This window comes from Chenopodium album, chromosome 5 (genome assembly GCF_948465745.1).
Source record: "Chenopodium album chromosome 5, dcCheAlbu1.1, whole genome shotgun sequence".
NCBI classification, from domain to species: Eukaryota; Viridiplantae; Streptophyta; class Magnoliopsida; order Caryophyllales; family Amaranthaceae; genus Chenopodium; species Chenopodium album.
The window spans coordinates 12494238-12565942 of record NC_137838.1 but is presented as its reverse complement, the minus strand read 5'-3'; the positions used below and the strand labels follow the sequence as shown (position 1 = coordinate 12565942).

At 35.1% G+C, this 71705-nt stretch overlaps 7 protein-coding genes across 8 annotated transcripts; 2 read left to right on the top strand and 5 right to left on the bottom strand.

The window, feature by feature from the left end:
* Positions 1–3016: 3016 nt before the first annotated feature.
* LOC145631924 (uncharacterized) lies at positions 3017–7253 on the bottom strand. Its single transcript, XM_081684154.1, has 3 exons — positions 7119–7253; positions 3650–4641; positions 3017–3240 (listed from the first exon to the last, which is right to left on the bottom strand). The coding sequence occupies exons 2-3, from the start codon at positions 4616–4618 to the stop codon at positions 3235–3237; spliced, it is 975 nt and encodes a 324-aa protein (XP_081540280.1). The 5' UTR covers positions 4619–4641; positions 7119–7253; the 3' UTR covers positions 3017–3234.
* Positions 7254–7935: 682 nt separating this feature from the next.
* LOC145631923 (RAP domain-containing protein, chloroplastic-like) lies at positions 7936–11773 on the bottom strand. Its single transcript, XM_081684153.1, has 3 exons — positions 9677–11773; positions 9479–9561; positions 7936–8227 (listed from the first exon to the last, which is right to left on the bottom strand). Exons 1-3 carry the CDS (start codon positions 11466–11468, stop codon positions 8156–8158), a joined length of 1947 nt encoding a protein of 648 aa, XP_081540279.1. The 5' UTR covers positions 11469–11773; the 3' UTR covers positions 7936–8155.
* Positions 11774–21168: 9395 nt separating this feature from the next.
* LOC145632610 (uncharacterized) lies at positions 21169–22186 on the bottom strand. Its single transcript, XM_081684963.1, has 3 exons — positions 21752–22186; positions 21519–21662; positions 21169–21375 (listed from the first exon to the last, which is right to left on the bottom strand). The coding sequence occupies exons 1-3, from the start codon at positions 22184–22186 to the stop codon at positions 21169–21171; spliced, it is 786 nt and encodes a 261-aa protein (XP_081541089.1).
* An 8019-nt stretch (positions 22187–30205) lies between these two features.
* On the top strand, positions 30206–32855 carry LOC145630463 (cytochrome P450 84A1-like). The gene is made up of 2 exons (XM_081682721.1): positions 30206–31300; positions 31803–32855. Exons 1-2 carry the CDS (start codon positions 30374–30376, stop codon positions 32424–32426), a joined length of 1551 nt encoding a protein of 516 aa, XP_081538847.1. The 5' UTR covers positions 30206–30373; the 3' UTR covers positions 32427–32855.
* Positions 32856–32872: 17 nt separating this feature from the next.
* LOC145632609 (inactive glucose-1-phosphate adenylyltransferase small subunit 2, chloroplastic-like) lies at positions 32873–36145 on the bottom strand. Its single transcript, XM_081684962.1, has 9 exons — positions 36089–36145; positions 35685–35993; positions 35137–35384; positions 34874–35033; positions 34300–34403; positions 33948–34059; positions 33631–33729; positions 33144–33266; positions 32873–33028 (listed from the first exon to the last, which is right to left on the bottom strand). The coding sequence occupies exons 1-9, from the start codon at positions 36143–36145 to the stop codon at positions 32912–32914; spliced, it is 1329 nt and encodes a 442-aa protein (XP_081541088.1). The 3' UTR covers positions 32873–32911.
* Positions 36146–37519: 1374 nt separating this feature from the next.
* Positions 37520–42674, bottom strand: LOC145630462 (6,7-dimethyl-8-ribityllumazine synthase, chloroplastic). Its single transcript, XM_081682720.1, has 8 exons — positions 42395–42674; positions 42179–42297; positions 40138–40230; positions 39652–39747; positions 39004–39082; positions 38768–38814; positions 38367–38426; positions 37520–38038 (listed from the first exon to the last, which is right to left on the bottom strand). Exons 1-8 carry the CDS (start codon positions 42531–42533, stop codon positions 37997–37999), a joined length of 675 nt encoding a protein of 224 aa, XP_081538846.1. The 5' UTR covers positions 42534–42674; the 3' UTR covers positions 37520–37996.
* A 3576-nt stretch (positions 42675–46250) lies between these two features.
* Positions 46251–63404, top strand: LOC145630461 (poly(ADP-ribose) glycohydrolase 1-like). Of its 2 annotated transcripts, none has more exons than XM_081682718.1 (12): positions 46251–46693; positions 47656–47841; positions 48809–48912; positions 52801–53005; positions 53119–53223; positions 54617–54735; positions 59925–60068; positions 60862–61003; positions 61204–61383; positions 62292–62354; positions 62570–62697; positions 62907–63404. In XM_081682718.1, the coding sequence occupies exons 1-12, from the start codon at positions 46445–46447 to the stop codon at positions 62923–62925; spliced, it is 1644 nt and encodes a 547-aa protein (XP_081538844.1). In that variant the 5' UTR covers positions 46251–46444; the 3' UTR covers positions 62926–63404. The 2 variants fall into 2 exon arrangements, with proteins under 2 accessions (XP_081538844.1, XP_081538845.1); XM_081682719.1 differs by having other exon boundaries at positions 62871–63404.
* The last annotated feature ends 8301 nt before the right edge of the window (positions 63405–71705 follow it).

The window sequence follows — 71705 nt, the reverse complement described above, 5'->3', positions numbered from 1 at the left end:
AATTGTTGTGGGCCCTGATGACAATCTCAGGAAGAAATAGCATGCTTCACTGGAAGCAGGACACTCTTGGGAGAGATTAAACATACAAGAGATTGCATAACATTTTATATTGGAAGGGGTTAGCAAGAGATGTAAGTCAGTTTGTGAGGAAGTGTGTGGTTTGCCAAGCTTCTAAATATGACACTTCTGCTAAGCCACATGCTTTACAACCTCTTCCAATTCCAGAACAGGTGTGGACAAACATCTCAATGGATTTTATAACTGGCTTGCCTATGTCCATGTTTAGAAATGTGATCTTTGTGGTAGTTGACAAAATGAGAAAGTATGCTCATTTCATTGCATTGAAACACCTTTTTACTGCAGTTGAGGTTGCTCAGGCATACTTAGATAATGTTTTTAAGCTTCATGGATGGCTTTGAAGCATTGTCAGTGATAGAGACTCAATCTTTCTTAGTCAGTTCTGGAAAGGACTATTCTCTTTATATGGCACTGAATTCTTTCTTTCCTCTTCTTATCACCCTGAAACTGATGGCCAAACTGAGGTGGTGAATCGTTGCTTAGAGGCATACTTAAGGTGTGTTACTTGTGAGAAGCTTGCGGGATGGTGCAAGTACCTTCCCATGGTTGAGTGGTGGTATAACACTCATTTCCACAGTTCTGCCGGCATGGCCCCTTATGAGGCTGCATACTGCCAGCCACCACCTATGCGCTTACCATATTTGTCTGGAGAATCTAGCAATGAGGTGGTAGATAGGAGCATGAAGAAAAGAGAGGAAGTGATCACAATTCTGAAGGCTAATTTGATTAAAGCTCAGCATAGGATGAAAGTCCAAGCTGACAAAAAGAGGTCTGAAAGAAGTTTTGCAGTGAATGATTGGGTATGGTTGAAATCGCAAAAACTATAAGCAGCAATCTGTTTAATTTAGGGGTTGCAACAAAATTGCTGCCAAGTATCTTGGCCCTTTCAAGGTTGTTGCTGTAATAGGAAAGGTGGCTTATAAGTTAGAACTCCCTAGTTCAGCTAAAATCCACAATGTTTTCCATGTTTCACAGCTAAAAGCTTTCCAGATATTGCTGATAATTCTGCAGCTACTTCTTTGTTTCCTGAAGCTATTCTGGAACATCGTACTATTATTGTGGATGGTGTGAACCAAGTTCAGGTCTTAGTTCAGTGGCTCAACAAACCACGACATGAAGCTACTTGGATGGAGCAGGCTGATTTTCTGGCTAAGTTCCCTAGTTTAGTGCATCTCTTGCCTTTGAGGACAAGTCTCTTAAAGGGGGAGGGTATGATACAGGATATATGAGAAAAGATATTATAGTTGGTTTTGGCGGCAAAATCTGTTAAATAGCCAAAGTTGTTATTCATTATTGATTTCACGAGATAAAGCACTTTACAAGTCTATCAAGGATTTCTGCTTAACAATATTACAGCTGGATTAGAGGGAATCTTTTCGGTTAAGGTCATGCTTTATTAATGACAGTAGGTTGTAATTGTGGGTTTATGCAATGAATTACAACTTCTTTCCCTAATCTCTCTTCTCTCTCATTTTTGTTATTCCTCTGTTCTTCTCTTCTTCTATCATAATCTTCAGTATTATCTAGGATAAAATCTTTGCTGTTTCCATAATATAAGGTTCATACCTTATCACCTATTTTTCTCTTCTTTAAAGCCTCGGCACTTTGATGTAGTAAGCCTTGGTGTGGCGAGCTAGAATTTTTGTGGTGAGGTTCGGCGTACTGTGAAGAGTTTCGGCTCACCTTGTTACCAACCTTTCTAGCTTCCACTTGCTAACTTGAGAACATGGGTAATAAGTAATACCATAACCTAAACAAAACTAATATCCTTATAGAATTTTGCAGCAAACAGGTCACGCCACGCCACAGCTTTTAGCTGAAGTAACTTATTAGAATCTCCTGCAGCCTGAGGGGTTTACCTTTTTTGCCCTTCGCAGTGCCACGTCAGCTTACTTTGCCAGGTTTTTTTTTTTTTTTGCTACGTTTGTTCCTGGTTCTTACTTTGGCCGGTTGACTTTCTTTTGTACTGTTGAAGGAAGTAGCTGGAATGCGTCATTGAAGCGCCTTCTAAGCTTTCTACGTTCCATTGAAGCCAGCGTTCTAGGATTGGATCTTCGGGTCTCAGTTTTTAGCATATAAGTTTCGGGGATTCTCCCTCTGCCTCGGCAATGCTGTCCTTGGGTCTTCGTTGAGCTAGCTTCGGTTCTCTCAGTCCTAGCTCCATCTCTATCTTATCACTTTTCTCAACATGTTAAATTAATGATAGCTTTAGGATTTGTTGCTAGGAATCTAGGATGTGAGATCGAGGAATCCTTGGACCATCTGTTCTGCTAGTTTATCTATGGAATGACTTGCAGTTTGGCCAGCACCAGTGAGGCAGTGATCAACTACTCTGTCTCTTCCTTCAACTTGTTTCCTGGGTTTGCAGGGATGCACAGACTAGCTATCTGACTATTACTCAGTTTTCAAGTTCACTTCCCAATGTTCGCCAACTCAGGCTTTCTTGCTTAAGTTGCTTATAGATGGCTCTGGTTCGGGAATACATCAAGAGATGAGAAGGGAGAGGAGAAGAGAAGAGGGGGAGTAAAGGACTAAAGGTTCTTTCGCAGGGTCTTTCTGAGGTTTCGTACTTCACAGGTTCCGTTATCCAGATTTTGGTTAAGGAGCTCTGTGAATTGGGTGGCATACATAGATATGTTTCTACTTAATCCAGGGATAGGCTGTGGCCTACATCAAAAGGCCTCAAATGAGGTTCAGACTTTGTTTTTTTGGGCGGGGAAGGGTTGTCCACAAGGACTCACGATATCGCAATGAGCCATATGTTTGGAACAGGTTTAATGCCTACCCTCTAAAAACTTTACCCAACTAATGTAGTTGAATACTTGAATGCTAGATTATGAATTTGCATATTTTGCTGTCATGTCAATATGCAAGAAAACGAAACTTTAAAATGACTAGGGGAACAACTGCACACAAAAATTACAAGCACTCAACTATATTCCGATGTACGGAGTACTTCATTTCATTCTCATTATAGAAATTGTTTAAGTTTCGCAAGAAGAAAGTCTAAGAAGGAGCACAGCTCTCCATTATGCATGCGATCTAAACAACAAACAGACATTACCACAAGAACTCAGCTCTCCCAGGTTCCTACAAGTTGCAATTCATGTATACGTAAAACACAGCATAGCACCTTTGCATTCCATATGATCTGGTCTAGTCCTGCACATACGCAAAACAGATATTGTAAGTATCAATCAAACGATAGAAGAATGCCAACTTACTAAACACATTGATCTTTGCTTAGGTTGACCTAAATAATGAGCTACACATGGTAGTAAAGCAATGTTATCGATTGAATGAAAGTATACATGTATGAGATGTGTTCTTGTTGCATAGAAGCTAACTTACAGCTGTACCCCCACATCAAAATGAGGGGTTTTCATATGATCCTAAATTGGGAAACAATTAGATACTATGAGCAACAATATATACCACTGAAATGTGAGTCTACTATTCGAGCAAAGTCAAGCATTATTATAAATAAATGAGGCAACAAACCTGATATGCTACAGAGAAGAATTGATAAAATCAAACAATCAGTAGATCAAATTGAAAATCTTTGACATACCTCATCATCATCATCATCTTCACTGCCTCCATCTTTCTTCTTCTTCGTAAGGCGAGTTGTACCACCCTCCTTGCTGATGGGCAGTTTCATTTCACCAAAAGGTGTGTCGACATTAATATTTCCTTTCATGCTATAACCAGTTCCTCTCCCCCTAATCATATCCCAGAGTGCAGATCCAAATTCCTTGGGCCTGAATGTGACTGGAAGATCCATATAGCTGATACCATTTTGAGGCAAATTCTTAGATTTTTCGAGGTCAGCACCTCCAATGTTAACATGACCTAGCCAAACCTCATAGTCCAGATCCTTAAGACCCAAGTCAAAGTCATTCTTATTCTCTATCTTGAGATGAATGGTTGCAACAGTTTCTTCAAAAGAGAACCTCTTAAACTTTATCTTTTCGATATCTATATCAGGCTTGTAAGGTATTGGGATCTTTCCATGTTTCTCAAGGGGGATAGTGATCCTTCCCAAAACAGGAACATCTATGATGAGATCAACCTTGAGCCTGTAAGGAATAATGCTTCCTGGCTTAATATCTTTATAAGTTTGCTTGATGTCATCATAAATCAGACAGACCGGTATCTTGATAGTCTCAGAGCCATGAGCATGAATGGTCCCAGCATCAGGAATCAGCCCAGAAATCAGCTTCCTTCCCTCACTGTCAATACAGTAATTTATGTCAACAAGGGGGATCGGAACGGGGTTGGGATTTTTCACAAGAACATCAAGAACAAGCTCTGCCTTGTGAAGGCTGATGTGAGGAATATGAATCCCACTAACATCTGCAGTAGGCTTGCCAAATCCGATTGCTCCCTCTATCTTCTCACCAATATCCTGAATAAAATCCTTCACCTTCTCTATAAATCCACCCTTTTCTTCCTCTTGTTCTTCCTTCTCAGGAGTCTTCTCAGGAGCCTTCTCTCTATACACCCTATCAGCTATATCTGGCTTATCATCTGATGCCATATCCAAAGAGCAAGAAACTTAACCTGTAAGTCAAAACATCAAAGTCTAAATTTGAAACAATCATCATTCAATAAAACAGACAGAAGTGCTAATAAGCACAGAAGTGCTAATAAGCATCAGACAATAATAATTATATAGGATAACTGTCTTAAACTACTAAAAGGGTGCAACAACACAACATGGTTTCAACCTTTTGACTGAAGAAAACATCTATTTTAATAGCCGGTATTCTTTCTATTATAAAACAATGCGTTTGATGTTTAAAATTTTGAGCAAGGGAACATATACTATCCTGATATAGTAGTAAGTCATTATTCAATATAATTACATTGAGATGCCTACCAAAATTAGTCAACTTCCCAGAAATAATAGTAAGTCATAAGTACATATCCAAAGGGTTATCTTCTAAAAACGCACTTTCTTTTCAAAGAGTGATGGATCTCAATTATCATCTCATCTATGTGAATATATCAAGAACAAATAAAGCAGAATTAGCCAATGCCTGATTAATGCAGGTCTATTGTTTGATTTTTCACAAGTCAATTTGGGGTGAGAAAAAAGAGATTACAACCGTGTGAATTTAAATGAAAACACGGGCAATAAACATTAGACATTTACCTAGACTCAAATCCTACAACCTTTGCACCTTATCTAAGGTTTACACTGTTCGGTCTTATGGCTACAATAAATAAGGTTTCAGACAGGTAGGTGTAATAGAACAAGAAGTCACTAACGACTTACAAGAACTAAACAGCACACTCCCTGCACTCACACTTACAAACAATATAGTACAGCTCATTCTTTTTTCCTCTATATTCAGCGGGTTATGGAGTAAGTGTGTTATTTGATGCAACTAGAATTTTGTAAAAGTCCGGAAGATGGCCAAAATATTCATCATTCATCATTGTTACAACAATGTAGCATACCCCATGCTCTATTTTATAAAGCAAACTTTAAGCCAGGAACATAACTCCAAATATTATTATTAATAATGACAGCTACTATCTAATCTTACTAAACAGATATTTATATGTACTACATATACCAGCATCGCTGTTCATCCAACATATACACACAGGGGTGAGGGCACCAGAAACAGGATAACAAGAATAAGAGTTTGCAGTACTACACAAAATAATTTACTAGCAGAATATTTTGGAAAATAGCAAATAAAAGATTAATATTGTTTCATCATTAGCAGTGGAACACAATCAAATCTCATTCTAATTTATCTTTATGTAGTAAACGCATCTTTGCCTGAAGATTGACCAACTAGAGCAAATTGACATTGATTACAGCAACAATTCGTTTAACAATAAGTTATCAAGATGTAGATGCTAACTACTTTAAGTGGCAAAGTCTTGGGTGTGTATTACTCAAAAACTGGTGTTGAATCCTTATGCATCATTGGCCTTTTTGGCATCCAATACAACAATTAAAGGGAAGTTCTCTGAGGTTTTCTAGACTTTCAAAAAGGTATGAGTACTTATTTTAGCAACTAAGATAAAACATGCTACGATCGATTTCCACAGTTCAATTCCTCACAAGATATCATACAAAAGTGTAGAATTTGTTATATACACCCCGGTGTACCGTGCATCCATAGTATTTTATTCTCATTGTAATAATTGTTTTTTATTTAATCATCAAATGAAGAGCAAAACTAAGCTTAAGTTAGTTAGGTGTACAGTGCATCCGGGAGTATATAACAATCTTTCACAAAAGTGTAATTTGAGTTTTCTCAGTCAATATTTACGCTAAGTGTTATGTTACTAAACATATGAATTACGATTAATGCATAAGTACCACAGTTATAACTTAACACAGACATTAAGAAAATCTATTCCAGCTACAATCATCAAAGTCCACAAAATCATTTGCAGCTCAATAAAAATTTAAAATTAAAAGAATCTAATCAAAGGAGAATTTTTTTTGCCAAACTACAAGAAATTTATTTTTGATCAAGGTTAAATTCAGCAATTAAATGAGTCAGGAGTCACTAAAGTTCAACAAAATGCAGTAGACATTCAACACAAAACCAAAATAACACAACCAATTTCGATGGAAATCAAACTAATCATAATTAATCTAAACTCAAGTTTATCAGATTTTAGATTGTGTATGTAATTTTTTAATATTTAAAAAAAAAATCGTCTGATCAAAACACAGCAACAACCAAGTTTTGCCTATAAAATCCCATTGTAATGACAAAATTGTAGAAATTTTTTCTGGGTATTTCAGATTACAAGATTTCCAGCAAACTTTATTAAAAGATGATCTAAATAATTTTTGAAACTATGACACATAGAAAACATCGAATGTAGCTTATTAAGTGTCATATTAGCATGATAGAATGCAGATAATTACAGATCTAATTGAATTATGCAATATTAAATCACATCAAAAATTGATCACACCCCAAATAAATAAACAAATCAAATTAATGGGTATACATAAATTTGATTAGATTTACATCACAAATCAGAAAAAATGGACTTACCCAGAAAAATAGAGCTTTAGGCCTTTAGCAAAATGAAACTTGAGTTTTTTTGGTTTTTTTTTTTTTTTTTTTTTTTTTTTAATTTATTGCTTTGAATGAAAAACAGAGGACTAGAAATACTCTATATAAAAATGACAAAAAGGCTTGCCCAAAAAAATAATATTAAATAAAAGGACACGTAATATCTGAGATATTATATAATTTAATTTAATTTGATTTAATTTAATTGAAAGAATTATCTGAAAGTACTCCGTATTTATTAGCAAAAATGATTGTCCAAATTTCGTATATTTATTTCTTGATTTATTGTGAGATGTGGTTAACCGAAATTTGGTGATTGACGTGCCATGCTCTTGTTTGTTTGCCAAAGATTAAGAAAGAATTTAATTATGGACTTTATTTATGTATGCTTTTATACGTTCAACATGTGTTAAAATCTTTTAAAAGCCGTGTATATTACGTTGATGATTACAACTTATTACGTTTTTAATGATTGAATAATTTTTTTTCATTGAAGAATTATTGTGTGAATTTATTTTCCAATTGAATGAAACCCTTTTTTTTTTTTTTTCCTTCTACATTTATTTAAGAAATAAACTCGTGAAAACAACAAAGAGAATTGTTTTTTTTTTTTTTTTTTTTTTTTTTTTTTTTTTTTTTTGGGGTAATGAAGGGGAGGATTATTAGGGCCAAAAATAGTGAAGTTAAGCTCGGATCGTTGCGTCAAACCCTTAAATTGCATATGGTATTAAGAAAAAAAAAAATACTCGTATTGGTTTTTTATTTAGAGCATGTCTAATCAAGCGTAAACATCAGGTGAAATGCATAGCTAATAAGTTGATAATGATCCTATAAAATATAATCAATTTTACAAGTAGTAATCTATAATTACAAATGTAATGAGCATGAATATACAAAATTAACTTGATTAAAATTGACTAATTTACCAACAAGTAAATTCGAGCATCCATGTAATGTTATCCTAGATTGCTTGGTAATTGACAATTGCTGCTCTGACCCCAGGATCAAGTACAATCTCAACCAACATAATCCTTTAAAATTTGTCTCAAGTATTCTTCCTGCTCGACACTTCCTTCGAGTTCTTCCCACTGCAAAGAAGCATAACTTGCATCAATAATTCATAAACAGCCAAAACAGGAAAGTCAAGCAGATGATGATGACCAACAAATCTACTTTGTGCAAGTAATTAGAGATTAACATGGTTTCAGTTCAATGACCAAAACCAAAATTTCACTACATCTTGTCATTTTCTGAATGCTATGTTTATGTGATAATCTACTAGTAAAAACTAACAAAGATGAGACATTCTTGGTTTATGAGAGAATCTACTGGCTCAGCTCTCTGTCAATTAGAGATATCGACTAGCTGTAAAACTAAAGTCAATTTCATGATCTATGCAGAGGAGAAAGGAGAATGGAAGGGAGCAGATGAACGCGGGACTAAAGCAGCTATGTCTAGAAATGGTGTCTCCATTAAGTGATTGCACTACCAGGGAAAACAACTCGGAAAGGCTAAGTTAACAGAAAATATCTAGCAGACAGTTTTAAATGTTGATTTCTGTCAAACTAGTCTCTTTATACATAACAAAAGGAAAAACAGAGATAGAGTCAGGAACATCACAGTGCTTTCAGAGTTTCAGGGAAAACGGCACAGCTTTTTTCAACTACATTTCACAACAGGCCTCGATACCTAACAGCTTTTGAGATTACATAGTAGACACTAGGTTTGGTGTAAGCAAGTGAAGCCAGTAACTATATACAAGATGGCCACCAATCTTGATCTAGCATCTTAGAAGAACTTGGTTACCTCATTTGTTAATCAATCAACAATCTTGGATTGCAAGATGAGTTTTGAACACAAAGTGTGTTTCAAACAATTCAAAGACAAAGCAGTGTTTACCTACTGATGGTTTTTCAGATTAACTGACCGAAAATGACTGCCAAACCAACATTATCAATACCACATAGTCACATAAGTACAGTAGTCTACTTCGAGTTATTATATTTTTCTCATTACTTAACCAACCTTCCATTCTGAAGACTATTTTATTTCTTATTAAGGATTTAAGGTCAACATGAAGATGACTAAGTTTATTTTCACGATCAGTTCAGCTATTCAGCAGGTGATGTGGCTTAGGACACAGGATAGCCATATTCAACTTGTTTGCCGAATATTCGTTACAAGGAATACTTCCCAAGTCATAAAACAGTGAGGCACATAGGTCCTGTTCTGTTGGACTTATTTTCAGCTCATTTCAAAAACCGAGATCACAGAAAGGAAAAATATTAGGTCATTCGAACCAAATAAAACATGTCATAGCAATATTTCAGGAGACTCACTTCTTGATGAGGAACTGACACAGGATTCCAACCAGAAGCAGCAACATATCGCCTTTTCAACACAGTATTTCCAAGAGGGACTCCTGCAAACTCAAGTATGTTAAGAATCATACAGACAAATATACAGAGATACATACAAGAAAAATTGCTCGGAAGAAAAGATGCATGGAATTTTGTATGGAGAACAAGAATCTTCACCTGAATTTCTGGAGAAATGAGTAGGTCCATCAATTTCAAGAGACACTTTCTTGTCAATTAAGGCTGCATCTAATGTGTACCCATCCAATTCATATTCTCTCACCCATTCAAGCCCAGTGCTGAAAAGTAAACGAGCAACCTCTTTTTGGAATGATGACGTAACCTTTTGATTAAATCTCCTAGTTCTCCCAGCACGAGCAATCTTCTCCTCGACATCACTCCTTAAAGAGAGCTGAAGATGAGAGTACTCAACTTTCAAGCATTGATTTGCTAAATAGACTTGAGACGCAAACATAACATCCTCCCTGTACTGATCTGTAATTCTTTCTTCCTCAAAATTTTGTAGAGTTTTCCACACATTAAAAAAGAATTTGCGGTCCATCTCACCAAGAACAGTATACGACCAAGCTATATTACCAAGCTGGTCCCTATTGAATCTAAGGATAAGAGGATTCAAACCTTCAGAATTAGCAATTCCAGCTTCGTCATGACTTAATGAACCCCTAATTGAGCTGCATTGGAACTGATCTTGATCCTTATAGATATTGTCTAAAGCTTCAAGCAAATGATTAGCTGGCTCATTTAAGAAAGCGAAAGCCCATAACAATTGAGCTAGCTCTTGTGGATGGAAAGTATGAATTATCTCAGAAGCCCTCTTAGACAACTCTACAAAGAGTTCTGGCGCAGAGTGTCTCATTGAGGCAAATGCACCAGCAACATTAGCCACATTTTGGGAATTAAACTCGCCAACTTTGGCCATGGAAATCTCTGCAACTCTATCCATTTCCGTCATATACAGAAGGTCACCTCCAATCTTGGACAACGCCCATGCAATATTCGAGATACCTTGTGCTGAGCACTCTGGCAATGCAGTCATCGCAATACCAATAAGCATAGACATCTCCCTTTGACGGGCAAAGGCCAACCTTCGAGTTTCCATCATCGACACTTTCTCCATGTTCTTAGCAATCCTATGAATAGCAGTAGCTAGATTCAAAGGAGACAGGGGGGAAGGGCTCAAGCCTTTCCCAACAGAAACAATCATCTCAGAAACCACCTCTAACACCTCTTGTGCTGTTTGGGCATCTACAACCATTCTATTTAAATTAACCTCTTTTTTCCGGTCAGACGGCTGACCACTAAACTGTGACAACCTCTGAATAAATGTCTCCATTGTTTCCTTCTTTTTCTCCTCAAACATCCCATCCCCAAGCATACCAACCGCACTGCGTAGATGATCCACATTATCTACAGGGCTCACATCATCCTCATCCTCATCCTCATCATCAGAATCAAAATCAAAGTCCTCCTCATCAACCTTAACTTTCTTGTCTATTATGTTCTTATTCTTCTTACTCTTTTTCTTCTTTTTCACCTTTCGACTAACCATATTCTCCATTACTCGCGCCATCCCCCTATCCTCAATCGATTTCAATGCAACTTTCCTAGCCCTCACACACCAATCCATACTATCCGAATCCCCCAACAACCTCGATTTCTCCGGTTTCTTCTTTTCGAGGGGTTTGGAACCTAAAGGACGGCGTTTACCTAGAAATTCAAGTTTCCAATCATCTAATTCAGGCTCTTGTTGCTTCTCATCTATAGCCTTAATAGCAAAAAACCCCATTCTTCTAAAACCCTCATAATTTCTACCAAAACACCCAATTTCCAGTTTTCTATCCAAAACCCCATTTGTAATTCTACCCACTAGGAACTTTGAACTATATTTCTCATTCAAAAATAAGGGTTTTGAACATGTTTCACCATAAAATCCACTTGATAATACATCCATTTCTACCTTATCTATATCACAAAATTGAAACTTTTGGCAGAAAATGTAATTGTTATGATTATAAATTGAACAATTCTATTAATGGAATATATCAAAATTTGAATTAAAAAACTGGTTCTTGGTTATAGAAGAAAGATAAAAGAGATAGATAAGGAAGGGGACTTACACAATATTTATCAAATTTGTCAGTCTGAAAGAAATATGAAATTCGCGAACAGGATAGAGGAGAACTGGACTACTGGAGAGAGTGGAGCTACTGTAGTCTGTAAAGGATAGGACTGCAGGCACCGAGGCAGGTTGAATTACCTTCCGAATATCATAATCCCTCTGTTTTTTTATACTGGAGAAGTATGTATTAGTTTGACCGGCACATTTGCGGAAACGCTACTTCTACCAAAAATATCTTTAATTGTGCATTAGTAAAAATTGTAACAAAATTATATTATGAAACTAGACATTTTGACGAATCTAATGATATATATATAGTATATTAACATCTATTCATTTTTTAAAGGTGAAAAAATTAAGTCAACCACGGTTTTTTTTTTTTTTTTTTTTTTTTTTTGGTATTTATGTGCTAAAATTTGTTACATATTTAGATAAATTTCCTAATATCAAAAGATAATATTTTATAATTTATTAATATAACTTAAATACGGAGTATATCATTTGGCAATTTTGCTTGCGCGTCATTTGAATTAATTAATTCTAAAAGAAATTAATAATCTCTTATTTAATTGGCTACAAATTTATAATCTTGTATGGCGAGCTGAAAAATTAGGCTATAAGAGGTTAAAATTAGGATTATAACGTCGTATTCAATTTCACAATAATATTAAACGTTTTTAATAAAGAATATTATGTTAAAAATAAGATTACTATGTTAAAAAAAGTCAAAAAAACATTTTCTCCCCGTTCGGGGAAAAGGTCACAATGTTCAATATAATGTCAATTGCGTGTGTATAAATCTCGGGTCGACAATAATATTATTATGGATCAGGTTCAAGCAAGTCTTTCTATTAGATTTATAGGATAAAATTGTTGGTTTAGATTTTTATTTCCAATAAAATACCAATATTTCACGGATAGCTGACGGTAATGTATGAGATTTTAGAGTTATTATTTTACATAATCTAGGACATACACCTTACTTATTACTTTTTATATGGTTTGTATTAGTAATCACAATAATGCCTGAAATTTATTGTCGCCAAAAGTGAGATTTTTATTTATGTTGTTCGTATTAATTATAATAATCCTATAAAAACGAATGGGGGAAGTGGTACGAGTTAATGATATACTCCATTGATCTTGATTCTTAATTAGAATCATGTAATTGACGAGCAAAAGAATCATCATAATAATAATAATAATAAAAATAATAATAATAATAATAATAATAATAATAATAATATATGAGCACATGTATAATACGGAGTAACAATTAGTAGCAAAATAGATACGGAGTACAATAATTAAATAATTAATTAACCGCCAATTTCTGCTTATCTTCCTGATCAGCATTCTTCTTCTTTCGTCGCTCTTTAACCCAAAGATCCATTAGCGTGCATGAGGACAGTCGCGATAAACATCCATTATTAGCTTGCATGAGAACAGTTGCGATACCGATGGCGGCACATGACGCGGATTTAATGCCATAACGAGCCTTGATTGTTCCCGTGGTCATACTGTATGTAACCACGGCAAATGTGCCTCCAGCACAACCCAAACGCAGTGTTTTTACTCCGGCCATGCAGATTGCGGCGTTGAAGCTACGGCTAGTGGAAATACTCTTGAACATGTGATACGCAAAACTACACACGGCAGAAACCTCGAAGCTTGTTCTCACATCTTCGTATTGGAACTTTATTCCCATAATTTCGCGATCTGTCTCTTTAATTCTCTCTCGCTTTTTTGGTTTGCTTTTGTTTTTTTTTTTTTTTTGTTTTTTTTTAATCTTTTAACTTTTAGATCCTTTTATAAATAATGACAACATATTTCTACTTATATACAACTTACAGTCCTATTCATATCCAAATACTACTCCTACTAAACTTTCCTTAAATTATTATCTTTAATAATAGTTCTCATTTATTTTATAAAATTAATTACTTGTAAATTTTTTGACCAATTATATAATTCGTATATAATTATCAATAATTATAAATTAAAGATGTTAATTGAAACAATAATAAATCTAATTTATTAGATAAATAGTAAAAATAATAGACAAATACATTAATTATTTAAGAACAGAGTGAGAAATTTTTTGTATGGGATTTAAACATGTCAAATGTGTCATCACTACCATCATTCATACATCATCAGCCTACAATCTTACAAGATTCATTTTTTTTTTTTTTTTTGAAACAATAAGATCAAATAATACGGAGTATCAATTACTCCGTAAATACAATTCTATTTTCCAAGATTTCACCTTTTTTTTTTTTTTTTTTTTTTTTTTTTTGACGGGCAAAGATTTCACTTTAAGGAAACAAGATTTCAAGAATGGAATAAACGAAGGAATAATTTTATTTTTTTTATTATTTTTTTTTTAAATGATCCGAGGAAAATCTAGAATATGCGTGCTCTACTCTTGGTATTTGGATTTAATAGCTCACAATCGGAGGAAATAAATGTGTCAAATTCACAACAAAAATTTTCCTGTAATTTTTTTTTTTTTTTTTTTTTTTTTTTTTTTTTTTTTTTTTTTTTTAAATAACATGATTAAAAACTTACTCCTATTTCGTAATAAATATAATTTTCAATAATTTATAAAGTATCTTATATTATAAATCTAACACAAGAGTTTTATACAAAGACTAGAATAGACCCGGTCTACAATAATTTATTGTAGACCCAACCTTCTTGTATACCATACGAATGTGATTATATCATACAAGATGTGATTATATTACTACAAAAGTGATTATATCATTTTGAAGCTGTTATGTAAATGTATAACTCAAAAAGTGAATTTATTGTTATAAAAAGTATCAAATAGTAAATTACATCATTTTAAAACATGATTTTTAAATTTTATCATCCTAAAGATAATTATATAATCTCATTAAATAGTTTAATATGAGATTATATAATTCAAAATATGACTCACAAAAAGATAATTATATCATCTAAAAAAGTGATTATATCATCCAAAATGTGATTATATTATTTGAAAGTGTCAAATTTTATTTATTGTAGACCGGGTCCATACAAGACCAATTGAGAATTTTAAGAATACGGTAGACATTAAACTAAAATATTTGCCCCTCCTACAAACCAAGCCACCAAACTAATCACTACTCGCTCTGTATATAGTTAATTACGGCTACTTTTAGCTTCCTCCCGTACAATATGTTGAATATTAGACCTTTCAAGTATCACTACATGTAAGTGTCTCACATTGGTTGAACAAGAGAGTGTTAAACACTTTATAATGCTAAGGGATTATTCCTTATATTGCTCTCAGCCCGTATTTGACACAATACAAGTTACTACTCTATCAAGTTATTTTTATAGAAAGACTTGCGTGAACCTGGTTCACAATAATTTTATTGTGGACTCGCGAATTATTACACACACGCAACCGACATTATATTGAACATAGTGACCCTTATTTTTAACATAGTAACCATTATTAAAACTTGTGTAACATTTAATATTATTGTGAATTTGCATACGACGTTATGACCCTAATTCTAACATAGTGATCTTTATTATTCATATTGACCAGTATATAAAATATTTCATTAAATAGCATATATATTACCAAAATGACTTTTATTTCAACATAGTGACCTTAATTTTATTATAGTGACTTTTTTTTTTTTTTAAATAAAACAACCATAGTTTCTCTAATATTAAAATGGTCCACAATAAGTTACTGTAAATCAGGTTCATTTAAGAATTTGTGTCAAACCCATAGCAATAAATAAATGGAGTACGTAGTAGTACAAAAGGTTAACAGGTGATAAAATACCACAAATCATTAGAGGACATAATATTTCGAGCTTGGTACTCCCTTTCGCAAGTAATAGTAGTATGGGTAGTGAAAGAATTTGCGGTTTATCTTACTTTTTACATCATCCCATAATTTTTCATCTTTTCATTCATCTTTGAGTGAGCTTTCTTTTGAACAACTTGCCCCACGACTTCAGTTATAAAAGGCCTAACATTTTTTTCCATTTTTAAGTTCTTGTTTCTTCAACAACGTAGAGCTTAGAAAAATCGTTTTACCTTCGAATTAGGAAAAAAATGAAGGGAAAATTTACAATTTTAATCCCACCTTTTGCAAGTCTTCTCAAAATAGTCTTACCTTTTAAAATTTTGGGAATAATCCCACCCTTTAGTGCTATCTTTTTAAAATGGTCCTTAACTTGTTTGTAGGTACATAGCAGGTTAATTTGACACATGTCTTGTTCTAGTTGGTCTAACTTTTTTTAATTAAAAAACTAGTGTTTAACTCGGACGATGCCCTGGGTCTATATTTTAAATACTCTCTCCGTTTTTTTTATATGCATCACTTTGATAATTGCACTATTCACATACTATGGTTGACTTAATTTTTTCACCTCTAAAAAATGAATAAATGTTATTATATTATATATTATTAGATTCGTCATAATGTCTAGTTTCATAATATATTTTTGTTACAATTTTTACTAATACACAATTAAAGATATTTACGGTCAAAGTAGCGTCTCGGCAAATGTGCCGGTCAAACTGATGCACATATATATATATAAACAAACAGAGGGAGTATTCTTTACTTCAAATTATAGTTTTCTTGTATTATAATAATCTTAAATACTTTTATTATAGATTTAGATGAAGAAAATAATTTGTACCAAAAAAAAAACAATCTTATGCCATACATTAACTATATTTAAGAAAAATAAATAAACAAAAGTATTAGATAGCACCTTAAAGAAACGAAATGAATGAGAGAGATTTGATCACTTGGAACTCAATGGGACACTTTAAAGAAATGAAGAGTTTTTTTTTTGGAAAAATTAATGAGAATAATCCCACCTTTTGAGCGTCCAAAATAAATAATCCCACCTTTGGGATTCTTTTTAATCCCACCTTTGATATTAATCCACTTTAAATGGTCCCAACCGGACAAGTAGCCTGTTATAACAATTTACTTGACACGTGGCGGCCTATGATTGATCAAAAAAATAAAAAAAAAATTAAAAAAAAAATAAAAAAAAATTTAGACCTTTTATAAGAAAAAATAAAAAATAAAAAACCACCCTCCACCCACCAGCTGCCCAAGCCACCACCACTATCCCAGCCCCGCGACTACGGCCACCCAGCCCCAACGACAGCTCCGGCTCTAGCACCGGCGTCGCGACTGACCCCCTACCCTGATAAACCCTTATCCCCGTATCGATCCCGACCCCCTCCCCTCGAAAACCCCTTTCCCGACCCGATCCTAGCCCTTCCCAGTCCTCCATCCCTTTTCCGGTCGTGTCGGCCTTCCCTATCCCCCGTCCCGGCCTCTCCGTCCTCTCTTGATCTCGATTAACGCTATTTCCTAGTCGGTTTTTGGTGGATTGCAATTTTTCGAAGGGGTTTTGGGGTTGGGCTGGCTGGGTTTGGTTCCTAGTCGGCGTAGTGTCGTTGTGGTTTCTTGGTGGCGGTGGTTTCGGGCTGGATGGGGTGGTAGTTCCGAGGTATGGGTTTGGGTGGTGTGTGAGGATGGTAGTGGCTAAAACTTAGTTAGTGGTGATGGTGATTTTTTTTATTTGATTTTACTTTTTTTTAAAATTATTTTTTTAAATTTTGGACTAATCAAATTGTCGTGACACGTGTAAAATAAATTTAATAAAAAGAATTTACCTCTTCAACCGGTTACTGGTCACTCAGAATCATTTTGAACGGATTGATATCAAAGGTGGGATTATTAATCTCCGACGCTCAAAAAGCGGGATTATTCCTATCAAATTTTCCTTTTTTTCTATTTTTTTCATCATTCGTTCTAAATTTAGTATATTAATCAATTTAGTATGAGAATCTAATAACATACACGTTTTTAATAAAACAATTACATGTTTTTTTTTTCTATATATGTTAATGACCTTTTTGACAAACTATCTATCAATATTACTAAAATAACAACTGTTGACATTATCTCCTTTTCAAATTGTACATATATTAAGTTGTGGTAGAAATTTTCTCGCCTAAATCAATTGCTGACCTCATATTCTTATCTTATTTATATTATACTCCATATTTCATATTATATGAATTTATGAGTAATAAGTTGGCTTCCAAATAAAATTACTCCAGGTTAAAGAGGACTCCGTACTGTATAGTTTGCTTAAATTTTTACTTTTTTCAAACTTATTTAGATCTATATAGCATTTTAATTGGTGGTTATGGTTCTATAATTTTTCTCATATGAGGTACATATAAAATATATTTATTTCAAAGAATTTTTTTTATGTCATGCATTGCATGGGGCTAATCTAGTACAAATATAAAAGGGAGTTTTTTCCCAAGTTTTTAGAGACATTTTTATTTTAAAATAAAAATAAAAATATCAAACGATTTACTATGTACGACGAATAAAGTAATTTTTTTTATCACAGACATACAAAAAATACTACTTTGCCTTTTGATCGAAAAATAAAAACAAACAGTGCTGTGTATCGTATAGCTTCATCTAGTTTTCATTTATTAACGACTTTGCCTTTTCGAAAAACATAATCGTGCTAAAAATTTTGGAATTTCTCTACAATTTTGATTTCAACCATCTTAACTATGTAGTACATGCATAGTAATTTTCAGTATCAACTTGAAACACATTTTATCTTGCCAGTTGCCACCACTTAACTCGAAATTGCTATTGAGGATGTTCATAACATGCATTAACTAGTGAACTAAATTTTCTACATAATGATTGTATAACTTCGTTATATTTGTAGACACGGAAATTTTATAAGTGTCATATATTAAAGGAAAATTTTTAATTTACCACCCAAAAATATTACCTTTTTCTACCTAACCACCCATATATTTTTTTATTTTAAATTACCACCCCATAATTTAATTATATACTCAGATTACCACCCAATTTGAATCTCCGGTGGAATTCTGTCACGTGGGCCCCTTGTAACGGCTAAAAACGGCTAGTTTTTGCCTCTATTAGTTTCTCTTCCCCGATTTTTCCCCCAAATCAATTCGACTAACTCAATTTTCCATCCCATCTTCAAATTCTCATCAAATTCTGCGAATTGGACCTCAATTGTAACTGCAGACGCAACCCTAACTCCTAGGAAAAATCATTTTGCATCGGGTAACCTTATTTTTTTTTCTAAAAATTAGGGTTCTTGTTTCAATTGAATTGGGGGAATTTGTGTGGTTACTTATTTTGGGCATTGCATGAGATTTCTTTGCCTTGTGTAGATTATTAGGTTATGTACTAGGACTGAATTGGGGTTTCTGTTATAATGTGTGGTTGATTATGAAATAACTTTGTTGAATTTTATAGTTACAAATTGTTGGGATTGTTTGAGTTGATTGGAACATAATTTAAGCTTCTATTGTTTATTTTTTGTTGGAACGGTTGTGGCAGAAATGGAGGAGAATAAGGTGATTCTCAGATTTAAGTATTTGAGTGTTGTTATTGACATTGAATATGAGATTGGCAAAAATAACTTGCAAGATACAACAATAGCATTTGAAGATCAACTTCGTGATATGGATGATCCAGTAGAAGGATCAATTGACCTCCGGCCTGTACCCCATATTCCAATATATTTATAAGGGGAAGTATAGAACCTTAGAGGATGATGGTGATGTGTTCAAGATGATTAGGAGGTTACCTAATCTGAACATATACAACATACATGTGGGGAGCACTGATGACCCTGGTTTCTTGGCTGACTGTATCCTTGAGTACAGAATGAAGCAAAATGAGACTTGGCCACCCCTTGGTTATCCTCATTATGGGGGCCAACCACCACAGTGAATAGGTGTGGTAGAGCAACATATGTATAATTTGTGGGTTGATGGATGTTGTTGCATAAACTAACATCTCCTATGGTTATTGCAGGTTAGAAGATGTCTTGGAATCAATCAACTTTTGCTTGACAGCAAGTTGATGAAAGCTGAAGTGACCTCTCTGAAAAGAGATGATGATGACTTAACTGGGAAAAGAATATGATGAAGATGTCTTGGTTATTGCAGGCTCTCAGTGGGGACATGAAGATGATGATCACCAACTCTGGCAATTCAGTCAACAAGCTCCTAGTTTATTTTGTTGCTTTGTGTTCTGTTTTGTTGGTTGTTCTAGGTTTTGTTGTAGTGAGAATAATGTAATAAGTGGGAGGTGATGTTAAGGCTTTCACTATTGTACTCTGTCTTTTTAGTTGAATGGAAAAAATCAACTTGTTCCAATTTAAATCTTGTTTTTTGTTGTCAAAAGCTTTAATTGAGTTTGGTGCTTTAAACAAAGATATGTTCAAAACTAAACACAACATCAGTAAGATGATCAAATTAGGCGTCAAAACTCAAGGTTAATTAATAGTGCACTGAACAAGTTAAGTTGGACAACATTAAACATTGTTCACTGTGATAGCACAAAATACATGCAATAGTCACAAAACATCAAAAAGGTTAACTACCATTGTTAAGTTGCTCAAAATATTACAAACATCATTATATGTTAAGTTTGACTTAAGTAATACATATAATCACTAAGTCTAACAAGGTTCAACTTGGATCTTGTCTGTCTTGTGGAGGTTGAGGGACCTGCTGTAGTAGAAGCTTGAGTCTGACTACCCTGACTCTGCTGCTGACTCTGACAATGTTGTTGTTGACTGTGACTATCTTGCTGACTCTGACTCTGCTGCCGCTGTCTTTTTCTCTGATCTTCTTGGGAAAACTCTTTCTAGCAATGCTATTAGGTCCTTGTGTTCCACCCAATGCAGCACTCTGTAAATAAAAAACTAAATCAGTAGGGTGCTTTCATTTACATAACAAATTATAAGTAGAAGGTTTGCATTTTTACCTTTTTCAAAGCCCTTTCTTCTTTTTTCTTTCTCTGGTCATTGACCTAGCTAATGTTCAAAGGTGGCCTTCCACCATCTTTCTTAGGGGAAGACACAGCTACTGGGGTCACAGTTGCATTTTTTACAGGTCTTAGCAAAGTGCCCTAGTTGCTTGCAATTCTTGCAAGTGGTCCTCCTTTTCACAGACTGCTGATCCTGGTTCAAGTTATGGCTTGGCACCTCTCCCTTCTCCAACTTCCTCTTCTTAGACTTAGGTTTGCCAGGTTGAACTTTGATGGCTGGTGGAAGTGGCTGCCTAAGCTTGACTTTATCCCAATGATGTGGTCCAGGCATTGCTGCAACTTCATACCTATATGCCAACATGTATGTAGACACCAGGTATGCATTGTCCACATAGTCCTCAGGATCTGCCCTTTTGTCCATTATGCATGGACACAAGGGATACTTGTTAGGTCCCAATGGTAGCAGCTGCATGTATGGTTGCTGAGGTCAACTGTAACTAGGTCAGAGTTTAGCTCTACCTCATAACTATCCCCCCTAGAAAGTTGCACAATGCAGTACTTTGCAGCAGATTCTATCCTTTGAAAGATCTTCTTTACATAAGGAGTCACCTTTCCTTCCATGTTTTGATAAATTTCCCACTTATCAAGAGTTCTTTTCATCATATACCTCCTAAGCTACTCCATCTGAGTCAAGATTGGTTTATCCCTAGCTTCTTTAATTACAACATTAAAAGTCTCACAAATGTTGTTAAGCAACATGTTTGACTTAGGGAAAGAACAAAATGCATGCCTAGACCAATGTTCAGGGGGGATATCAGCAAGATACTCATAAGCTTCCTCTGACAAGAACTTTATTGACTCCATTGCTACTTCAAAGTCAAACTATATTGATTGTTTTTGACAAAAAAGCACACAGACAGGCATATCAGAACAGAACTGAACAAACTCAAACATGGCAGAACAGAACGAAATCATATCATAGTTGAAAACATTAAAAAGAACACAATTTTAGAGAACAACCATACCAGTGTTGTGGCCCTTGCTGCTGACCAGAAAAGCTCCTTGAATGTAGCTCCACTGAATTGCAACTTGAAGTTTGCCCATATATGTCTGACACAATACCTAGTGTCTACATATGGCACAACCTGTTGCAAAGCTTCAAGAAGTCCCTAATCATATAGCACACACAATAAGTCAGCTACTACACATTTTTGTAACCAGTGTTCAAAGAAGAAGACATAATGGCAGAAGTGGGTACCTTTTGCCTGTCTGACATAAAGGTATAGCCCAAACCTTGATTTTCATCCCTAAGGGATTTCATGAGACTTTCAAGGAACCAGACCCAAGTCTCAGTGTTCTCTATTTCAGTTGTGGCCCATGCAATAGGGTAGATGTTGTTGTTGCCATCCTTACCTACTGCAACTAATATTTGACCAGGGTATGGACCTTTCAAGTGACATCCATCAACCCCAATGAGTGGTCTACATCCTGACAGAAATCCCTTTGACAAAGGTGCAAGACATATGAACATTCTCAAGAATAATGGGGGCTCAGGCTTATTAATCCCATCAACTACAACATTGCACTCAGTACCTGGGTTGTATTTCATCAAAGCCTTCCCATAGTCCCACACTCTTGAATATTGTTCTGCTGCACTTCCATATATCATAATCTTGGCCCTTGCTCTAGCCATCTAGGCTTTACTGTATGTGATTTCAATACCTAGATCACCTAAAACCCTCCTTCTAAAGCTTTTCAGTTTCCACCCTGGGTCACTCCTCCAGTCCTCAATATATTTGTCAGCTAAATATCCAGCAGTCAGATTCAGATTGCTTCTGACCCTTAAACAGTTGTGCTTCAATTTCAGACCCTTGATCTGCCAAAAATCTTGATTTACAGACCTCCTTGCTACCACCCTAAAATGACATCTCCTTCCCCCAACACAAGTACACATAGGCAGCTTACACTTTTTTGAATTCCATTTGCACTGGCACCTCCTTCTACACTGCACTATTATTTTGCTGTTGTCATTATGCAAATACCAGAACTTATACCTATTTTCAATGGCATGAACCCTTATGACTTTCCTGAGAACCTTGTTGTTGAGGAACTTCTGTCCTTTCACCAACTGAATAGGTTTTTTATAGTCTGTAGAAGCATGAAACCATGGGTAATTATCTGTCTCATCATCAGAACCTCTAGGGCTTTCCAACTCATCTGAATCAGATGTGAACTCCTTCTGAACTTGGTCACTTCCTTAATCAGCAGCTCACTTTCAAGCATACACTTCTGTTCATGATCACTCTCCTCCTGCACACCCTTTAAACTTGCATTCTCATCTAGTATGTTCTTTACATAAATATTAGCATCCTCATAATCACCCTCCTCTTCCCCTACTCCCCAATCTAGGTTAGTGTCACAGGAGTCGGAACTGGAGGAACCAGATCCAGATTCAAACTCAACCTCACTACTTGACCTTTTCTTCCTTTTCCCCTTTGATTTCCTGTTTCCCTTCACCCTTCTAGTCCCATATGTACCCTCCTCTTCACCTTGCTTATTTTTACCTTTCACACAATCAGAGAACAATTGCTTTTTTGTGGTGGTCTTCCTGTGCTCTACAACCCTATCACCCCCTTTTTTTTGTTGTTTTCTGCCTCACAAGTGTCTTTATGTGGCAGTTGCTGCTTTAACCTAGGGCTCCTTCTAAGATCAGTGGGCTTAACTACAGTTATGGGTTCTATGCTAGTACAATAAACAACAACAAAGTTATCCTTAGTCTTTGTCCCCAATAAGCCCTTGACATCACCATCAACCAAAATTTCCTTTTTTCCACTTGACCAAGTCTTTCCCTTTATCTTATACCAGATGTTCCACATGCTTGGCACATGCAAATCATGCTTCACAAAACCCCATATGCAAGATTCCCTCAGAAAGTTGACACAAATCTCACTGACTTAGCATTTGTACCTCCAATATTCCCTCCCACCCTCATAACCACACAAAGTCTTCCCCTTTACTTTTCTGTTCACAAATACACCTCCTAATCTAACCTTAACATCTACAATTTCAACATCAGCAACAATCTGTACATTTAATTAATCAATATTAAAAACCAACACAACACTATTTTAAACAAATAAACCAAGGGACTATGTCCTACACAGATCCACAAATAAATAATTCAATAACCCAACAAGAATTTAACAGGAATTGCCCTCAATTAAACAATTCAATCAACTACACAATAAACCCTAATTTTCGAGATATTTGCACTTATACCATCAACAACCAACAACTAGCAAAATTAAACACAATGAACAAAATTGCTTACCTCTTTTGACCCCATTGCAGTAAGCTACTGACTTGTGAGTGACCTAAGCAGCTGGTCCCCAACAAACAACTCCAAGATGACGACTTCTCCTGAGCGCAGCTTCTCCAGTTCAACAACCTACCCTTGAATAAATGCGTTGCAGAAGAATTAGGGATTTAAAAACAAAATTAAGGTTCTGATGTAAAGATGTGTTCAGAATTAAGAAGAAAAGGGGGATTTGCTGTGAATTAAGGGAGTAAAATCAATAAGGAATGAGTTGGTTGAGAGAATTGAATGACAAAGAGAAAGAAATCGAGAAAAAAGAAAAATAAAATTGGAGGGAAGTAACTACTCTGGGGCCCACGTGACAGAATTCCACTGGAAATTCAAATTGGGTGGTAATCTGAATGAATAATTAAATTATTGGGTGGTAATTTAAAATAAAAAAATATTTGGGTGGTAAGTTAGAAATTAGGTATATTTTTGGGTGGTAAATTAAAAATTTTCCTATATTAAATTAAATAAATTAATTTGGGTTAAATCATGTTAATGATCCATTTTAACTATTTTTGGCCCACCTAAAATAAATAATCCGAATTAATCAAATACAATTCGGGTTATAAAATAAATCAAACGGACCAGGTTAAAATACTTTTAAGTCATAAAATGGGCCAGGCCCAAACCTACTAAGTCCACTTAATTAAGGAGTTATCATCTCCTATAAATACACCATTCCTCCATCAGTTAGGGGGATCCAGAAATCATTATTTCAAGAGCTCATAAAACTCAAAAGGAATTCTCTCTGAAGTGAGTCAACAAGCACATCAAATTCGTGCCGAATTGTTCAGATACACTCAAACACATTTGAACGGGATTAAGCTTCATAAGCCCTCGTTCAGTTGTACTCAAACAAAACCCCTCGTATACAGGTTGACATCTTCAAACGTCACCATGCATTCAAACTCAAGTCGACGTCATTAAACGTCATCCTACAGGTGTCACACACTTGTCATCGTCAAGCTACGGAACAGAATCAGATGACTTGGTTTATTTTATTATAAACTGTTATGCAGAGATTGTACCCAAAACTCATATATTAATATAAATTCATTTGTTTCTTTATTTCTCGTCTTATTCCATACTATGGACCTACAATGTTTGGTAGTAGGGAGGAGATGGGGTCTTTGTGACTTATTCCATCCGAGCCTCATTAAACCCTAAAAACGACTCTCTTTATATAGAGTGTCGTAGAGTAGCTAAGTAAACAAGATAACTATCTAAATATTCTACGAGATCTTGAAGATAAATATCTTGTATTTTTCGATATTATCTCCTTATTTACATATATCTGACACCTAATAATTAACAAAATTTCGGTGTCAACAACATTATTGAAAAAATTATCAAAAATTTTGGTCCAAATTTTTTTTTTTTGAACAATACAACCTTTGGGGGGGGGGAGGGGTGTCAATTTTAAACAAGACATTATCAGCTGGTAACCTGTTTTTATAGGTTACCGTGACACGTGTCATTGTTTTATTGGTTTTGTCAATTATCATCCAGCCACCACCACCACCCAGCCACCTCTTCTCCCCTGCCCCAAACGTACGCACCACCCTCGGCGACGACGGTACAGTCGGCGACCAACTTTCCTACCGCCGGCTGACCCACTTTCCCCTAAGCTAGACCTCCACTTTCCCCGTCGCTCGCGACGTCCAGGCAAAACCCTAACTCCTTTCCTTCAGAACCACGACAAAACCATCCTAATCCACGCGGCCACCACAAAACCCACCGAAACACCACAACACCCATTCCCTTTTCCAAATCCGGGTTAGGTTTGTTTGTCGGGGAAGATCAGGTTGTCGTGGTGGTTGTCGGGGGTTGGATTTTTTTTTTTCTTTTGAAAAAATCTAAAATCAATTTTTAAAATAAAAACCAAATTTAGTATTTAGATCGATTACCCGACGCCACGTGTCATGGGTAACCAATTTAAAAGGTTACAAATTTTTTGTCTTTTTTATAATTGATACCCCCAAAGGTTGTATTATTATATCATTACAAAATAATCCAAAGGTTTTCAATGGGTGTATTATTAAAAAAGAACCGACCAAAGGTTATTTTATTTTTAGCAATTTTTCCTACATTATTTACATAAAATCAATAATACTTTGTAATGTAAATCATCTTAAATATACAATACTTAAAGTATTTTTATTTAATTCGATTTTTTGTCAATCAATCAATAATAATACACTAAAGGCAAATCTTAAATGACAATTATGGATATCATTCTATGGCACCAAAAAAAAAAAAAAAAAATAAATAAATAAAAAATAAAATAAAAAAATAAAAAATTGTAGAGATATAGCACATGGAATCATGCATGTTGGTTGGGACGAGCTTGTATAAGTAGAAAGAACGCGAACAACAATTTTTAATGTGCACCCTGATGTATAATCTAAATTGCAAAAACTAGCACATTATTCTCAGGAACTTTATTGAATTGGCTTTGTAAGAACAATAATAAGCAAACACAATTATTTTCATTCTGTAAGTGAGTATTAGGTAGACTAATTTGTTTATTTGAAATATGGTCGATCCGTTTCATCAATTTTCACTAGCTTTTTGATAATGTATGATATTCTGTTTGTCAATAACGTATAATGTTTACAAATATAATAATTCACACGTGAATACATGCATGGTGATTTGAAAATAATGGAGTTATTGCGTTAAAAAAAGGTGAGGGATGATGACTAATAATACAAGAGTCTATTGTGCTATTTAATTGGCTAATAGTAGCAATGATTGATTTTAATGCTTGTACATAATCTTACTACAAATTAAAGAAAAATGATCAGGTGACGAGACTTAATTCCTACTACATACCTACCTTCAAGAATTTAACCTACTAATAAGATACTCCGTAATTGACATCCTCAATATCGTTGTTACATTATTGTAGAATTGAAGATAAATACAATAGGAACTTAATTTAATTATAAGTGGAATTAAAGAAATTTCAGGAAACAATTTCCTAAACCTTATCTCTCCCTCTCTCAATTTTATATATTAATCGATCCCATAATCTCCTACAATCAGGAGAAAATCTCTAACTATTTGAGATCGATATCCTTTACTCTCAAGGCCAGAGTAGTTTTGCTCAAGATCTTAATACAAAGCACAGGGTGAAATCCAACTAAGCCTAATATTACCCTAAAACACCCTATATTACTATATATGACGGACAATAGTATGTCTTTAATGGGCTTGATGAATGTTTAATTCAACTTTATGTTCATATGTGTAACCTTATAGGATCCAGTTAATATACATGACCCTTTAACAAAACACCAGGCCATGACCCCATATATAACCAAATTAATAATCTCTTAATTAATTTTATATTTACACTTCGTATTTAGTAATTGCTCAACTTGATCGAAAAACATTTACTCCTAGTCTCCTAAATTACTTTCACCGGCCTAGCTAGTTGGTTGCTTTATTACATGTGTTGAGTCATATTGAAGGTAATTATAAATAATTACGAAGTAATTAATAATTGGAATTAATTATTGAGTATCAGGTTAGGTTTAGCACCTTAATAATTGTATGTATCTATCTCTGTGGAAGACACCTCTATAGTGAAGGCAGTGGAATCCTTGTCGAGGGGATGGAGTAGGATTTACTTAATCATTTGTTGATTTCATGGCTCACCACTTTTATTAAATTATATCTTTCAAGTTTCAAAATAGGCTATATTTTTAAATTTAATTTTAATTAGAGCAGTTGAGCGAATAAATATGAGTGCAACTAGACACATAATTGCTATTTGTTTGGGATGTATGTAGGAGCATTAATTGGTAAATTCACTTAATTTTTGTGATTTGTTTTTATTGTTAATATATACTATTTATACTTACTGTTGTATTTTGAATGTACTATTATACATGTATTTTATACTACTAGAGTATAAATTGTTTTAGTAGTACTACTATTCATAACCATTATAGGTAATAGTGGTACAATATTTGTACCACTAGAAAAAAAAATCACCACTCTTTTGTCTTACAGCTGCTATTTACTTAAATAGCAACTATGCGTCAATAATACTTAACCAATAAATTTTACCAAAAAATAAAGATTGCATAATAGTACTCCTTTTGGCCTTTCTTGTTCTATGACAAGGTATTGCGATCAGCCCGGACTGACAAAATGCGGATTTTGATATCCTCAATTAGTTGGATGATATCCTCTAATGGTTGAATGATATCATCCGGCCATGAAATATATATATATATATATATAGCTAATATAGGATAGAAATATCATCCAACCAATAAAGGAAATTTATATAGCCAATAGAGGATATCATCCATCCAATAGAGGATATGATCCAGCTAATTGAGGATATCAAAATCCGCATTTCGTCAGTCCAGACTGACGCAATAGTTTGTGTAATCCTATATGGCCAATATGGGTGTTTCATTGTGATTGTTTAAATGTCACTTATGTCTATGTCGTCAACTTGGCCTAGACTATTTACAATCTCATATGCATAATTTTATCACACTTTTTAACAAAGTAAGCTAAAGTAAATTTAGTTCTATGGAGCCATAAAAGGAGTAGAGGAAGTATACATTTGGAAATACTACTTCATCTGTTATTGTAACAGTTGTAAGGCAGTACACATTCTTTTCACGATATTTAAGAAAAGTGGGTCTCACATAGATTAATACAATTTAAGGGGCCGTTTGGTTGGATAATTTGGAATGGGTTAGAATAGAGTTAGAATTCATTCCATCTAATTTTTTTTTTATTAGTTGAAGTTTTGAGTAATGGAATCTCATATCCAAGGGGATCTAACTCTCCCCATACATATGAAATCTCATACCTCACCTTTTCCCTATGATTAACAATAATCCATTCTATTGATGAAGTATATAATTCATTCCAACAATACAATCAAACAACTTTGGACTAGTATGGGTATTCATCTGTACCAGTCTGGTACCCCCTCCGTGTTTTAATAATAAGTGTTATAGTTTGATCAAATACTTATGCCGAGACACGACTTTGACCATTAATTTATCTAATCATATGTTAATAAAATTTTAGAAAATTTGATATTATGAAAGTATATATTTGTACGAATTCAACAATAATGTATTATACAATAACATTTGTTTTTATTTTTTTATTTTTTTTGTAAATATTAGTATATTAATCAAGTCAAAACCATTATGTGAATAGTGGAAAGAGTCAAACTGTAACACTTATTAAACACAGAGGGAGTAAGAGGTTCCATACCAATTTATTTGATGAATCATATCAAACACCCCCAAACGAGGTTAAAATAGCATTAGGAGTATAATAAGTGGGTAATAAATTAAATAATGAAAATAGTTTAACTTTTACCAAAAAGTTTATTTTTTCATTTATAGTATGTTGCAAGCATTGTGACAATTTCATTTTAGGAAAATGTTATTTTATACTTGATATACTCTCCTAGTTTCCTTAACCAGTGAGCTTAAATTAGTATTAGATGAATACAATAGTATATTTTTTTTTTAGAGTAAGAAGAAGGGGGCTCATTTAGGGGGGGGGGGGGGGGGGGATAAGGGAAATCCCTAAAATGAGTCCCATGAGACTTGATCCCTAGATCTCAGGGATACTACGATGTGGGAGCGATGCTTCTACTCTATCACCTCAATCACAAATACAATAGTATGGAGTAATGCCTGAGTATAATGACATCGATGTGCCACGTAGTCCCTATTTTGTTGCGCCACATCAAACCCTCAACCTCCTATAACACATAGGACTATTTAACCATCTAAGCCAATATCTACTATGGAATTTGTATGAAAAAATTTATATAAGTGCAAACCACAAGGTTCAACTTAAAATAAATTAAAAAAAATATATATCCAAATAATAACTCAATTTTGATTTGACAATGACAATTGCAGTTTTGAAAAGCCTTTTAAAAAATTATCGATTGTACGTCTACAACAGTAACAACCCGGGGCAACGCTCGGGTCACTCACTAGTTAACTTTTTATACATGTTTTTTTTTTTTTTTTTTTTTTTTTTTTAAGTAGTTAAAGAGATTGATGTTTAAATATGAGCATGGAAAGTATGCATACAGACAAATTAGTCAAATAAAAATAAACATTTTCCTCAAAAATAAATAAATAAATAAATAAATAAACATGAAGAGTTATAAAACAAAAGGAATAATATTGGAATTCATCTATTATTTTTTTATGTTAGACATGAAACATGTCCTAGTTGTTTGTCAAGTTTAATCGATTTGTATTATTGGATTCAATTGGTAGAGCAAGTTGTTAGTTTATTTTTCTTTCCCAACAAACCAACTCCTAGTAGTATAGAATTGAACACCATTTATATCTCATGTCATCAAAATTATGTTACAAAAACACACAATTATTAGTGTACATAGTGTACCACTAATAACAAGAGAGAAAATACAGTCACTTAGTTAAGAGCTTAAGGCAAAAAAAAAGCTAGCCATTATAATTCTAACTAAAGAAATAAAAAAAAAAAATGCATGAACAACTATTTCTAGTATTAAAATCAACGTTGTTGGTTGTAACACTACCCATGTTAATACTAGGCATCATTTCAAGGGTAAGGCGAAAGCCATACCCACCAGGCCCGACGGGCTTGCCTATCATCGGTAACATTACGGTGATGGGCCAGCTGACCCACCGCGGGCTAGCCAAGATGGCGGAACGTTACGGCGGGCTGTTCCACCTAAAGATGGGCATGTTACACATGATGGTCGTCTCCAGCCCGGATGAGGCCCGAGAAGTTCTACAAGTCCAAGACAGTGTCTTCTCCAACCGGCCCGCTAGCATTGCCATCAGCTACCTCACCTATGAAAGGGCTGACATGGTTTTCGCGCACTACAGCCCTTTTTGGCGTAAGATGCGCAAGCTATGCGTCATGCACCTCTTTAGCCGGAAACGGGCCGAGTCATGGCAATCTGTCCGCGATGAGGTGGACAACATCATCCGGGCCATTTCAGGCCGGGCCGGGTGTCCCGTTAATATCGTGGATCATGTGTTTAATCTTACTAAGAATGTTATATACCGGGCCGCCTTCGGGTCAAAATTCTCCGCGGGCCAGGATGAGTTCATAGCCATCCTGCAGGAGTTTTCCGAGCTTTTTGGAGCGTTTAATATAGCGGATTTTATCAAGATTCTCACTTGGGTTGACCCGAACGGGCTTAACAAACGGCTAGTTAAGGCCCGGACCGCATTGGACCGGTTCATTGATCCGATTATTGATGATCATGCCAAGAAAAAGGCAACTAATAATGAACATGTAAAACAAGACAATAAAGTTGAAGATCTTGATGTGGTGGATGAGTTGTTGAACTTTTATAGTGAGGATGCCAAAGTTAATAAGCAAGAAGATTCAAATAACCCTATCAAACTTACTAAGGAAAACATCAAAGGTATTATCATGGTAAGCAATTTAAGCATACATTTATTACGTAATACAAGTAATATAGATTGTCTTAATATTTTGTAGGTAGAAAAAATAACAAATTAAAATTCACATGTCATTATTTTTACAAGATAATATTTTCTTTTAATAAATTTAAAATTGATATAATCATACCTCATAAAATAAATAAATAAATAAATATTATATAGTCAAAGTAAGTTATGAATAGTGTAAAAAGTCAATCTGTGTCATTTATTCTGAAACAAATGGAAAAAATTTAACCCTGTTTCAGTAATGCCGAAGAGTAGTGGTACAAAAGACAATAAGCTGCTCTTAAACAAGGATGTGATGCGGGTTGCATGATTGACTTAGATAGTTGAACACTTGATTACTAATAATGCTAATATCATGTATCATGTAGCAAAATATTTGTGGGTATATAGTCAATAACTCAGATATAGATACATTATCAAATATCATGTATAACTAATAGTAGTATATATTTACAATAATTATACAGGATATGATGTTTGGAGGAACAGAAACAATAACATGGGCAGTAGAATGGGTAATGACAGAATTATTACGTAACTCCAAATACATGAAACGGGTCCAACAAGAGCTTGTTGACGTAGTTGGTTTAACTCGACGGGTCAACGAATCAGATCTTGATAAGCTCCCATTTTTTCGATGTTGTATAAAAGAGACCTTACGTATGCACCCACCAATCCCGCTCTTGCTCCACGAGACTGCTAAGGATGCAGTCATAGGAAAATACTACATCCCTAACCAATCACGAGTCGTGATCAACACATGGGCTATTGGAAGAGATCCGAACTCATGGTCTGATCCAGACACGTTCAAACCCGAAAGGTTCCTTGAAGAGGGTGCACCCGATTTTAAAGGGGCTAATTTTGAGTTTATACCTTTCGGATCAGGCAGACGGTCTTGCCCGGGTATGGGGCTAGCGTTATACACGCTTGAGTTGTGCGCAGCAAACTTACTCCATTGTTTTACGTGGGAGTTGCCTGATGGGAGGAAGCCGAGTGAACTAAATATGGATGAAACTTTTGGACTCACTGTCTCAAAGGTGACTCGACTCATTGCGGTGCCTAGTCCCCGCCTATTGTACACGCTCAGCTGAATGAACCACGAACCCAAAGCTGCAGGATTGGTGATTGCAACAACGAAGGCAGGGTGATATCAAATTTATCCACCTCTCTTTCAAGTGAAATATTTAGCGCTGAGTATGAGGAGACCCATACTGCATCCACAATAAATAATTTTGTGCACTATATAATAAAATTTCACTGCAGTTTGTTTCACCACATTGGCACATTCATGCCTACTCTTAATTTTCAATATATATGTTCTTTGAATATACGTAGATACACCGACTAAAATCATGAATTTTTAACATACTATGAATGTCTTTCATGTAGGAATATCCATGCATAGTTCTCCATAATCAGAAGAACAAAAATAATGAGAATTCTAAGTACAATTGTTGGTTCATTGCACAATTAAATTTTCATGGTGCTACAGAATTCAATGATTTGTATCTGTTTTTTCTTATTCTGTTGAAAGAATGGTGTTGAAGATCTTATCTTGTAAATAGCTTCTGCATCATTATAAGATGGTGTCATCAGGGACGATTGCGTTCCTAGTTACGATCACTATCCCTTCACGGATAACTATCCCTTCATCTTCTCTGCTTCCCTCCTGAATATTATCATTGTTTATAATCTGCAAACATTCAAGTAAAACTTAGTACATGATCATTCATTAAACTAATTGTTGATGTAAACATAAAGATTTTCAGGCTTTATAAGTTGATATGTGAAACTTAAGCTTCTTTTACCATGACTCTTTTGCCAATTCTTGCATTCTTGTCTATTATAGCTTTCTTTATGAAAGATCCTTGCCCAATTCCAATCGGAATTGTCGATGATGTCTTTGTTTCCATGTTCTGCAGAAAATTTTCCTGTTTGTTTACAGAATAAGTTGAAGGTATTCAATTAACGTATAAAGAGAACTAATAATAACACTCCTTTTTCATGTAAGTTCTACCAGATTCGGTTATAGTGCTAGTAGTGAACTAATGATATTGTGTATAGCCTTTCAAATTCACAGATAATTTTGATGTTGACAGAAAAGTAAAGGACTGGGAGACACTATATACTTTACTTTGTACGAGTACCAATTATATACAAAAATTAACAGATTAGCCAAGTTGGACACATGAAGACATACCCGTGCTTGACAGATAGAACTCGAGTTCAAGACGTGCAAATCATTTTCACATTAGACATAGAAGGGGCAGTTAATAATATAACTATTAGTCTTACTTGGTAAATATCAGATCCCATTATAATTGAATCTTCTATCACTGCTGCATCATCAATTTTTGTTCCAAGACCTATCACTGAGCCTTTGATTCTGCACCTCTGCTCTTGAAAGAATGTAAAATAGGGGTGACCAACAAGAAATGATCCAACTTTAAATCTTAAATAAATTTTTAACATAATTCAATGGAGTAAATGGGAAACATTTTTATACAAAGTCCTGATGATTTAGGTGCCTTTTTTTATAAATAGTGTTTGTAAGCCTCAGAATTGTGCTTATTCAGATGAGAAATAGAACAAGTTAATATGACTATTCTTACATTGAGAAGACAACCATCTCCTATGGCACTGTCAGTAATTACAGCATCGGTTACTCTTGTTGGAGGGAGACGCCGAGGCAAAGTATAGAGAGGAAACTCGCTATCACAGAAGCTGTCACCAAAAGGGTTAAATTTGTATTAAACATAGGAAGCTAAGACTTATAATATCAATGACTTTAAGTAGACGTACAGTTACAGTTTAATTTACTCCCTCGGTCCCTTGAAGAAAAATGCATTGACAAAAAAAGGGGGGAAGAATGCAACCATTTTATCTCCAGGGACATATAAACAAGGTAGTATACTTCTTTTAAGGGGAGAGGGAGTATCTATTAAATTGAGTGACTTTACTAACTCGAATCTTAAGTCTGTTGTCTTTGTGCTTTCCAGGTTGGCTTCATAGAACCCCTTTATACTTTGCATGTTTTCCCAATATCCATCAAATAGATATGCTTGAACCTGGCTTTGGCCAAAAGAACAAAAGCAAAACTTTTTCAGCAAACTGTAAATCTAGATTTAGACCATCTTTTCGACATCTAAAATGACATTTTGAAAGATTGAAATCTAGAAGTAATCAGAATTAGTCACCTAGATACAGAACTAGCTGTTCGTCCAGATGGATTCAAGTGAAAACAATGAAACCATACAAAGATAAAACTATGTAATGACTTTTGCTTAAAGAATTAATATGCTTACAGTGAGAAAAACTTTAACAGAGAATGTAGTATGATGTATTTTCCTTTGAGTAAACAATGAATATATGCCTCAAACTTTATATGAAAATTAGCTATCTTGGTTTAAGAGTTCAATAATAATGAGACCATGGTTCGTGCATTTATCATATGATGTTTATACATAACACAATATCTTCCCTTTAAATGATTTAGTTGATAACTTGATTTTATCAATAAAGCAATATTTCTTCATACCTTCATTCCTAATGATATAGCACCAGGAATCACTTCACTCTTGAAGTCATTTGCCCATGAAAGGTCTTCTTTGAGAATGTTTACCATCACATCTTTGCTAATGACGTAGATGCCCATGCTTGCATAAGTAGTGTGCTTGTTATCTTCGGAATTTTTGACACTTCCAATCTGATTGATTGTGTTTCAAGAAAATTTAGTCCGAAGAAAATTATAGCTTCTTCGTGATGAAATTATAACAGTCCAAGCAACTCACCAAAGGAAACGCAGTCTCTTTTTCAAATATTTCAAGTACTTTATTATCTGAATCTACTTTCAAAATACCAAAACCTTTGTCATGCCTTTCCTCTAATCTTAGAGCTGAAATAGTTATATCAGCTCTAGTTTCGTGGTGGAGCTGCAGAATGTCCTGGTAATCCATTCTATAAAGATGATAGCCAGGGAGGATAAGAAACTCCGTGGCAGGGCACTCTTCTAGCATCCACAAAAATCTCCGAACAGCATCAGCATTCCCCTGCCATTTACAAATAAGAAAACTAAGTACTACGTATATCACATGGAAGGACTATAAGAACCCGAAAAAACCATAAACATGTTTATAGACTCTTCATTTCTCCTTAGGTGCTGTGTTGCTATTTTGTTAAATCTCAGACAATCCGACATGTGTATGGACAGTGACTTCATTAGGATTTAAAGCATGGATTTTGCTTAAAAAAAATTAGCCAAGTCAGATGTAGTACCCAAGTCTGAGTAACATAGAACATCGCCAACAATTTGCTAAGAAAAACTTCTTACAGAAAAATATGTTCCTGACCTGAAACCAGCTCTGATTTTCTGGGCTTTGACATGCAGCAATGACTTGAAGAAACTCCTCTTTCCCAAGACCCACATTCGAATAAGTTCTTGTAAGGTGGGAATTGAGAGAAGTGGAATTAAATTGAGTTAGAGCATACAACTTGGTTATGTTGCTGTTAATGCAATTGCTTACAACAGCATCTATCAGTCTGTATTTTGCTCCAAGTGGAATAGCGCCTGCTGACCGTCTTCTCATCAATGGGCATAACTTGCAGTCTGAACCATTTCCAAATAATATTGCTGCAACACTCTTACATGCACAATTCCCCTAATATAAGTCAAATACCACCCCTGACATTATAAAATATAGTAAGCCTAAAGCCTATAAATTTAACATTATGTGTAAAGGATTAAGTCAAAAACCTGATTTTCCTGAGGTGAAACTGAAAGAAGTTGATCTGCCTGCTGAAAGTTTGGCATGGGCGTACTTGAACAAACGGATAATAAAAACTTTTTACGAGTTCTGACTTCATTATGGCGCGACCTTAGAAGCGTATGTTTGATATTGGTAGGAACTACTGAGGCTAATTCCAATGTCACCATTACAAAATATGAATAATTTTGCTTTTGTTAACAAATAATGAATGATTTCGACTTTAAAAGCAATGTATTATATTTGACAGTTGCATTAAACCAAGGAAGAAGGCATAGACAGGGAATATTTAGGTTTCTTCCTCATAGCCTCTGCAGCATGGTTTATTACAACATGAATCATACTGTTTTTTTGGAAATATTATTATGGTACAAAACAACAGCTGACATTCCTTAATTGTAAAAATTTCGTTAATTTGTTTTAAGGAACTTCATCTGACTTTGATTCGAAGTTTCTTATTATCACTAATCACTTTCTTCATCAATTCTTTTGTTTGCTTTATTCTTGTTGATCCAAAATGGTTTTAATTTATTGAATATCTTAATCAAAATTCTTGTCTAGGAATCTTAAAGGACCAATGGAGATAGCTTGGTCCAATATTTCTGTTGTACTTAATTGCTTAAAATAAGGTTTTTATGTTTATGAAATTTCATTTCTTATTCTTTGATTACTATATGTTTATCTTAGATGTCTCATGTGCTCCTATTGATTTAAAATAAGCATCATTTTAGCACGTTGCACACAAGTTACAAAGTTTTTTGCTTAATATTCTAACACCCTTGATAAAAACTTGTTCTTAACTATAGTAATTAATGATTCCATTCAAGGTTTACCTCACATATTATCAACAACGTAGTAAAGTCGCATATGGTACACGAGACCTTGGGTATCAAATTTTATCTACATCACTATCCACTCCAACAACGAATTGGTACTTATTTTTTTTATGAATTGAATAGATACTTTATTTGGAACGAAGCACCAACTTTAAAACCATAGTTATTAAATTGGATTTAGTAATGAAAAAAAACAATAATTTGTTACCCTTGGATTACTTTTTTCTAGGAAATTAGTTCCCTTTTTCCTAGGAAATTAGTTTTCTCTCACTATGCTATTCGAGATCTTCCACTAAACTACTAAATATTTACTGTAGTATGGACCTCAAAAGGAAGGATCTTTGAAGAAACAAGGACAATACTCAAACTTAAGCTTGAAATATTTTGGCTATTTTTTTTAGAAATTCAAGCTAGAGTGGTTATGAAGATAGGCATACTTAGCTTTTCAATTCAATATGAAATTCGGTGTTTTCTAAAAATATTTTTAAGGTCAAAGAAAACAGCCTTTTTGGAGATTGTATTGCATAAGTGGCCACAGAAAATACACAGAATTACCCATATAAGAATTTTATAAGGGTATAAAGAGAAGGATAACATTTGTTCGTTTGTTCATTGATATCTTACTTTCAAAAATGTCAATACAAACGACTCGAAAAAGAAAACTGTTACAAAGGTTACATTTGGAACGATGTCTTGGTTGACATTGACAAATGACAAGCAAATCACTAGCAAGATGAAAGTTAAAAGACATAAGTTTGAACTATTCTCAGATAACAATGCGCCTTGTCCATAACAAGAATTTATTCCAACAAAAACTATCAAAACCAAATAAATGACTAAAAAAAAAAAAAAAAAAAGAAAAAACAAAGAAAAGGCCCAAAATTTTATCTTTGTTCAGGAGGGGTGGTAAGTTTCATCTTACGTCCAATGTACTGTAAGACTCTCAGTTTCTGAATCCCCTCCTTCCCCGTGCTCATTTGTTTATAGCAGCTCAGGAAATTAGGTAACCTTGAAGTGGCTCAATGAACAGGGGAAATACCTTTTACATCAACCATAATGAATTTAGGCCTTCAAATGATGTTCGAAGAGCGAAGCCATTTCAATCTGCCAAAATAAGTCAGATGGTCATTGATAAGAGCTTATATTTTGCGGATCCATATATACAGCATATGTGCTCCTTACACCTAGACATTAAATCCCATTAAATCGGGGTGTGGTGCAATGGCATTGCACCATGAACCAAACTTCCAACCCTATGATACTGGATCTATTTTATAGGCCACTCCCAAATGGTTTCCCCTCTTCCTCCCCCTCCCCCCTTTTTCTAGAGAAAATAAAGACCATATTCCAAATTCTACATCAGAATAGAAAATGTAAAAATAATGTCGAAATTAATATTCAGCAATTATGTAGTCTACGGTAAAAAACTTACAGCTGTTAGTGCTGACTCGGCACCTTTATTACCCGCTTTTCCACCAGCTCTATTTATGGCCTGCAATTACAATGAACAAGAGAAACACAAATTATAAGGGGCTTAAGGTTGAAGTAAAACGATATAGCATCAACAACACATTAGTATCAAAGAGACAAACTGATCAGTTGGTTGTACCAAGGTCCCAAAGTAAATTCATTTAGGCAGCAAAGAGGTCTAGATGTTATCAGTGAGCATACAACAACTTGCAGGTGACAAAAGACAGATGATATGGCATTCATTATATTTGGATAGTGGTATGCTAAAAAAGTTTTCTCAAAAAAATCAATTGAAAAATAAAAAATAGAGATAGTATGCTAAAATTTTGAAGTGAGGAAATAGGGGGTCAGAAAAAAAAATACCTGATCCATGTCATCACAAGTAAGGACACCAAAGATACAAGGTACTCCTGCAGCAGAACAACAAAACCACAATTAACCTTATCAGCAACATGCAATAAACACAGACAATTTTCAGAGCTATGATATGCACTTTGGGAACAGTTGCTTTTGATTGACATCTAAATGGAGAAATATGCATTTGCAAGTAAACTGTCTTTCTGGAAAATGCCAATATCATGTGGACTAAGAAGTTCTACCTGAATTTAATCCAGCTGAGAGTACTCCAGAGGAAGCAGAATTAACGACAGCATCATAGTGTGAAGTATCACCCCTTACCTAAAGTTGCCAACAAGGAATAAAACATAATCAGCTCAAGAACAATTCAGATATGGTTTCAATAAGAGACAAAATGTACATAAACATACTATGATTAGCCATTGACATTGGATTTCTTTCCTCATACAGTGATTGCACATAATATGAAAAGGGCCTCTAAATAATTGTACATTAAAAAGAATGACCTGTAATAACCCTATAATAGCTACTTTTCGGATAATAACACGAATAAAATTTGATTCAGCCTTGACACCTCAACTAAGGCCTAAGGGTACCATGTCAAATTAACAGAAGCATTAAAAAGGTTGAGAAAGTTGGTGCGTGAGTCCAATGCGTGCTGGGAATCAAGTGTATTAAACATATTCAACATGGGAAATAAAGTAATTGTGACAGCCCTAAATGGCACTCATGGAAAATTACAATACTTGTGACTAAATGGCCATGTTAAACCTAGGTCACAACCCAAAAAAAACTCCATGTGGTAAAGGAGCAAGAAGGATGATTTAGAAAGGATTTGACTAAATAAAAAAAAAAATTGCAATGAATTCTAACACACGCCAAGGACCTACCACAGCTCCAAGACAAACAATAGCATGATATTTTCCGGATTGTCCAAGTGCCTGTGCAGTTACACCTAGCTCATAAGCACCAGGAACCCAAATAACCTGTCATAAAAGAAAAGTTTGGTTACAAATTATTTATATTAATAAAGGACTACTTGAAACAATTAAAAAGATATGAACTTGAACAAGTTTATTTCTGAAATTATTAGGGCATGTGCTATTAGGATTGGGGAGTCAACTTAAACATCTTCAAGGAGCTACTCTTTTTTTTTTCAAAAAAAAAGAAGCTCCACCAAATAGAGAGAGAAAAGGTCTTCCGCATTTAATGCACCATCTTCCATCAGTTTATCCAGTTATAAATAGAAAAACGGCATTTTCATTTTCAACCCCTTTCTATCTGTGCAAAGTGCTGATGGCATAAACACATCGCACATTCGCACCGATTGGGAAAAACTTGTCACAAATATACATAGGCATAGAGCAGCCACATACATCTATATCTTCATTGACGGAATATTTCTTGAAAGTGTCAAGAGCTCCTTCCATTAGCCGCCTTGTCACAAATTCGTTGAATCTAGCCACAACCTTAAATAAAAGAAGAAAATATAGACAAATTAGAGATGCAAACAGACAACTATCAGGTTCTATTACGCCCCCATAAAACTATGGGTCATGTAATGACTAAATTATGTACAACAATTCTTAAAACCAATTATATCTTTTCAGCAATTATGGTCATGTAACGCCTAATCATGTATGATAATTCTCAGAACATGAAAAGTAAGAGTATAATTAATGTTGAGGCACCTATATACAGGGAACTAATATCTAAATTTCTCCCTTATTCTGGTAAAGCTTTTGCTCTGCAGATTAAATAGCCACATCTACAAGTTTCAGTATGTTATAATCTTACAATTAGCCTGTAGATCACTAGCTCATTAAGTCACTGCTGCAGCTTCCAAGCAGCCAGTGTTGGTCTTATAGCATTTGAAAGGAGAAATAGGCCAATTAGCCATGCTCAAGAGAATTGTTCAAATTTAAGACTGCAGAGAATCTGTAAGATTTTATCACATGACTTCTTTCTTCGTCAGTCACAAAACATCTGGGAAAGCATGCCTTCTCCCCTACCTAATTACAGTACAAATAATTGCATACACCCTTCTCCAGGGTTAGGCACTCACATTTCTTTTTTTGGCTCCCCCTTTTGCTTGCCTAATTTCTATTAGGTTGTATTATATCTTAATTTTAATACTCCGTAATGCATTGAGAACATTCTTTGGCTCAATCCAAACAAGAGGAAATACATTGCCAAAATTGAAGACTATTCTGATTTAGACATGATATATATAGGCCTTAAGTGCTAAGTCCATATAAAATCAAATCAGAAACTTTTACACTAGATTGTAAATTTACACTAGAAATAATCTTCACACTTTCACAGTTTAGAAAAGTTTGGCTCAGTTCATATCATCTCATATGATTTTTATCATCTCATATCAGAAGAATTTCCATTTGATCAGATATTGACAGGCAAATCAAACAGGGCCATAGAGTCATTTCTATACAATATTTTCCAGCGGCTAGAACGTCTGCCATAGTTTACTCAGCAAAGAAATCCATTCACAGAACAAAATTTCAAATTGCATTTGTTCCCAGTATAAAGCCAATATTTTAGAAGTACTTTTATCGTCTTATCAGTGACAGCATGCAACACATGCTTGATGCTTTGACTTCTGCCAAGGATACTTGAACTCTAGTTGGCAGAGAGAGCATAAACATCATAAACCACAATTTGAAATCTCTATATCATTCTTTAGATCCATCAGATATAATTCAAGCAGTCATCGATTTTCAAAATCCCTCTAAAGCCTCGAATCTAATCAAGACTTTTCCTTTATTTGCCTTTAAATCTATCAACTGCACTACTTCAGTATAACCATACCCAAATCCACCTACCCCTTACCCTCAATCCCCCAAACGCCTCATCCTGATTATCTTATTTGCTGAGTAATCCCTATTTCCCTATCTGATTAGTGATTACCACCAATTTTATTTTCTCTGTGTTAAATTAAATAGAGAAAAAGGAAGCCAAGGTCTGAAATGTTAGTATCTCCAAAATTTCATTCTCATCAAAACATCAGTACAATAATTCCATTGTTGCATATCACAATCCTTATAATAATACATCAATACCAACAACATCTATGATGAAACTAACATATTTGCCACCATTTCTTCATAATATCAATAAATCAAATGGGTTTACTCAAAACTCCCCTTGCTCTTCTAAGTCAAACTAAATTCCAATACTTTTCAATCTACTATCAAAATTTATAAATGCACATCAATATACATTGTAAAATTGCAATCTCACAACATTTCAACCTCAATGTGAAACTACCCACTTACTACCTAATCTAACAAATTACACTAAACATAATCAAAATTCTGTAAAAAAAAAAAAAAAAAATACCAAAGATAAAATTGAAAAAAAAAAAAAATCAGCATAAAAAGAGGGATAGAAAAAACTAACAATGGCAAATCGGAAATTCTGGGCTTTAGTGACATAACCTTCAAGCTCCCTAACAGCATTGGTCACAACAAATGATGCCCGATTTTTCTTTTCTGATGCAACATGAACCAACCCGGTACCTGAAATCAATAAATTTGCAATTTTGAAAACTACCCTTTTAAATTTATCAAATTTTTGAACAAAAATTGAAGGAAAAAAAAAGTAAAAATTACAAACCAGGAAAAGAGGAAGAGGAAGAAATAGGAGCAGAAAATCGAAGAAAGGCAGAAGATTGTTGAAGGGAGGTGGGTTTGAGAGGTAAAAAAGTGGGGTTTGCAGTAAGGAAACAAGATTGAGAAGCTACAAATGAAGCCATTTTTGGTTGATTTGGTTTGCTGAGTTTTTCTTTTTGTGTGTTTTTGAGTGAGTTGATTGGTGTGTTGGGGTAAGTGCGTTGGAGTGAAACAAATCAGTGCGAGATTTTATAGCAGGCTGCGGAACATCAGCGGCATGCTTCGAGCCTTGGTGTGCTGTGTGTGCGCGCGGATGATTCATGCCTTTGCTTGCTCTCACCTAATCAAATGATTTGTTCTTGATTTCTTTAACTTTTGGGGTATGTATGAAGTCAACACTATGGTGAGAAATTGAGATGCACTAGTCTTGGCCTCTTGTAGTCGATTGTAATTGTTAGATTTTTTGGATGGCGATTAATGATATTGTTGAGAGGTGACTTGTTATATTGTTGAAAGGTGACTTGTTGCGTTTTACACTAATACATAAGATGAGGTGATTTATGTTCTTGTTTCTTAGCAAATGGAATGATCTGATCTAGAAGATGGTTTTGTGTTTATTTATTTTTAGTATGGTGGGTACTAAGTCAACATTATAGGAAGACACATTGGTGTTGAGGGTGGATTGTAATTTTTGTATCGCTTAAATAACAACTTATTATATTATTGAGAGGTGACTTGTTATGTTTATTGTTATACATAATATGAGGTGTAAATTATATGTGTAATACTAGTTGTTGGATAAACAATAGCATAAACAATAGCATAAAATGTTGGTATATTATGCACGCTAGCATCCTCTGCACATTAGAGCATGACATTATAGGTGTTGGCTCATTACAGTCATTAGTCATGGTGTTGGCTCATTAGAGTACAATTAACTATTAGGCTTGTTGCTTGTACCACCTTATAGCCATACATGTCAACGACTCATTATGGTACAAAATTTTATCTTCATATCCACCTTGTTACTTGCCAAACTCTAACTTGTACTTTGTGTTACTTTTACTTTAGATGATATCGGATAATATTCTACCAAAAATCACTAAGGCTTATAATACAATATAGTAAGAGTTTGCAAATTAGAGATTACATATATATTGGGAGATGTTAATGGAGATTTCATTAATATTTTAACATTCATTTGCATTGTTGGTATTGAGAATATATTGAGAGTACGTAAGTAACAAATTTCAACTACAATATCCTTACCACAAAGTTTCATATACGGCTGGTCGTACGGTGCGGCCAGCCATATATATTTTTTAATTCTTCTTCTCTCTCTTCTTTCTCTCTCCTCTTTTCTTCTTCCATCTTCTACGACATTTTCCTTTTTCCCCCAATTTTATTTCTCTCTCCTCTTTTTTCTTCAAACTTCATTAATGGTGTCATCTTCTTAGCTCAAATTTCTTCAAACTTCATTAATGGTTTACTATTGGAAATTTATGTTCTACGAATTTTATGTTGAATTCAAGCTTATTTGCTGAAAATTTTGATTATATAACTTGTAAGTTGTTAAATTTTTTTACTTAATTTTTTGTTTAATTGAAGAACAAAGAACAAATTGTTTTAGTGTATAGTGGTAGTTTCATGGATGGGTAGTGGTGGTTTCATGGTTCTAGGTTCTAGATCTGGTTTTGTTGGTGGTTTAGGTTGGTAGTGGTTCGTTGGTGGTAGTTTTTTGTTGGTGGTGGGTAAGGGGTTACTAGGTGGTCCGGTTAGGGGTTACTAGGTCGGCGATCAGGGGTTACTTGGGGTTACTAGGTCGGGGGTTACTAGGTCAGCGGCCAGGGATTACTTGGGGCTACTAGGTCGGGGGTTACTAGGTCGGTTAGAGGTTACTTGGGGTTACTAAGTCAGTCAGGGGTTACTAAGTCAGTCAAGGGTTACTAGGTCAGTCAGGGGATACTTGGTCAAGGGTTACTAAGTTAGTCAGGGGTCACTTTTGACTTGGGGTTACTTTGTCTGGGGGTTACTTTGTCATTTGCTGATTTGGCACCCTGCCGCATGGTGCGGCCAGCCGCACCAGAAACGCACTGTATCCTTATAGCCGCACCAGAAACGCACTGTATCCTTATTGATACCTGTTTTTTTTTTTTTTTTTTTTTTTTTTTTTCTTTCCCTTCTCCATAGATCTATTAATACAAAGGGTGTTTTAACCAATCACAATTTTTGTCCAATCACCCCCTAAAACTTGAAGGATTGATAATCCAAATACAATGTATGTGCGCTAATAAAAAAAATCCTTCAAATGAGTCTTTATGAGGTTTGATCCCTACTGGACATTAGGGGTATGAGTTGGGAAGTGATGACTATTCCATCCATTTATCCTCATTTTGCAAGGAAAATATGATGTAGTAATACAATTGAAGTAATGAATCATAAATGTACTATATCAATTGATACCTTCATTTCCATTCCTTAATATACTGGAATAGTGCCATATATTTTCCAAGTAAATAAAAGTTAGGAAATTTTGTTTAGAACTACCCTAAAGATAGGGTCATTTGTGAACAACTACCCATTTTTTTTCAATTTGTTTAGAACTACCCGAAAGTTACAAAACGTTTGGGTAGCACTACCTATTAACGTTTTCCGTCCAATTAAAACGTATTAGGCCTAATTTTTCACTTTTCCCGCTTAATTAACTCCCCTAAATGCCATAATTACCTTCTCTCTCCTCCCTAATTAACTTCCTTCAATTCTCACTCAAAAAATCCATGAGCATATACTCAATCAATTAAACACAAATTTTCAATTGTTCATGTAGTGTTTTACACTTACCTTTTAATTCATTGTTTGTTGTATTTTTTTTACAAGTTTTAATTTAGCGCAATTAATTAACATAATTAGGGGGTAAATTAGTGATTCGGATTAGGGTTTATGGGTTCAAAAAAATAGGGGGTTTTGATTTTTAAGGTTTAGGGGTTCAATTGAGTTGTATGTTTCGATTATTTTGACTTTGAGATTGAATTCAATTGCATTTTAATTACTAATTGGCTATTGTAATTGGTAGGATGTCTAATTGGCCATTGTAATTGGTAGAATGTCTAAATTTGAGGGTTTTGATTTCTAGGGTTTAGGGGAAGTTAATTAGGGATGAGAGAAAAGTAATTAGGGGAGTTAATTAAGTGGGAAAAGTAAAAAAAGTGGGTCCCATTAACGTTTTTTTTGACGGAAAACGTTAATGGGTAGTGTTACCCAAACGTTTTGTAACTTTTGGGTAGTTCTAAACAAATAGAAAAAAAATGGGTAGTTATTCACAAATGACCCTATCTTTAGGGTAGTTTTAGACAAAATTTCCTAAAAGTTATGAGTGCTAAATATATTTTTCTTTTTATATAATTGAGACTTTTGGGAATGCCTATGGGCGGGGACAGGTGTTGGTCATGTAGACTCACATTAATCACATATCGTGCAACGCGTGCCTCATGCTCAAGTGAGTCGTGTCAAGAAGGAGAAAAAAAAAAGTCATGCCATGTTAAGTTTGTATTGAACAATAAAAGAACAAAGTTCATGCATTGCTTGGCACACTTGCCACACTATTAAGCCTCCTTTACACGAAGTAGTATTTATATATTTGGTTAATTAGTCAAAGAAAGAGTGGGCTAACTTATTGTGTTTGTGCCTTTGTTCATGCCAGCTTTTGAAACTGATGTCCATACATAGAGCCGTCGTCCTCGCTGGCATGCCTCTTATATGGCTATCCCATTTCAAATTTATGGCAAACATGTATCGGGTGTGGCCAATTTGTGTTATGCTTAATCGGCTTGATTCATGTCCATAAAGGGCATTCGATTCACAAGATAGTACCCTCATACTTTAGGCTAAGAGGTTGTAATTGATATAAAACGTTCTTAGGTAGCCGAGGCACGTTTATGAACATCACTTTTCAATCAAGCCAGCAAAATTTAAGTACAACCAATTCTCCAAAATTTCATCTACTGAAATGAACTTGAATTAAAGTCAATTTCAAAGAAATTTGCTGGAAACAATAATGGAAAATCGGGAAGATTTGAAATCAATTCTACCATATCTTCCATTGAAGCTTGAAGCATCCCATCTAGTATGGCCAAACCCAGTAATTGAAGCTCTGAAATCGCTTTCAAAAGGCCCGAGTCATAGCCGAGTTGACTCAGGAGAAGTCCTCTTCCTCGCCATTTCTGATCTCAGGAACTCTCTTTCTCTATCTCCTCACCTTTTGGCTTCCTCTGCTGCTGATGGTTATGCCCTTTTCTTTGATGAGGTTATTTCTTTGTTTTATTCTTCTATTTTTGGTGCAATTTTATAGCATGCATCAAATTGATTTGAATGTTGCATTAACATGAATATTTGTTTATAATGTTTGAAATTTGATGTGGGTTTTCTCTTCTATTTTTGTTGCAATTTTATAGCATGCTTTAAATTGAGTTAAATGTTGCATTGACATGAATATTTGTTTATGATATTTGAAATTTGATGTGGGTTTATTGAGATTAGAGGGTTTAGATGACAGGAGATGGATGATTTCTTGTTTGGTTGGATTACTGAATTACAGAACACATAATTGAAGATTCTTGTAATACTATTCATGGTTTTGATATTTACTTAAAGATTGTTGATTTTCATAGTTTGATGAAAGTGGAAGTGGAATTATAATGTGATGCATAAACTTTCCCCAAGTACCCCTGTGGAAACGTGCTTGTGGTGGTGTTAGCTAAACCGTTTTGGATCAAAGATAAACTGAACGGTAGTTTGGTTGAATGTAGAAACTAAAATTTTAGGTGTATGTTTTTACAACACAGTTCCATTTTCTAGGAAGTGGAAAAAAGTTGTTCAGTTTATCATGGGAAATTGGGAATTATAATAAGAGTAATACAAACAAAACGAACTGATACAAATCACATTTCGGGATTCAGTTCCTTTTTCTGAACAACTTACAGTGACATTTGAAAATGAATATTTGCATATTACATGGCATTTGAGAAAGCTTGCATTTCCATGCTGCTTCATTTGCATAACTAACACAAGTTTGCCTTCACAAGATGGAATTCTCAAAGACGTGTAAAATTACTTGAGATGTTTAGTAGAGAAATAGTTTACTGTTCTGCTGTTACTATATTTGTACTAAATTTGCATTGAGCAATCTATGGTGCTATTCATGAGACAAGGAAGTGTTTACATAGGGTCAACCTGGATCTTATTAAAGGGTGTCACTTTTTTTTGCAGTTTTTGTCAAGGGCTGAAGCAGCAAAATGGTTTGGGGAGGTTGTCCCTGTGATGGCTGATTTGTTACTAAGATTTCCTACTCTTTTAGAATCTCATTATCAGTATGCAGACATTATTATGGTTGGACTTGAAACAGGCCTTCGCTTACTGGATTCACAACAACCAGGCATTGTGTTCCTTAGTCAGGTATCTACCCACAATTTATTATTATCTTTATTTAATTGTAAAAATGGTTAAAATGTTTCACGCAACAGAAAGCATGGCCTTCACTATTTTATAAATGTTCACCTACAGTTTTTGTTGATGAAATGCCTGGAAAAGTTAATTTGGTATCATTGTCACTGACGACAGTGAATCCATTAGTTGCTAGTAACACTTTTTTTTTTTTTAATTTTTTTTTATTATTATTTTTTTATATTTTGTTGCTACATTGCAGTAGTGCTCATTATATATCAAAATGACTGTATTGATGAGAAAATAGAGGGTGATAGTTGTAGAACTCAGCTTTAGAGATAAGTTAGAGCTCTTACTAAAATTAATTTTAGGACAGAGGGAGTACCAGAGTAGCTTTTTCTTGTATCTAAAACATTTCTTCTCTTTTCCAAGAAAATATCGAAAAGTATGTATTGCTGCTTTATCTGACTTTTAAGTTAATGTATCTCTGTTGCATCATAACTTTGACTTTTAAGTTCATGTATCTCTATTGCATCATAACTTTGAGTTTTAAGTTCATATCAATCCTAAGAAGAAAAACATAGGGAACATCTATGCTATAAGTTTGGGACTGAAGAAGGTATCTACTTGATGTCAGTCATGTCACTATGTAATTCATCAGCCGTTTGTTCAGGATATTAAAAGGAATTTACCAAGAAAATCAGAGAATGTACAGCTAGAGCATTTTTATAGGGATAAAAAGTGAAATTTACATGTGCTCTTACAGTGTAATGTTGTGCAGTAGGCATTGGATTTCATGGCGACGAGTGAGTGACATTTGTTGTGAGTATCAGCCATATGTAAAATACGTAGTATTATAGTTTGTAAATTATTGTTTGCTTTGGCACTTGTAAGAGTAGTGTTTTGTTTTCACTCCTACGTGTCATAATTTGTAATGTGAAGAGTTCTTTTAACAGCAAGTTTCTATGTTTCTGTGCAGGAGCTTATTGCTGCTCTGCTATCATGCTCCTTCTTTTGCTTGTTTCCAAGTGCCAATAGAGGTGCCAACCATTTACCAGTGATCAACTTTGATAGACTATTTGCGTATGTTATTACTTTTCTTTCTTGATGGATGTTCAAGTGTGTTTGTTATGTGAGCAGTATAGTTGAACTTTTTGAGTAGCCCAATGCTTTAAAAAATTAAGTGCATACAAAATATCATGTTGAAGTATTTAATATTAGATTTTGTTAGCTTTCGTTCAAAGAGAGAAAGAGAGGTGGGGGAGGGGAGGGGGGGGGGGGGGGAGCCTAAAATGGGTTCAAAGAACCTATTTAAGCCCTTAGAATCTTAGATTATCATAATTGGATGGTCTAAATGATTCCTGTATCATTAATGACAATTTCAAGATGGTCATATGCTTCCCATGCCATTAATGGCGTTTTCATAATTTTGCAACTTTTCCACCTCGTTCATAGTTTTTATTACTTTTTAATGCAATTTCATTTACTTTTTGACTATTTTTTTTCCCTCTCTATTTTAAAATTTGAATCAACAAAAAGTTTTCTAAAACTTTGTTTTTTTTTTTAGACAGCAAAAATAAAACATTACCCAACCAACATGACAAGGTATATTTATTTCTAAAACTTTGTTTAAATCAAAGAAAATAACAAAATGAATTATTAATGTATTTTCTTCATTAAAAGCATAAAAAAAAAAAAATGTGCATAAAGTGTTGCACTATTGAATTAATGATGAACTATAATGTTATTTTGTCTGACTTTTAACACAAGGATTTGGTTCTTAGCTCTCATTTTGGAGTTGGTTCTTTATACATGTATTTGCTCTGTGGAACTATCACATTTTTTTTTGTATTTCACTATTTCATGATGAAAACTTTTGTCAAAGTGGAAAGCCTTTCTATCAAAATTCCTTGCAATATGTTGGGAGATGAGTTATTTGGAGCTTAATATCTTATGATGTAAATTTTGATGAAATTGTCTTAGTTCCTCTGCTTGATCCGGTCCTTTATGAGTATTGTTTATTTGATTGTATCATCTTTCATTGAGAGGGTTTGAAAGCCAAGGGTTGCATCAACTTGCATGTGGGCTTCATAGATATGTCAAAGAAGGCGCATGAGAGATCCTTAAGGAAGTACTTTGATGGGCTGTCACAAAATAGGTTATCCATGCTAGTATATCAGTACAACCGTAGAATGATATTAGAAGGATACATTTTGTGAAGTGAAGTAAATTGTTAGAAATTATAAAGAGCCGAAGAGGTGTATCACCGTGTATGCAGATGTTTTTTCCTATTATGATTGGGTTACATCATGATTTTCAACCCTTTCTTTTTTTCTTTATTGAACCTTTATGGATGAGAGATTAGTTATTAAAGACATTTCTAGATGAGTTGCTATGTGTACAATTGTTTTTGTAGATAAAAATTGTATTAGTTGACGAGGAACTATGGAGAGGTTAAAATTTGAAGGCTTCAGTTTTAGGCCTTTTAGCTGTAGCAGAAGTAAAGCTGAGTATCTGGAGCATTCAATAAGTAACAAAAAAGGTTAGGACCAGAAGGTGGTGATATTAGATGGAAGAGTTAACCACACAATGACACATGAATTTTTCAAAAAAGCAGTTCAAAGTACAAATAAAAGTAAATCAGAGATGTTGGTCAAAAGTGTTTCAAAGGTTTAATGTTGATTACTAAAATAGTAAGAAGCAACAGGAGCATTATATTGTTGCAATGTGTGTATAGGTGTGAAGATAATCTATTTTTATAGGCTACAATTAGTCTGGATCCTTTGGCTTTACATTTTAGGATCTTTGCAAACCTTTTCTCACTACCGATAAGGCGTGTATGAAAAATGTACATTATGCTAGTGCAATTGGCAATTATTATGTATGACATGGTGACAGGGTAAAGTCGTATCCCCTAATCAAAAGTAAATACCTAAGTCCTCTAACTAAAGTAGATAGGGAAGTAGGGTCGAACTCCACAGGGAAACAAGTCTTTTTACTCCTAATTAATTATTATAATCTAAATTATTTAAGTAACCAATATTTTTGGGAATAAATTCTATACTACGAAGAATGAGTTTAGGGAGAAAAACAATAATAAGAAGGCCTAGGATAACAGGTTCACCAATAATTAATATTCCGGGATAAATCATAATAACTAATAATTAACATTGCACAAATAACATGATTAACAGGCTCTCGCAATTTATTAATCAACATAGATCTAACAGGCTCTCGCAATTTACTAGATCTAAGTTCCTATTAAAAATAGCCTTTAATATTAAATTAACATCTGCTCGATTCATCAATTCAATATTGCTAAACATTCACAATCAAATTACATCTGCTCGATTCATAATCTAATTGCAAAGAATTAAAACAATTCAATAAGAAATTATCATGCAATACCAATAATCAATAATAACAAATTATCCCTTCATATTAATTATGGATCCCCATAAACCCTAGAATTAAACTACTCAGACATAATTAAATATAAAATAAACAAAGCAATTGAAGGAGACATGATGAAAGAAAGAAAATAAATAACTGAAATTAAACCAAGAGTTGTAGAGATAAAAACAAGAGAGAAAATAATACTAAGAATTTAATTAAGGGAGAGAGAGAAAAGTTAGAGAGAGAAAAAAGAAAAGAAAAACTAAAACTAAAACTAAAACTAAAAGAAAATAAAAACTAAAACTACATAATCTACCTACTGACCTCCCCCCTTACGTACTACTACTACTCCTATTTATATCAAACCCACCGACTTAACTACAAACAAAGCCCACTAATGAACGAAACCCACAAATCCCACTCACCTTAAAACTCTAAAAGAATTTAAACAACCGACATGTACTAGGAGCTAGGACTGATCGGGCATTGGGCTGCTTAATCGGGCCCGTTATATAACTTCGCCCTCATTGGACTTCTCTTGGAAGCTTGGATCTGTACGCTTGAGTTATTTAAATCTTTGGCCCAATTTTTCCCTTGGTTGGTCCATAATAATAACTTGTGGAATCTTGTACCTTCTCATATATTGAGCCCTTATTCACCGAATTAAAATTCTCCAACTCGGCCTTGGGCTTAATATATATAGTCATAAAATACGATCCGACTCTAATATTTTCGTAGTGGCTCAATAAGCTCGGAAATTGTCATAAATCTGCAAATTCCTACAAAATAATACCAACTCTACAAAAACACTAGAAAACGTGTATTAGTAACAAAAATAGCTCCGTAGAGCTCAAATTAGCACAAATATGACCATGGGACGGGGAATAAAAATATATATAAAATAGACTCATCACATGGTGTGTATGCGTCCAAAGTCTCCAAGCATTTAACAAGCAATTAGGTTCATGCAAACCCAGGTAAGGCACAGCAATTTAGGAAGCAATATAGTGGATTTAAGGTAATTAAAAAGGTACTATTGAATTGACACAGGTTTGTGCTTTGGTGGAGATATATGTCAGATAAGCAGCTTCGTTGATTTAGATGTTTTAGATAACAATGATCTACTACTAATTAGTACTTAGAGTACACGATACTCCAATAAGTTAAATTTTAAGGCTTGCCAAAGTGGCTGCATACATGGCTATTGCATATTTGCATAGGAGTTAAGGAAGCATTGTGATTGTCAGGTCTTCTAAAGCAAAATTTTTTGTGGATCTAAGCTGTCATAGCCAATATGCGATTTATTTGACTAAGAATCAGGTCCACCATGCTTGCACCAAGCACAAATATATGAAATATCATGTTGTATGATATGTCATGAGGAATGTGGGTTGAATTCAAGTAGTCTGCAACTTTGTGATTTGACTTGCTCAATATCTTCCAATTCACGCCTAATTCTATTTATTTATTATTTATTTTTTTGGGATGTCTAGTTCTGCTATCACTTGCTTCTCTTTAATCAAACTCTTCTGATTCTATAAATGCTATACATTTTTTTTTATTATATATTTTCAGGATGTTGTATGAAAAATACAATGAAAATCAAGAGCACAAAATCAAATGCATTGTTCATTACTTTGAGAGGATACATTCATGTTTACCGACGGGCTTTGTTTCATTTGAAAGGAAAGTTCTTCCTCTTGAGCATAATTTACCTCTTGTTTCTTATCCCACTGCTGATTTCTGGGCCAACTCTATAGCTCCCCTCTGCTTGTTTGAGGTAACAAATAGTTGTACTAGAAAAAAGTATCTACTGCAGGAATTGGTTACAATTATTTCTTACAATGTATTATACAATGGAACATTTTTCAAACTTATACATTCCTGTGAAAGATCTTCCCTTCAGGCTTGATAGAAGACCAGTCGAGAGGAGCTCTGGAAGTCGATTTCGCAAACAAGAAGCTTGGTGGTGGTGCTTTATCCAAGGGTTGTGTTCAGGTAGGCTAAACTACACCTATTGGAGATATGGATGCTCAATATGCTTTTAACCAAATGACATTAATTTGTCTAATCTGTATCATCCAATTTAATTTAAAATTGTCTGCTTAGGTGTTTGTCTCTAGTTTATGTTTTGAAGCCTTCACCTAAAAAATTTCTGGAAATTATTACAAAGGTTTTTTTTTTTTTTTTTTTTTTTTTCTAATGCTCTTCTCATACCTTTTTTTGTTAATCAGATGTGAAATTCTTTTAATTTTTTATGTAATGGATCTTGAAATACTTGATGCATAGAGAGACACAGGACGACATGAGGGAGTGGCGGGGAAACTTCCCTCTCACTTTTATACTTACATACTTTATCACACCCTTTGTCTTAGGTTATGTACTTAGGGACATAATCAATTTTAAAATGGTATTGAGTTTATGGACAATCAACAGATCAAGTGGGACATCATTTACATGTGGTCTGATAAAAAACACTCGCCTGATTTTTTTTTTTAAACTGTTTTTGTACGGATTAATTCCTGCAAATATAGATTGATAGATCTATAACTTGTTGCCACAAGCCCACAACTTTGGCTAATTTCCGAACAAGATGACTAGTAGATCTATGAGTCATATATAGTGCTTTAAAAGGGCACCTCATGCATAAGGTCAGGTTTTGAGACCTTTGTGGCAGTAGGTGAGATGATATTCCTGAGAAGGTTCTTCATAGGTAAAGGTACTAGTATTATAATGGACTAGTGCACGACTATAAGTAATTGAGTGATATGTAGCCTATCTGCTTGTATACTGGAGTAACTGGACTGTTGGTGTGATACTGCTATCAACTTATTAATGACATTATGTTTCTAATTCTGAAGAAAACACGGTTTGCATTTTGCAATGCCTAGGTGCATGGTGAAAATTACTTGCTCATCTGTCAAAATATATTCCTGGTTTTTGGTCAGTTGTGTGCAGTGTTTGAAAAGGCACACCTAGGCGCAAGGCGTCAGGGTTCATGCACTTTTTATGGTCTAGGTGAAGCTATTTTGATGAGGCGCAGCTAATGTGCACGGAGGCGTGCCTAGGCACAGCTTAAGGTGCATTGAGGCGCACATCAGTTTTTCAGAATTATATGCGCCTCACTTCAACGAAGCACAGGAAACTCTGAAACTCCTTGGTGCGCCTTGAGTTATTTTTATACATTTGTTGTGTGCACTATATGAGTCATAGATCTACTAGTCGTCTTGTTTGGAAATTAACCAAAGTTTTAGTTTTATCCGCCGCTGGGAACTTGTAATTGTCGATTGTCTTGTTGGATGACCTTTTTTTCATTAATCCTGCACTGCATTGATTTCTGTCTCTTGTCTGAAGAAATGGCCTGTTTCGTTGGTGATTAATCTTATTGTAGGAGGAGATTCGTTTCATGATCAATCCTGAATTGATTGCTGGCATACTGTTTTTGCCTTCCATGTCAGACAATGAGGCGATAGAGATTGTGGGTACGGAACGTTTCTCAAACTACTCAGGGTTAGTGCTGGTAAAATCTGATTTTTGATCTTTTTGCTTGTTAGAGCTCTCGCAGCGGAAATGTGGCTTCTACTAGATAATATGAAACTGATACGTCACAAAGATAAATAATATTTTAGGATAAACAAAATAACCACTATGAAGGTAATAATAAATATAAGAATATAAACTTTCTTAATGCTAATAAACTTTGACGTGAATAGAAATGATTGAATTAATTATCAACTTACAACCTATGCATTATATAATAACTTAATGCTAAACAAACGAATGGCTGAAACTATTTTATATAAAAAAAATAACGTAGCATATTGTTTGCAAAAATACTCTCTTTTCATTTTGCCATCACACCCACATTCCTCTCCTAGAAGTCTAGAACATCTCTTTTACATTCACTTTATTTATCTATTTTCAAATTAGATAAATATGTGATATGGTTAATTTTAGCCATATATTCCCACAATTCTCCACCTCGTTCATAATTTGAAAAACATTCAAATTGTGGACGAACAAATTGCGTTATCCTTATCCGGTTGCACCATTTAACAATGATTGCCTACGTACCCTCGACAGGGATTTAACCATTCGTAGTTCAATTTATTTCTCCATGTATTACCTAACATGAGATAATGTTAAGCAATTCCAAACAGTGTTGGAACTTGCTTCCCGAGACAATTTTGGTTGGTTCTCATTTGTATGCACCTTTATAAGATAAATACTACCTTCCTCTATGACATCCCGTACAAAATGATACCTTACATCTATATGTTTGGTACGAGCGTGATGAACCTAGTTCTTAGCCAAGTGAATAGCACTTTGGCTATCACAGTTTAGATTCACACTATTCTGCTTCAACCCCAAATCATCTAGAAGTCCCCGCAACCACAATGCTTCCTTAACTCCTTCTACCATAGCCATATACTCGACTTCTGTCGTAGATAGAGCCACCGTAGCTTGTAACATTGATCGCCAACTAATTGGAGCACCATGTAGTTTAAACACATAACCAGTAGTAGATCGTCTTCTATCTAGATCACCGGCATAATCCGAGTCAACAAAGCCACTTATTTGACATGTATCTCCACCAAAGCATAAACATGTATCATTGGTACCTTTCAAGTACCGTAAAATCCATTTCACTGCTTCCCAATGTGCTTTACTTGGGTTCGCCATGAACCTACTAACAAGACTGCTTGTGAAATGTCTGGACGTGTACACACCATGGCGTACATTAAGGTGCCAACTACACCAGCATAAGGTACATTATCCATGTATGCCTTATCTTCCGCTGTAGTGGGAGATTGTTTACCAGAGAGTCTAAAATGTGGAGCCAATGGTGTCACCACTGACTTAGCACTTTTCATCCCTAACCTTTCTATAACCCGCTCAATGTAGCCTTTTTGGCTCAAGAACAATTTTCGGTTTGACCTCTCTCTTCTAATCTCCATACCTAGTATTTTATTTGCAGCGCCCAAGTCTTTAGTTTCAAACTCTTCACCGAGTTGAGTTTTTAACCTATCTATCTTCACCTTGCTCTTAGAAGCAATAAGCATGTCGTCCACATACAATAGGAGATAAATATAATCACCTCCACGAAGTTTGCGAATGTATACAATCATAATTACTTATGGAAAACCCTTGTTTTAACATAAAAGAATCAAATCCTTGTACCACTGTCGAGGAGATTGTTTTAACCCATAAAGTGATTTCCTCAAGCGACATACCTGATTCTCTTTACCCTTAACCTTAAATCCCTCGGGTTGATACATATAAATTTCCTCATCCAAGTCACCATGTAAGAAGGTTGTCTTCACATCGAGTTGTTCCAGTCAAGATCTCCGTGAGCTACAAGACTCAATAGCACCCGAATAGAAGTATGCTTTACCACTGGAGAAAATATCTCATTGTAATCAACACCTTCTTTCTGTGCAAATCCCTTGGCGGTTGGCCACTAACCTAGCCTTATACCTTATTTTATTTAACTTGGAAGGATCCTCTTTTCTTTTATACACCCACTTACAACCAATAGCAGTCTTTCCCACGGGCAATGGGACTACCTCCCATGTCTTGTTTTTATGAAGAGATTGCATCTCTTCTTCCATAGCAACCAACCAACTCTCGCTATCCTTGTCTTTGACAGCGGTGACCGGCTCATCATCCTCCACCGAGAGTGCATATTCTACCAAGTTTACATGCCCGTAATGCCTCAGCGGTTTGTCTGACCCAAACTTCTGAACTAATTTATAATTTCTCTTTGGCTTAGTGGATGCCAAAGAATCCTGTTGTTGTTGTAGTACATGTGCATTTTCCGGCTGAATCTCCTCATGATCCAGATCATCTTGAGAAACTGAACATGACTAGAATCTTGTTGGTTTTTAGATTCTATCTCCACCACTTGAGTATTTATGGTCATTCCAACATCACCATCATCGGGCACCATAACTTTCGATAAAGCTACCATAGATCTTTCATCATAGCTGACATATCTGCTAATTACAAATTTAGAATCTTCTACACTCCAAAGACGATAGCCTTGAACCCCTTTTGGATACCCTAAAAAGATTGTTTTCTTGGCTTTTTCGTCAAGCTTATTATCCTTAATATGATAATAAGCCGTGCACCCAAACGCTCTTAGTCTCGTGTAATCTGCATGTTCCCCTTACCACACCCTATAAGGCGTGTCACCATCTAAATAAGAATGTGGGGATCGATTTACTATATAACAAGCTGTAGCAACCGACTCCGCCCGCCATTCTTTGCCTAATCCAGATTTAGAGCGCATACGCCTTGCCTTCTCAAGTAGTGTACGATTCAGTCTTTCCGCAACTTCGTTCTGTTGTGGTGACCGTCCAGTGTCTCATAATGCCTTGCTTCTGTGTATGCGGTACCATGATCAGACCGTACAATTTTTAGCTTTCTTCCTATTCTTAAGCATTGCTCTCCACCGCTTGAAAATGTCGAATACCTCATTCTTATGCTTAAGAAAATAAATCTAAGCATATCTAGAATGATCATCATCAAATGTAACAAAATACATGTAACCACCTTTGGAAGAAGCTTTAGCCGGACCCCAAACATCTGTATGCACATAGTCTAACAATCCTCTACTCTTGTGCTTGCTGGTAGAGAACTCCACCTTGTGTGCTATTCCATACACACAATGCTCACAAATTCCATTTGTGGTTTCTTCATGTTCTTCAACAAACCTTGTCCACTAAGAAATGATAGACCCTTTTCCGACATATGCCCAAGGCGCATGTGCCATATCCTCGTGCATTCTGTTTGGTCTTTACTTCCACCAATTCCAATTGCTAAATCACCAGTTGTCCCCGAAAGAGGATAAAGATTACCTTGACGAATTCCCTTCATCACTACCAAGGAACCACGAACAACTTTTAAAACTCCATTCTCCAAGACTATTTTGCAACCATTTTTCTCTAATAAACTAAGAGAAATAATGTTCTTCCGCAAATCTGGAATATGTCTCACATCCTTTAAGGTTATTATTGTTCCATCATGCATTTTTGTTCGCAAAGTACCAGCATGATCATTTTCCATCAAAACAGTACCACCATCCAAACTCTAGTAAGTTGTAAACCACTACCTGTTTGGGCACATATGGTGTGATGCACCTGAATCAAGCATCCATTTACTGGATATCTCATTGCATTGTTTAGAAACTAAGTAACAATAATCATCCTCGTCATTTGAGACAAAACTAGCTTCTTGTTTTTCATGTTGTTTTCCTCTGGAGTTGTCGTTGTTGTTCTTCTTGAATATTACCCTCTTTGGGCAATTAGCTTTAAAATGACCAAGCTTGTTCATTGTGTTCTCTTCCATTACCAGGCATCATTCCGCTTGTAGCAACCTTTCGAAGGTCATCCGCTAAAAGCGATGTTCTAGTCTCATCCATGGTTAGAGTATCACCCACAAGCATCAATGTTTGAACCAGATTTTCATAGGATTTCGGTAATGAAAGCAATAACATGAGTGCTTGGTCTTCCTCATCTACCTTCGCGTCAATATCCTTCGAGTCTGATATAATCCTATCAAACTTATTAATATACTCCCGGATTGAGGTGCCTTCATCTATCTTGCATGCATACAATTTGGATTTTAAGTAGATCCTATTTGTTAGAGTTTTTGTCATGAAATTAGTCTCTAACTTTGTCCACACTCCAGCGGTTGTTGCTTCTTCATTTACTAAGAATGCAACGTCCCTCTCAAGGCATAAGATTATAGCCGCTCGTGCTTCAAAATCTAACTCTTCCCAATTATCATCCTTCATGTCTCTGGTTTTTTGTTCTTTTCCCGCCAATGCCTTATGCAACTTTTGTGATACAAGCAAATTTTTCATTTGCATTCTCCAATAGGAAAAATCATTTTTACCATTGAATTTTTCGATTTCATATTTCCCAACTTTAACCGTTCCACTAGTAGATGCCATTATAATTAGTTTCAAAATCAAAAAAAAAATTTACCACTTAAGATTTTGACGTCGGCTCTTATACCAATTGTTAGAGCTCTCGCAGCGGAAATGTGGCTTCTACTAGATAATATGAAATCAATACCTCACAAAGATAAATAATATTTTGGGATAAACAAAATAACCACTATGAAGGTAATAATAAATATAAGAATATAAACTTTCTTAATGCTAATAAACTTTGACGTGAATAGAAATGATTGAATTAATTATCAACTTACAACCTATGCATTATATAATAACTTAATGCTAAACAAACGAATGGCTGAAACTATTTTATATAAAAAAATAACGTAGCATATTGTTTGCAAAAATACTCTCTTTTCATTTTGCCATCACACCCACATTTCTCTCCTAGAACATCTCTTTTACATTCACTTTATTTATCTATTTTCAAATTAGATAAATATGTGATATGGTTAATTTTAGCCATATATTCCCACATTGCTATTAGATACGTGTACCTTAATAACTTCAACCTTGAGGATAATTCATATAATCTTGTTTCTTTAAGGTTGAAGTTATAAGGTATGATAATAAAAAATGATTACTGTTGAAGTTGTTTAATTTACTGAAGTCATGCTTGATGAAATCAATAGCTCTTCTACATTTTACTAGCATAATTTTCTATAGGCATTATTTTACTTGTTAGATGGCATCATAAATATGCATCTTTTTATTCTGAAAGTTTTAAATTTGCCAGATATGCCTCAACATTCCGTTATGCTGGCAACCATGTGGACTTGAGAGAAGTAGATTCTTTGGGAAGACGTACAACAAAAATTGTTGCAATAGATGCATTGTCTCGCCCTGGATTGAGACAATACAGAGCTGACTGCCTCTTGAGGTTCGGATTATTTATTTGTAACTTGTTCAAGAGTAAAGAGTTGTTGAGCTTGCATTAAATTATTGCTTCTTAGGTCCTGTCAAATTTGAAACGATTGTAAGTATGCTAATAAGGGCTTAGTAATATAAAATAGTTCACTAGACTTATCCGCCGCTGGAATGCATGTTAGATACTTAGCTGAAGAGCTTATAGAGAAGGATGTGATGACTCTTGCTTCTTCTGGAATATTCCCTACTTCCATGACATGAATTTTTATTTTTATTTTAAAAAGATTATAAAGTATGGATTGAGCTGTTTGGTCAAGGTAGTTAGAGTGTTCTATTTGTGTTTGATTGCTTTCTTTACCAGTTAGGATGGACAATAATTAATAGATAGTTGTATTTAGGCTTTGTCTAGATAAGGTTTTCAAGTAAGGAAGGCTTCCATCTATCAAGTATCAGTTGCACTAGTTCTTGCAAATGCAAGCTTAGCTTTCACTTTTCCTTCCCTTTCCAATCTACTTTTGGGATGGTCTGGTTTGGTCGATATTGCAAGTAAGCTGATCTGAAAAAAGTCCAAATCTGATGAATTTTTCTTCTACATTTATTTTCGGGCTCTAGGGGAAGTTGTGTATGCTGTCAACTTGGGATCAATAATAAAGAAATGTACAGTTTGTAAACAATTGTTGAGAGCAATGGGTTGGTGTCAGAGGTTCTTGGATATATTTAAGATGTACAGATACCCTTCTTTGTAAATTGCTGAAATTCATTTTCTGTTATTAAGGTGACATGGCTAACTTTTTGAATTTTGACAGAGAGGTTAACAAGGCATTCTGTGGTTTTCTGGATCAACCTAAAGATCAGCAGTATCAGATCCCGTTGCAATGTTATGACTCTTGTGAAGCTCGTCCTGCTAATGATTTTATGGACGCCAACATTTCTAAAATTCAAGCAACTGTAAGGAGTCAACTTTCTTGAACCCATCATGCTTTGCTATATCACTCTGTTCATTTTTCTCTATTTCTTTTATTGTTGGACCCCTCCGATTCATAACTGCTTTTGCTAGACTATGATGGATTAAATTATGATTTGGCTATCAAGTAGCATAGGCTAAATATTCAGATTGACCTGGTTCAAGATCATTTGTCCATCTACAGTTAATTGAAGGCTGTGGGACCTCAATGGACACTGATGAAGCAGAAGCCACTCAGAGTGTGGACAGTAAGCTGGAAGTTCATCATAGCGATGTTGGGATTGCTACTGGAAACTGGGGCTGTGGTGCTTTTGGTGGAGATCCTGAAGTTAAGACTGTAATACAGTGGTTAGCTGCATCTCAGGTGACTCTTCTTTCCAGCACTGTTATTTTCAGCTTTTCTAGATTGTTGGAAGTTGGATGTGCGTGACTGCTTGTAAGGTTAAACTTATGGAGACACGTAATATATTAGTATTACCATCAGCTGTAATATCTCACTTATTCCACATCGAACAATGGTTCCTTACTGTTAGTAGTTATAGAGGTGTTTTATCTGGTTTGCTGTGTATGCATCTGTTCCATCTGTTGCCATTTAATTTTCTAATCATAGTTCTGCTAGTTCAATCAATATAAGATGACTGGTTTTAGCTTCTTTCTTTAGCCGCTTGAAATTTTAAATCTCTCTATCGCTCTTTTATCAAAATTCTAGTATCTGCAACTTATAAAAACCTACCTTACAGGTTAAGTTTAGTTTTCTTCTGATTAATTTTTTAATTATTTCAGATATGTTCTGTTAAGCTAAACTTCACATAAAAATACACTACTGAGTACTTGTAAGTTTTAATCAAAAAGTAAAGTAGACATTCTATTATCTGAACACCAAATCCAACTTTTATGTATGATGATGTATTCAAAATATCTTGACACGTATTCAAAATACTTGCAAGTACATGTGATTTTTAATTGTCACAATCTTTTCACAAGCCTAGCTAAGCCTAAGAAGTTAAAATGAAAAGTACATTTTACATGGTGAAGTTCACTAAAATCCGGGAGACCTAAATGTATGAAGGCTTTTATGCTAGTGTTTCTGACAATAGCTTGAAAGAGTTACTACAGTCAGGAAAAAGCAGCCCTGTCTTTTTTTTCTCCTGCATTAGTTTCTTAGAGCTTGTTGGAGAACCATGCTATTGTGTTTTCCTTCTTATCAATGGGGTTCTATCCATTTTCAACCAAACCTAATGTTTTGCTCCCGATGTTTTTTAACCTTATCAGGCCTTGAGACCTTTCATTTTATATTACACGTTTGAATTGGATGCATTGCAAAATTTGGATCAGGTATGTCCTTCTTGGTTACATACATTATGAAGAAAATGATTCAAGCGTCTTCATAGTGTCTCTGCTTTTAAAAGTCGCTTGCTCTTGTAATCAATTGCTTTCCTCATATAAACTCCTGCTTCAATATTTAAAAACTTGTTTTGGCATTTGCAGAATTGCATTATTACTTGATAGTTTACATGCTTATATTCTACTCTCTTGGGAATTTATTGCAGGTGTGTAATTGGATTCTGTCCCATAATTGGACTGTTGGAGACCTATGGAACATGTTGGCCGATTATTCTTCTAAACGTGCAAAGGGAGAAACTAAGCTAGGTTTCTTTTCTTGGCTGCTTCCATCAATGTAGGCTATGTAACTGTATTCATGGCAGATAAGTTTCATGTCATGTAACATACTTGGTCATTTGTTTATTTCCCCCATGTAAATAGAACCACAGTTTGAGTTTGCTAAGCATTTGAGCTCTTGATTCAGCTACTGGATATAAACAGACTTTCTAAAGCATTTAATCATATCAGGAAAGTATAATCATCAGTGAATCTTGCCGATTGTAGATTGAGGGGAAGTGTATAATGCTTTGCTGCCCAGTAATAACAGCAAGATGTTGCTGAGATATGGCTCGTCTTACAAACAGTTTCTACAATGGACCTAGGAGCTTACGAGTTAAAACCATGCTGCTGCATCCTCTGCATATAGTACTAATCACCCCTCCTGAGAAACTCAGCTTACTTTTTCACTTTGAAGTAAGCTAAAATAGCACCAATACATGGAATTCCAAGAGGCGGAGGCTGCTGCAATCTGATGTTGCCTCTCTTCACCAGAGTTCTATCGACTTTAAGAACAATGCATCATTGTAAATATATGGCTAGCATTTTGATTTCCTCAATTTTTCATCATGTCATGTTGTTGAGTTATCTTGATGATATGTTTTTTTCTTTATGATATGCTTTTCCTTTCCTTATGCTTTGTAAAGTGGCAATACCTAAGGCAAAAAACTGTTTGATTCGGGTATACGCAATGCCAAAGTAAATACCAAAAAAAAAAAAAAATTAAATAAATAAATTTGTCTCATAATTCCTTTATCAACCCATAATGTCTTTTGTATACTGAAAAAAAGGACAAATCAGATTATAAGACCCTTGAGCTTGGTGTTAAATACCCAACAATTTTTATCAAAACCACAGACATTTAAAGTGAATGGATTCCAAATTAAGTTCTAGATTTATCTCTCTCCTCCTTTCTCTCTCCAAAACCCTAGCATCCATTGTTGAATTTTGAAGGGGCTTCCATCGATTTTAATCGGTGGAAAGCCCCAATCATTGTTTCTTTATTGTTTTTTTAGGTTTATAATAATACTTCCTCCTTTTGGGAGGAACTTTTCTCCCTCGAAAGAAAGGGTTTCCGATCTCCTTCGAAAGACAAGGGTTTTTCGACCTCCTTCAAAAGACAAGGTTTATCTCCTCTTTTCGAGGGAGAAATTTCTTAGTTTTGAATCCATGGTAGCAGATCTAATGGATTGTCGTGAAATTATTTAGTTGGTGAAAAAGTTATCAAGTTTTCGAATACAAACAGATGAATCAGAAGGAAATCATCCTCACGGCTACAAAGGATCGTTAGATTGTCTCTCCAACAAGGCTGTAATTTTCAGCGATATAAGCGGGAGATGCTCCGCAATGCAAGATCTACTCGACGATCGTAGTTTTTATGAAGGAAAATTCTATTTGATTCAATATCTTATGTATTTGTTAATGTCGAATCTCTATTGTAGATGTCGTATGACTTTTAATTAATGAAATATTTTTGCTATTCAAAAAAAAAAAGTGAATGGATTCCACTACCCTTACTATACCCCCAGTCCCCCACCCATCTTCTTTTATCACCCATAATTCATAAGGGCCACAGCCACCACTTCCCAACCACCATCAACCACAACAGCAACAGATGAAGGGAAGCGGCGGTCCCGGCGAAAGTGCACCGGAGGTGGAACGGCATTGGCAGCAATGATCGGAGGTGGAAGGGCAATACCTCCGATCTTTTTTTAAAAAAAAAAAAAAATTCTGCAGCGCTTACAATCGACATGCAAAATCGATTAAACACCACGATAACCGGTTTTGGATGCCAGTTAATCGTAGTCAATCGGTGCTCAAAACCGGTAATTCGGGACGGTAACTTGTTTTGGACGCCGGTTATTGTGGTCAAACAACGCTGGAAAGTGATTACTGTCCTGGGTAACCGGTTTGAGCACCGGTTGTGCAGGTCGTCGGGGAAAAAATTCTTCTTCCCGTGCTACGAGGGAAGATGGTGGTTCGTCGTTTTTTGATGGTGGCTGACTGCTCTGTTGTTGGTGGTTGCTGGAAATATAAGGAGATAGCTGTAACTTTTTTAAAAAATTAGTACCTCTTGGTTGTTGTGGGCGGTGATGGTGTAGTGGGTGGTGGTAGGGCTGTTAAACGGGTCGTGTCGTGTCGTGTCAGGTTCGTGTTTTGTGTCGATGTTAAACGGGTTGAAAACCCCTGTCCTTGACCCAAAACCTAACTTGTTTATTAAACGAGTTGAAAACTCTTGCCCAAACCTAACCCGCTTACTAACCGGGTTACTCAGTAACCTTTTACCCACATAGTATGTAATAAACTAATTAATATTTTGGAAATTTTGAGTTTTGCTACCACCAAAATACCTTATTTTGACTTTTACTACCTATCTAAGAATCCATTAGGTGGGGCCCATTATTCCATTAAATAATAAATTTGTTTATTAAAAAGAAAAAGAAAAAAAATTAGGAAAATTTGTAAATTACCACCCAAAAAGGGGTGCTGTTTTGAAATTACCACCCAATAAAAATTTTATTTTAAATTACCACCCATTAAAAACAAAATTCTTTCAGATTACCACCTTTTTTTGTTTTCCGGTGGAAAATCTGTTTGAGGGCCCCACATAACGGCTATAAACAACTACTTTGACTCTCTCTCCCCGATTTCTGTTGTTTATAAATTGTCAAACTTCAATTTAAAAAATTTTGCCCCAAATTTCATTATAAATCCCTCAAATTTCAACATGTACTGTTAGAAGAAGATATAAACTGAATTTCATACTCTGATTTTGCAGCTAAGGTATGATTCCAGTACTTCGTAAATTAGGGTTTTTTTTCCCCTAATTTAGTAATTAGGGTTCATGAGGCAATAAAATTTGGGGCTTTTTGCAATTAGGGTATTTGTTTGAAATTAATTGTGCGATTTAGTTAGAATTCTGCTAATTGAAGTTGATGTTGTCCAAATTTGTTCTTCAATTGTTTATTATGCTGAATAATTGTATCTTATGTGCTGTGTTTTGCGATCGAATGATTTGAATGATTCATTGATGCATGAAGTTGTAAGCTAGTTCTTTTTGTTTGTTTTTGGATTATGTCTTGCAGAAATGGAGGAGAATAAGTACAACCAAGCATTCAATTTCCAGAAAAAGTAGACTTAGGGTTTTGATTAAATCCTATATGGGTAGTTGAGAAGTTGACAGAGAATAAAATGAAGAAAGAGGGAAAAAATTGATGATTTTTGGTTAGATTAACAGAAGGAATTGAGGAGAGATGAAGAGTATGGAGTTTAATGCAACAGTTAGAACATTAGGTCGAAGAAAAGAAAAAAAAATGAGGGAAGTTAAAAGGGTGGGACCCACAGTCGGATTTTCAACCGGAAAACATAAAAAGGTGGTAATCTGAAAGAATTTTATTTTTAATGGGTGGTAATTTAAAATAAAATTTTTATTGGGTGGTAATTTCAAATTAGGACCCTTTTTGGGTGGTAATTTGAAAATTTTCCAAAAAATTAAAAAATATAAAAAATCCAACTAACCAATGCCTCACACTGTCAGCTACCCCTTCCCATTCCTCGTGGCGACCCCATCCCCTCCCTTTCCCCGGCCCCACCCACTGCACGCTGCCAACCCCCCTCCCCTTTCCCACTCTTAGTTGCCCTTAAGTTAAAACCACCACAACTGCCTACGCTGCACCCACAATCACCACTTCACCGCCCCTGTTCAGGCCATTACCATACCCTTTTTTAATTAAAATAAAAACTTTTTCCACCACCGTGCATACCACTAGTGAAATAGAGGAACAAGTCGAGATAGAAAAAAGAAGATAAAGAAAATACCCATACTCCGATCCAACCACCGTCAATCGAGCAAATTTTGAGAAATTAAGATCCAAAACCGAGGCTATGAAGGTTGAATTTGGTTTTGTTTGTTTTAGATCCGGATTTAGCGGACAAATTCGACCACCATAGCCTCAGTTTTGGATTTTTGTTAAACTTTGTACTTCAATGGTGGTGGCAACGCGCACGGAGGTGAAGAGAGAGAGAGAGAGAGTGTGTGTGAAGAAAAAGTCAAAATGGTGTATTTTAGTGATAGTAAAAGTCAAAATTTTCTAATATCTAATTCAAAAATAAATAAGACATACATCATTAAGAGTTTGTTTTGATTTAATGAATTGAGCTGAATTGAACTGAATTGATTGGAGCTAAACTGATTTGAACTAAACTGAACTAAATAGAGGTGAAATGAATTGTTTATGAGAGAAGGAAATCAGGAACTGAACTGAGCTGAACTGAACTGATTGGAGTTGAACTAAACTTAACAGAAATTAAGTTGAAGAGAATAGACCCTAAGTCATTGAAAATGTTACAACAGTTTTAAGTTAGTAGTTTTTACAAATGACACCACAAGGGTTTAAAGCTAGTAGTTTTAACAATACAACCATATATAAGAATTGTCTCAAATTAATTGCTAGATGAAAATTATATTTTTTTCGCCAAATTAACCGCCAAAAAATTACCAAAATGTATAAATCGTGTCAAGGTAATTTACAAAACTACAACTTTTAATAAAAAAAATCAGTTTTATTACTAATTAATTGATACATTAAGCGTGCCGGGTTCGGGTTACATGCAAATTGTCGTTCAACCATTTATATAATTGGGTTATGTTTGTCAGTTTCGGGTTGAAAATATCAACCTAACCTAACCCGTTTAATTTCGTATCGTGTTTGTGTCGACCCAATTATGTAAACGGGTCGAGAATCCTTAACCCAAACTCGCTTATTTCGTGTCGGGTTATCGTGTTGCGTCAGCTTTTGACAGCCTTAGGTGGTGGTGGTTGTGGGCAGTGATGGTGCATTGGGTGGTGGTGGTGGTGGCGTGGATGGTGGTTGACGATTGAATTTGAGGTTTGATGGACTTAGGAGAGAGAAAGCAAAATAGGGATTGTTTTGGGTAATCTTACCAATGCCACGTGGGCCAACCAGGTGGCGACACGTGTCAGACTTAGATTCGTCCAAATTGGACCAATCTCCCTTTTAACACGTTTCATTCCCAGAATTTGGGAGAAAAGGCGGCCTACAGGGCCCAAATCCCGAGAAAGTCGTAATTTTTTTTAGCGCAGCCAACAGAATTAGGTCAGAGTGACCTAATCAAGGGCACATTTTCCAATGACTATATAAATAGGGAGATTCCCCCCATTTTGGGGACATCTACAATTTATTACATCATGCCCTACATTCTCTTACATCAGAGAAATCACCTGATCTCGGAATCCGAGAAGATCTTACACTACAAGATAACAACAAAATTGCGACGGAAAAAGTTCGTCGTAACATATGTCAATTCCGTCGTAAAGTAGGGTTACGACGGAATTCCGTCGTAACTGGTCGTCGAAAAACCCTTTGTAGGAAAATGGCCATATTCCAACGGAATTTCCGTCGTAAACCTACTTTACGACGGAATTTACGACGGAAATAATATCGTCGGACTTGATATTGGCCTTTATTGAAGATCCGTCGCAAGCTTCCGACGGAAACATATCCGTCGCAACCTTTACTTTACGACGGACTTTTCTGTCGTAATTTATAATTTACGACGGAATTTTCTGTCGTAATTTGTAATTTACGACGGAAAAAAGCCTCGCAAACTATAATTTACGACGGAAAAAAGCGTCGCAAACTCTACTTTACGACGGAAAATTCCGTCGCAACCTATAATTTGCGACGGAAAATTCTGTCGGAAATTTATAAGTTGCGACGGAATTTTCCGTCGTAAAGTAGAGTTTGCGACGCTTTTTTCCATCGCAACCTATATATTTCCGACAGAATTTTCCGTCGCAAATTATAAATTACGACAGAAAATTCCGTCGTAAAATAATGGTTGCGACGGAATTTCCGTCATAAATTATAGATCCAGCCCTAAACAAATTTCTGTAATTTTCTGCATTTTCAAACCTGAATTTTTTTAATGATAAATCGACAAAAAAAAAAAAAAAAAACTAAATATTGAGTCCTGAAATTGTTGTTTTAAAAAAATTAATTACCGACCTACGAAATTATATTTATGTACATATATATATAATAATTATGTCCTAGTACAAAAGATAGTCCACATTTTGGTATCTATACCAAACAAAAGCTAGGTTAGAGTGATTCTATGCTAGACTAAAGCTAAGCTACGCAATCGCCTGGAAACCCTGGCCTGCTCCACCACTACCCGGGTCGTTCCTTGGGTCTCGATGCTGAGGATGAATGGTGGAACATGAGTCGTTGTTGGTCAAACGACTCATCATCTCATCCATACTCTCCTTGTATCTCCTCTCCATTTCAGCCATTCGGGAGTCAATTCGCCTTTCCATCTCGGCTTCCATTTGAGTTTGGAGAGCTTGCACCCTGTGTTCCATCTGGTCTTGCATTTGAGAAATGACAGACGACGTGTATTGCTGTGAAGAACGGGAACCTCGACCCATCTGTTTGCCACAGTAGAGCTCTGCACCTTGGCCAAGTCCCTTCACACGCCCCTTCTTATTGCGCCCACCCACCGTCTCCCGGTACAACTCATTGGGACTCTTCTGAATCCCCTGACTCCTTGTTTCTTCGAGCTTCTTCTGGTAGGTCTTCTACAAAATATTGAAGATAATAAAAAATATTGTTAAAAAAACAACCAACAATATAAGGTAAGATTTCTTTCTTCTAACATTCCAATATCACATACTTTTAGGTGCATAAGGATAGAAATAAAGAAAAATAAGCACATAAGTCAAATATCGACCCTAACCCATCCAAAATCATCCAAATTTGGGCTATATGGCTAAAACCATGCCTATTTTCTATGTTTTCAAGAAAATGTAAGGTTTGTTTCTTCTAACATTCCAATATCAATTGCTTTTAGGTGCCTAAGGATAGAAATTAAGATAAATAAGCACATATGTCAATTTTCGACCCTAACTCATCCAAAATCATCCAAATTTGGCCTATATGGCTAAAACCATGCCTATTTTCTATGTTTTCAAGCAAATGTAAGGTTTGTTTCTTCTAACATTCCAATATCAATTGCTTTTAGGTGCCTAAGGATAGAAATTAAGAGAAATAAGCACATATGTCAATTTTCGACCCTAACTCATCCAAAATCATCCAAATTTGGGCTATATGGCTAAAACCATGCCTATTTTCTATGTTTTCAAGCAAATGGACTCGTTCTTTCTTCTAACATTCCAATATCAATTGCTTTAAAGTGCCTAAGGATAGAAATTAAGAGAAATAAGCACATATGTCAAATATCGACCCTAACTCATCCAAAATCATCCAAATTTGGGCTATATGGCTAAAACCATGCCTATTTTCTATGTTTTCAAGCAAATGTAAGGTTTCTTTCTTCTAACATTCCAATATCAATTGATTTTAGGTGCCTAAGGATAGAAATTAAGAGAATTAAGCACATATGTCAATTTTCGACCCTAACTCATCCAAAATCATCCAAATTTGCATATAATGAGTTCTACTTTGCTAATTTGCCATATATCAACTCATATAATAAGTGTTTACCGCAATCCTTTTTGCTTTGTTGTTGGCAGCCACTTGGCCTTTTCCAGGCACTTCCTTGAAGTGTGTCTTCAAGAAAAGATCATGGGCATTTGGTAATTGGCCTTGGTTTTTTGCAACCTTTATATATACATGCAGAAAATCAATGAAAACATGTTAGCCCACCAAAATTCATTAATAGACAAATGACTTAATTGTTACTGGACATATTGTAGGAACCTTACCATCCTTTTAGCATGTTATACAGATGACATTGAACCTTGAAAGTGGGTCGGTTCAACGACATTTTCCATGGATCCGCCTCTTCGGTTCTTCTTGTTTTATTCCGACCGCTTCTTATAATCTGGATCGGTGGCAACAATTCGCATCATGCCTTCGTGGACATCCTTATTAAGCCATCTTGGTCTGCGACCATTCATCCTGTGTGTGATGTTGTAGAACGTGTCACGTAGGCGATTTGCAAACTTTTCTTCGAAAGTGTCCTTCACTTGGTTGTTTAACTCAGGTGCCCACTTGAATTTTTTCTGCAAATCAAGAAAATGTCTTTATTACAAAATTCAACTCCATCAATATACTTTATAAAACATGTATTATGTTAGGTTAAAGTTATCATACGCTGAACAAGTTCCAAAAGTGCTCTCTCGAATCTTCATCAACCTCTCCATAATTCCTCCAAGGCTCAACATAGTAGCCGGTTAGCGAGTCGGAGAGCACATTCTTCACCGGGATATAATCAAACCTATAATAAAGGATAGACATTCATGTAAGTAGATAATAAAAAAAAAGTGAACAAAACATGGTTAAAGTAATACAAATTCACTTTATCAAAGTAAATACGAATTTAAGGATATTTCATTATACAAATACATACGCACCAAAGTGTGGAAGGGTCCAACTCTAGCAAGTCATTAGGATGCGGGTCCTGTAGCTCCTGTTCCTGTTGCTCCTGTTGCCCTTGTACATGCCTAGGAATCTGTCTCCAATTGACGATTTCTTAAGAGGCCTCCAAATCATGTGCCTCCTCTTCCTCCATTGACTCATCCTCGTCAACACGTACAACCTGAGATTTCCCCTTAGTCTTTCTCCTCTTGGACGTTTCTCCTTTATTTCCTCCTCCCATGATGACCACCTGAAAAAGTTGTTAGTACCATGATCGTACATTGTAAATTCATTAATTAGATCCATAAGACATTAAAATAATAAAATGAGACCAAAAATGTAATGCAATATTACAAGTCCGAGTAGTCATTAAAAACTAAACATTCGAAGACAATAGTTAAAGGAGTAACTACATATTCTCCTCTTCATTACTCTTATCACTACTACCACTATCATTATCACTATCATTATTACTATCACTAGTGTCATCTAAAAATACATTGATGTCCTCTTCTTCGTCACTATCACTGGATCCAATGCTTTCTTCTTCTTCTTCTTCATCGCTTGAGATAATAAAGCCATCGTCATCATCATCATCACTATCAAGTTCATAGTCTGGAATGTC

Coding starts and splice junctions, on each gene's coding strand:
- LOC145630463 (XM_081682721.1), top strand. CDS start 30,374: ATGCATGAACAACTATTTCTAGTATTAAAATCAACGTTGTTGGTTGTA. Junction 31,301..31,802: donor ACATCAAAGGTATTATCATG/GTAAGCAATTTA, acceptor ATAATTATACAG/GATATGATGTTTGGAGGAAC.
- LOC145631924 (XM_081684154.1), bottom strand. CDS start 4,618: ATGGCATCAGATGATAAGCCAGATATAGCTGATAGGGTGTATAGAGAG.
- LOC145632609 (XM_081684962.1), bottom strand. CDS start 36,145: ATGCCAAACTTTCAGCAGGCAGATCAACTTCTTTCAGTTTCACCTCAG. Junction 34,060..34,299: donor ACAACAGACTTAAGATTCGA/GTTAGTAAAGTC, acceptor TTTTGGTGACAG/CTTCTGTGATAGCGAGTTTC. Junction 33,730..33,947: donor GAGATGGTTGTCTTCTCAAT/GTAAGAATAGTC, acceptor TTTCAAGAGCAG/AGGTGCAGAATCAAAGGCTC.
- LOC145630462 (XM_081682720.1), bottom strand. CDS start 42,533: ATGGCTTCATTTGTAGCTTCTCAATCTTGTTTCCTTACTGCAAACCCC. Junction 39,083..39,651: donor TTGTTTGTCTTGGAGCTGTG/GTAGGTCCTTGG, acceptor TGGCAACTTTAG/GTAAGGGGTGATACTTCACA. Junction 38,427..38,767: donor CTTGTGATGACATGGATCAG/GTATTTTTTTTT, acceptor TTGTAATTGCAG/GCCATAAATAGAGCTGGTGG.
- LOC145630461 (XM_081682718.1), top strand. CDS start 46,445: ATGGAAAATCGGGAAGATTTGAAATCAATTCTACCATATCTTCCATTG. Junction 53,006..53,118: donor CTCCCCTCTGCTTGTTTGAG/GTAACAAATAGT, acceptor TTCCTGTGAAAG/ATCTTCCCTTCAGGCTTGAT. Junction 61,004..61,203: donor TTTCTAAAATTCAAGCAACT/GTAAGGAGTCAA, acceptor GTCCATCTACAG/TTAATTGAAGGCTGTGGGAC.
- LOC145632610 (XM_081684963.1), bottom strand. CDS start 22,186: ATGGCTAGAGCAAGGGCCAAGATTATGATATATGGAAGTGCAGCAGAA. Junction 21,663..21,751: donor TTATGTCAGACAGGCAAAAG/GTACCCACTTCT, acceptor CTATATGATTAG/GGACTTCTTGAAGCTTTGCA. Junction 21,376..21,518: donor CAGCAAGGGCCACAACACTG/GTATGGTTGTTC, acceptor CAATCAATATAG/TTTGACTTTGAAGTAGCAAT.
- LOC145631923 (XM_081684153.1), bottom strand. CDS start 11,468: ATGGATGTATTATCAAGTGGATTTTATGGTGAAACATGTTCAAAACCC. Junction 9,562..9,676: donor TCATTTCTCCAGAAATTCAG/GTGAAGATTCTT, acceptor TTGAGTTTGCAG/GAGTCCCTCTTGGAAATACT. Junction 8,228..9,478: donor TGTCAGTTCCTCATCAAGAA/GTGAGTCTCCTG, acceptor GCTTCTTTGCAG/TGGGAAGAACTCGAAGGAAG.